Source organism: Magnolia sinica, chromosome 1, assembly GCF_029962835.1.
Source record: "Magnolia sinica isolate HGM2019 chromosome 1, MsV1, whole genome shotgun sequence".
In the NCBI taxonomy this organism is placed as follows: domain Eukaryota; kingdom Viridiplantae; phylum Streptophyta; class Magnoliopsida; order Magnoliales; family Magnoliaceae; genus Magnolia; species Magnolia sinica.
The window spans coordinates 123,576,953-123,649,041 of NC_080573.1; the positions used below are offsets into that span (position 1 = coordinate 123,576,953).

At 39.7% G+C, this 72,089-nt stretch overlaps 1 protein-coding gene and 1 long non-coding RNA gene across 6 annotated transcripts in view; one reads left to right on the forward strand and one right to left on the reverse strand.

The window, feature by feature from the left end:
• The first annotated feature begins 45,581 nt into the window (after positions 1-45,581).
• Positions 45,582-51,964, forward strand: LOC131256655 (uncharacterized). 5 transcript variants are annotated; one of them, XR_009176910.1, is made up of 7 exons: positions 45,582-45,789; positions 45,868-46,936; positions 47,024-47,320; positions 47,408-47,515; positions 47,691-47,896; positions 47,997-48,525; positions 51,727-51,964. It is a non-coding gene; the product is annotated as an uncharacterized LOC131256655 (long non-coding RNA). The 5 variants fall into 5 exon arrangements; XR_009176909.1 differs by lacking the exon at positions 51,727-51,964 and adding an exon at positions 48,663-48,787 and having other exon boundaries at positions 47,994-48,525; XR_009176906.1 differs by having other exon boundaries at positions 45,583-45,789; positions 47,994-48,525.
• Positions 51,965-69,255: 17,291 nt separating this feature from the next.
• LOC131256668 (indole-3-pyruvate monooxygenase YUCCA6-like) overlaps positions 69,256-72,089 on the reverse strand; it is a 4,078-nt gene continuing 1,244 nt past the window's right edge. Inside the window, exons 2-4 of the mRNA XM_058257641.1 lie at positions 70,374-70,622; positions 70,169-70,291; positions 69,256-69,709 (exon numbers count right to left, since the gene is read on the reverse strand). Coding sequence (XP_058113624.1) covers positions 69,494-69,709; positions 70,169-70,291; positions 70,374-70,622 — 588 coding nt within the window. The 3' untranslated portion in view covers positions 69,256-69,493. The remainder of the gene's footprint in view (positions 69,710-70,168; positions 70,292-70,373; positions 70,623-72,089) is intronic.

The following is a 72,089-nucleotide window of genomic DNA, read 5'->3' on the forward strand; positions in this document are numbered from 1 at the left end:
CCTTATGAACAAATTATATGACAAATAAACATCATGTGGGCCTCAGAAAGGTTTTGGCTTTCAACTGTTGAAGTCTGTTAGAACCATTATTTCATTTGGTGTGATCCACTTGAGCTTTAGATCTCTCTCTCTCTCTCTCTCTCTCTCTCTCTCTATTTTCTTATGCACTGAAATGAGCTGGCGGTACAAAATGGATGGCATGGATATGACATATTCATCACTGTGGGCTCTACAATTTTTATCAGTATAGAAATCCATGAATTCTCTATTTTAGAGGGAAGGATTCACATAGTTTTGGAGGCCAAAATTCTTACATCAAGCAAACAATGGTAAGAAACAAAGACGGTCCATTTATAAGTATATGTAGTGTAATTGAAAAAAATAAACAGCTCTTAAGTACCTTATTTCAAATTCATTCAAATATGTTACTAACAAAATTTGCCATTGAAAAAAAATAAAAAAAATCAGATATTCAAATGCATTCCAACACAAATTAGAGGTTCACTAGATTTCAAACTGATTTCCACTCGAATTAATTCAAACCTCTAAATGAATGATGAACATTTGCCTATGTCCATTAAATTAGAGGTTTGAAGGTTCAATAGCATTGTAGTTTCTTATTTCCTTTTTATTTTTCGGGGCAGTACTAAGATTTACAAGGCACATCAACCAAGGATTCAAAACCTATGTCATGTCTACATATTCAAATAGGTTTTTGTTTTTCTTCTTTTCCTTTTCCTTGCACATACCTCACATGTACCCATACACTCAAACCACAGTAGTGTGTACCCTGCACTCACACGAGTGTGAGATTTCACCACAATGGGTACTCGTGTTGAAACTCCGGTGAGTGAGTCTACCACTAAGGCATGAGTAAGAACATTATGTTAAAGAGGTTTAGAAATAAATTGATATTTTTGTTTTATTTCATCTAGGTCCACATGACCTTATAAGTTGGATGGCAAATAAACGTTACGATGGGCCTCACAAAAGTTTCAATGGTGATATTTTTGTTTTTCTTTCATTTACAAAAACCTTGTAAAGAGGTTGGATGGCAAATAAACATCGATGGGCCTTAGGAAAGTTTCAACAATGTACCTGCTTGGGCCTTGAACTTGCCCCTTTTGAGCTTATATCTTAACATGATATGGAAAAATGGATGGACGGTGTGGATAAGCCTATACACGATGATGGTCCCTTCAAAGCTCTGGCTTGTGCCGCGCTTAGGACAAGCAAGGGCAATACCCAAGCACCCAAATTCTAATATTTTGTTTTGTTAATTGGTTTCAGTTGATTAAACTATTCACTTTTCATGGATTTGAGCTGGTTATTTGTAGTACATGAAGGGTTGACTAAACTAAGCTTTTCTTGGATTGAATCTGGTTGTTTGTAATATATGCAGGAAGGGCTCAAAAGAAGGTTGAACAAGAGAAGTTAAGTAGCCAATTCAAGGTAAGGCATAGCCATCAGTTGAAGTTCCGGGTAATTTCTTTTGTATGGGTCCTAGTTTAGGGGGAAAAGTGTTTAGTTAGGAGGGAAAGTCAATTTTTGGAGTGGGCCACTTGGGTCGTTTCCTCTTTTATTGAATTGAGTTATTACCAATTTTGTGAATAGGATTCTTATCAAACAATAGTGTGAATTATTTTTGGAATGACTATCAGGTGCAAGATTAAAAAAATAAAAATAATAATTTATTGATAAATTTTTTTATTTACAGATATTTTAGTGACGGACCAAATCCGTCGCTAATTTCTGAACATTTAAACTCAACGACGGATTCGAGGTCCGTCGCTTACTCATATTAGCGACGGATAATATCCGTCGCTAATTTCCGACCGTTGACAATCAACGACGGATTTAAGGTCCGTCGCTTACTGATATTAGCGACGGACCTTATCCGTCGCTAATGCTTTTAGTGACGACTAATTTTTTGAATATTATTGACGGATTTTTTTATTTTTTACGACGGATTTTATCCGTCGCTATGGTACGACGGACCTTGTCCGTTGCAGATTAGACGACGGATTTTATCCGTCGAGGGAAAAAAACGACCCAGTAAACAGCGACGGACCACGCGACGGACGAAGTCCGTCGTTTATTTGGTTTTACGACGGATTTGGTCCGTCGCAAAACAGCGATTTTGGCGTAGTGATAAGAAGCCTTGTCCTTACAACCGGCCAAGACTCATTTATTACTAGAGTAGGTTAAGGCCGAGCCAAGTAAGGAAGAGACGGTATAAGCATGAATACCGTCCCGAAAATCTTGTGAAAAGATTTCTGACCCCGATAATCTCGGGATTGGAAAGCATCCGTAAGCAGATTGCAATCAAATCAAATCTCCTAAGATTGGGGAGAGAATCCCTGCATGGCAGGACCTCTCACTCCTATAAAAGAAGGACATCTCTAAGATCACAGGTACATAGAAAACCCTTCTAAAAACCCTTCCTACATTGTCCAGTTACTGACTTAGGCATCGGACAGTCCCCGGCTCTAGCTAGGGTCTCCTTTGTTTCATCCTTGTGCAGGCAGTAGATCATAAGGAAGGCCCACTATTTTTTGTATCAACAGATTGACGCCGTCTGTGGAAAACGGTACAAAAAGTCATTTTCCATGCTTTATCCTGAAGTTGTAAACACGCTCTAATGGTGATAACTAGAAGAACAGTTTAGGAAGAGCCAAATGAAGCCGCTGTTACTGGACCACCGGGTGCAAGAGAAGCCCAAGGAGCTCAGAATCAACCCGACAACCGCCAGGATCCCGCTGCTCATCCAGCAGCCTCTGCTGCGACAAGAAATATCCAGCGGAACCGATGCAATAGGCGGTTGGATAAAGAGGTCCAGGAGCTTAGATCCGACATAAACATCATGAAATAAATGTTGGAGCAGATGCATCGGCAACAAGTTCAACCTTATGGTCAGGCGACGAACGTCCCACGACACGTCGCCGATTGCTGTGCTTCCCCCCATTGATCTCCGACATGAGATCGATCGGGGGAGGCGCAGTCGGCCTCCGGTTGAAGGAATGACATAAAGCGATGATCCCTGAAAAATCGACCTCCAAGACTTCAGGAAAGAAGTATGGAAAGAAATTGCAGACATGAAGCAGAGTTGAGATGCACGTCAAACCAGGCCCGAAACAAAGGCATCCCCGTTTGTAGAGGAAGTAATGCAGGCTCGGCTACTAGAACAATTTTGTCTTCTACAAATCACACCTTTCACTGGTAAAACCGACCCAATCGAACACATCGAATGCTTTCAAACATACATGGAATTGCATGATGCCTCGAATGCCATAATGTGCTGAGCTTTTTCCCTCACCTTAGCCAACATAGCTCGACTTTGGTTCAAATAGCTGAAACCAAAGTCCATTAGCTCTTTTGCGGAGCTCGGTGATGCATTCCTCACCAACTTCATTGGTGGGAAGAAGAAGTTGAAGCCCCCTGTGCATCTGAACAATATAGTTTAGAAGGATGGAGAACTACTAAAACACTACATCAAACGTTTCAATTTTGAGTCGCTCCAAGTTCGAAAACATTTAGAGGAGACAAAACTCAATTCTATCATGCAAGGAGTCAGGGACAAGCCGTTTCTGGCATCTCTAGACATGAATCCGCCTATGACTCTGGCTGAGTTTATGACTCGGTCGGATAAGTACGCAGATGTTGAGGAAACACGAAATTTGCGTGAGGCCGCCTAGAGCGCGAAAACCTCGGCCAAAGAGTCAGCCAAAAAGGAAGTTGACTCGGCCAGAAGGAAGAAGCGCAAGGAAGAACGAACGTGTGATGAATGTAAGTCGGGAAAACGACCCGACCGAAAGTTTTCAACCTATACCTCACTCAACAAACCTCAAGAGCAAGTTTTGATGAAGATTAAAAGTGAGAGATTTGTCAGTTGGTCGAATAAGCTCCGAAGTAATCCAAACCGGCGAAATAAGGATAAATACTGTCACTACCATCGTGATTATGGCCACAATATGAGTGATTATTATCACTTGAAGGAAGAGATTGAAAGACTTATCCGAGAAGGCTGACTCAGAGAACATGTCGAAAGAACTGGGACAGAGAAAGAACGCCAGGGTGTTAACCGATCCACGGAGGAAATCCGGACTATTGTCGGTGGTTCCCAAGGCAGAGGCGACTCAAATAATGCTCGAAAAAATCACACCAAGAGCATCAGTCGACTCGAGTCTGAGATCCTAATCATAGCTCGGCCTTCGAAAGAAAAGAAGAGAGAAAAGTATTGTATCTCGTTCACCGATGAAGATGCTCGAGGTATTCACTATCCCCATGATAATGCATTAGTCATCACTCTCACCATCACGAACCGAAGGGTGTTCCATATACTCGTCGACACAGGATCATCTACTGACATGCTATTCACTCAGGCGTTCAACAAAATGGGTGCTGAATGATCGGCATTAAGGCCGGTTTGTACCCCACTGGTCGAATTCTCAGGAGGACAGATACTCCTAGAAGGAATCATCTCACTACCACTTACTACTGGAAACCCTCCCCATCAGGCGACGGTAATGGTGACTTTCTAATAGTCGATCAGTCATCCGTTTACAATGCTATATACTCAGTCGACCCTCTCTGAGTCTCCTCCAAACTATGGTGTCCACATACCACATCTCCATGAAATTTTCGACTGAGTCGAGAGTGGGAGTCGTCAAAGGAGATCAGCAAGATGCACAGCGCTTCTAAGCGACAGCCGTAAAAGATCCAGTCGAGGTATCCGTGATCGAGTCATTGGACCCTTGGGTTGAAACTCACGAACGAGGACAACCGGTGGAGGACCTTGTCACGGTACCTTTGGTCGAGATAGATGAATCCAAAACGGTGCGGATTGGCTCGTCTTTGCAGTCACCCCTAAAAGATAATCTGATAGCCTTACTCCAACGATATGCTGATATATTCGTATGGAGCCATGAAGACAGGCTAGATTTTGACCCTTCAGTGATGACTCATCGACTCAACATCGATCCGACCTACCGGTTGATCCGACAGAAGCGACGCCCGCTCAGTCCTGAAAGGTATGCCATTCTAGAAGAAGAGGTCAGCAAGCTCTTCAAAATAAAATTCATAGAAGAGATATACCACCCAAAATGGGTAGCTAATATTGTACTTATGAAGGAAGCCAGTGGAAAGTGGCGAGTCTGTATTGACTATACCGACCTAAACAAAGCCTGCCCAAATGATAGCTTTCCTCTTCCGAGGATCGATCAGTTGGTAGATAGCACTGCGAGGCACGAACTGCTTAGTTTTATGGATGCTTACTCAGGATATAATCAAATTGTAATGCATTAATATGATAAATCAAAGACCACCTTTGTTACTGACAAAAGTCTTTATTGTTACCGTGTGATGCTATTTGGTTTGAAAAATGCTGGGACGACTTATCAAAGATTAGTAAAAAAATATTCGCTTGGCAAATCGACCAAACCATGAAAGTATACATTAACGACATGCTTGTCAAAAGTATACATGTGGCCGACCATATAACCGACCTAGAAGAAACGTTCCTAATCTTATGCAAGTTCCAAACGAAGTTGAATCCGAGCAAATGCGCCTTTGGCGTAAGCTCGGGAAAGTTCTCGGATTCCTGGTCAGCTAATGAGGGATCGAGGTAAATCCGAAAAACATCAAGGCATTTCTCGACATGGAGTCTCCGAAGACGATTAAAGATATACAAAGGCTGACCGGACAAGTAGCCGCACTCAATCGCTTCCTCTACCGAGCTACCAATAAATGTCTCCCATTCTTTAAACAACTGAAGGGACAACAAACGGTAGATTGGATGGAAGAGTGCGAAGCAGCGTTCTAGCAATTGAAGTCTTATATTGGATCTCCACCTCTCCTGTCGAAACCCGAACCAGGGAAAGCTCTACTATTATATCTCGCAGTGTCCGACGCAGCGGTTAGCTTGGTTCTGATACGGGAGCATGAAGGAAAGCAGCTGCCAGTCTATTACGTCAGCAAGGTACTGTTATCGGCAGGGACAAGATATCCACTCTTGAAAAAAGTGACCATAGTCCTGGTAGTCTCCTCGCGATGACTTCAGCCATATTTCCAAGCTCATTCCATTGTCGTTATGACCGACCTCCCGCTATGTCAAATCCTTCAGAAACCAGAAGCATCCGACCGACTTACGAAGTGGGTCATCGAACTCAACGAATTCGACATCCAATACAAGCCGAGAGTAGCAATCAAAGGGCAAGTTGTGGCCGACTTCATTGCTGAAGTGACACCACAAACCGATCCAATGACTGTGCATGCTATTGAGACTATTGAGGTTACGACAGCTTCTCCCCAGTCAGCACCCGACCTAATCCCTTAGAAGCTGTATGTCGATGGCTCCTCCAACTCGAGGGCAAGCGAGGCAGGAGTCGTAGTGGAAACTCCCGATCAAACCTACATACAGTATGTCTTACGACTTGGATTTCAAGTTTCGAACAATACAATAGAATATGAAGATTTATTGCTCGGCCTCCGATTCGTAGCTAGTTTGGGTGTTATTCATCTCAACGTCTTTAGTGATTCGCAATTGGTCGTCAATCAAGTCACCAGTGCGTATCAGACATGTAAAGAGCAATTGAAAGCATGCATGGAGAAAGCCAAAGAGTTAATCAATGGATTTCAACAATATGTGGTTACTAAGATCCCTCAGACAGAAAACGCTAAAGCCAATCTACTAGCGAAACTTGCTTCTGCCAACGAAGACGACATACCCAGGTCCGTTCAAATCGAATACGTCGTTAAGCCGAGTATGAATGAACCGGTTAGCTTCACTGTACACACAATTGATTTGGAACCTACTTGGCTCAACCTGATTGTCCAATATCTCGATAATGAAGAGTTGCCCAAAGATCGTGCTGAGACTCGACGATTGAAGATCCGAGCTTCCTGTTACACAATACTCAACGAGGTACTGTACAAGAAAGGCTACTATGTCTGTTATTACAATGCCTAAACCCCAATGAATCTGACTACGTGCTCCGAGAGATCTACGAGGGGATTTGTGGAAACTATTCAGGAGAACGATTACTCGCACATAAGGTTTTACGTCAGGGATACTATTGACCTACCATCCAACATGATGCTTGTAACTTCATTCAAAGATGCGACAAATGCCAACGGTTCGCAGCCATTCCGAGGAAACCCCCGAAAGAACTGACTCTTATGACCGGTCCTTGGCCTTTTGCGTAATGAGGAATTGACATCATTGGACCACTCCTTATGGGGAAAGGCTAGACTAAGTTTGTCATTGTAGCAGTGGACTACTTCATAAAGTGGGCCGAGGTAGAACCATTGGCAGGGATAATCGAACAAAAGATCATAGACTTTGTATGAAAAAACATTATCTATCGGTTCGGGATACCCCGAACTATTATTACCAACAATGGGAAGCAGTTTAATAATAGGAGTTATGAAGAGATGTGCGATAATCTCGGGATCAGAAATGTATATTCATCGCCCCATCATCCTCAAACGAACGGACAAGTTGAAGCAGTTAACAAGATTATCAAACAGCATCTCTGAACCAAGCTCGACCGAGTTAAAGGAGCGTGGGCTAAAGAACTCCCAAAGATACTATGTACATATCGAACAACGGCTCGAACTGCTACGGGACAAACTCCCTTCTCCCTTGCTTATAGCTCGGAAGCCGTCACTCCAGTCGAGATCGGGCTACCTTCGGCCCGAGTCAGTTCATTCAATAAAGAGGATAATGAAGAACTCTTAGCTCTCGGACTCGATCTTATAGACGAACAAAGGGAAAAAGATCGGCTACGAATGATGGCTTGACAACGAGAAGTATCTTGATTCTACAATGCCCGAGTTAAGATCAGACGATTTTGAGTTGGGGATATGTTCCTCAAAAAAATGTTCTTAAATACCAAGGAAGTTGGTGCTGGCACACTGGAACCCAATTGGGAAGGACTTTATGTCGTTTAAAGCACCATCCAACTTGGAACGTATCGATTGGAAAACCTAAATGGGCAGTCACTACCCCATCCCTGGAACGCCGAGCATCTCAAAATCTACTACCTTTAGATCGGCTAGTCGAGTGTTAGAAAAAGTTCAAAAGAGTAAATAATGGAAAAACATGTAAACCGAGTTAGTTGAATAAAACCACGTATATTCATTTATCACTCCAAGTGTTTTACATTGAGTTATATCAGGCTCTACTATAGCATTACATTGAGGAAGTAACAAAAATAAAGGCAGAGACTATCGGCTTTAACATAAGAAATCCTCTCTCGGTTACAGATGCTCTCGAGTCAGCCCTGAAGATTGGTGTGCTTGAAGCGCTGGTGTGAGTGCCAAAACCAAGTGTTGGTGTGAGTGCCAAAAATAGAGCTAACTCGGCAGGTGGCCGATATTCAGCTACTGCCACCACTTATAGCAGCCTCTGGAGCCGCCTCGACTCGACCTCGGTACCAGCCGCAGCATCAGCAGACTCGGCAGCCTCAGCCTCCGGCCCCTCGGATTCAGAGGCACCTTCATCAAATCTCAAAAGATCAAGGTCGGGAAAAGACCGCTTCATCAGGTGAATACAAGCTGTATACCCACTCTGATACAAGCGATCCCTCTCTTCCTCAAATTCTTGGGATTCAAGAAAGGTCTGTACGGCCCTATCTTTGGCCTCCTTCGCCTCCTTGGCCTCGTTGATGGCTCTCTAAATAGCCGCCTCAACCTTAGCCTTGGTCTAAGCCAACTTATCCGCGCAAGAGGCATGAGCCTGACGGATTCGCCGACTCTTTTCTTGAGCCTCTATCAGTAGCGAGGTCATGCGAGCACATTCGGCTTTCGTATCATTAACGGCCTTCTTAACGAGTCCCAAGTAGCCCGACAGAATGCCAGGCCGAATCAAGGTAGCCTTGACTTTTGCTCCCACCTCAGCTACTTGCTTTTGAGCTGCAGTCAGATCTGAGCGGACTTAACCAAATAAGGGGTCAACTACAAAAGAAGAATGTGAAGCTAGACTGAGTCACCAATACAAGAAATCATAAATAAAAAGAGAGATCACAAACATTACCTCAAGGAGTATCTTCATCGCATGACCAAGAGTTTGTAGCGAAGGAGCATTATAGAGACTAGCAAAGTCTCTCTCGCTCCCATAAGCGATGGCCCAAGGGATCGTCCCCGACACGACCCACTGGAAAGGCGAAGGCTCCTGTTGAGTCATCCCCCCTCCTAAAGCCTCCCCTCTCTGCTCCTCTCTCGGCTCTAGACCCTGCTCCACAACAGGTCCTGACTCGGGAGGCACTTGGGACTCGGCAGCCACCGCAACCACCACTTCCGCCTTATCTTCTGGATAAAAAAGATCAACCATGGTCGGGGCAGCCGAATTCACTGACTCTTTAGCTCTCGGAGCCACCTGACTCCGATAGTAGAACCGATCTCGAAGGAGCCTTTATCTTAGAAGCAGGCTTAAGAAGGCGCCGAGCCTCAGCCATATCTGCATCAAGAGAAGTACTGAATTGGATAAAAAATCAAAAGTAGTGTGTCAAAACAGCTAGAGAGTACCTGTCACGGACGAGTCTAAGCCCGAGAGAAGAAGACGCTCCAGTTGAAGAAGAGTCTTCCAAGACTGATCCTCCGGACTTAATGCCTTCAGATCCTTGATTCGAGATAGAGCACCGGCTTCTAGCTTCGGCCTTTACTTGAGAATATCTGCAGAACACACTTAGTCAAACTCAGAAATATCATAGTAAGAAAATATGGAGAAAGGTCATGCTGAGTCACCTGCTTCAGAGAACGCCCGAGGAATACGAGGTTCGAAGAGCCTAGACTTGGCAGTCTCCTAGCGACCGCACGCCCAGAACTACCTCTCTCTCCAGTACTTGTTAGAGGTAGGAGGGTCAGTTATCAAAGGACAACCCTTGTTCCGCCAAGCACACAGGAAGTACCAGCCGAGCTGCTGAGGGCTTGGTCGTACTTGGTACAGATGAGGAACTCGTCGATAGTCAGTGAGGGCTATTTTGTCTCAGCCCATAGTACCGAACACCCGAACAAGTTCCTCAACTCGTTTAGAACTATCTGCCCGGGAGCGATTTGGAGTCGGAAAAGGAAATCCTGAGCAATGGGTTGAAGGGGCAGACGTAAGCTGCATTGCATGACGACTTGGAAAATCGCGACCATCTCAGCAGAGGGACGGTCGGGTAAATCACTCAGGAGGGGAAAACGTAGAATAACTGAGTCGGGGACATGGTATTCGACTCGAATTCTGTCCAAGTCTGCCTCAGTTAAGACCGAAGGGACCAGACCCCTTTGCTCATCTCCAGCCTCCCATCCCTCGGTAGCCTCCCCTTCCTCGTCTGCAGACTCAGCGACCCAAGCCGATCTCCTAAGAGGAACCGACTCGGTGGTTTCCTCAAATTCCTTATCCTCTTCCTCCAAGTCATCCTCATGAGGATTAGGTCTCTTAGGGGCAGTTGTTCACTCCCTAAGTATAGGGTCGTGATGTAGTAATAAACTCGGTGAGACCGAAGTCAAATCTCAAGGGACTGAAACCTGTACATAATCTGAAACTAAATAGAACTAGAACTATACTAAGATGAAATCTAAATCAAATAAATTTAAGGAGTAATGATGAAATATTTATCTAAAATTTAGAGAGATCAGAGGTAGGAAACTAAAGATTCAGAGGATCCACTTGTAGAGATCAGGGAGATCTTATACCTATTTCAAGAACTCAACTGGACTTAGAGTCCCATCTTCTTCTAGTTGAAGAGTGTAACCATGGAAATCAAGACTGATCTTCCTTTGATATAGTTTTCAAGAGATGAAAGGTATATGAATTAGAATGGATTCCATCACCAAACCATGCCCAGGAGACAAAGTAAACAACAAAATTAAACTAATTACCAACCAATCAACAATGTATGAAGGTTAAGAAGGGTACCATCATCCGACCATACCTAGGAGACGATGGTGAATAACAGGGCTTCCTGACGTTATAAACATAAAAAGGAAAGGAACATGCTCAAAGCTATCGCAGACTCATTGTAATTTTAGTCACAACAGACCATTAAAAACTAAAAACATTCCCTTAATTAAACTAAAATCAACATCAGTTTAGTCTAAACAAAAGGCACAAGCAAAAAGGTCTCCCATCACGCTACAAGCTTCACCTCTTAGCCCCAGCTAAGTGGTTTAGCCCGACATGACAGGGGCTAAAGTACTCCAAAATTAAGGAAAAAAGAAAACAAGAAACAAATAAAAATAAAACTAACAACTCTCTTTCGTGCACCCCATGTCTCAAGATTCCCCTTCCTTCCTCACTCTCTCTCCTTTTTATAGCTGTGAAGGTTGGTTGGGAGTTTTACGCACAAGAGTCAGTCGTGCAGCAACATCGGAAGATCTTCCGCAATAGCATGTGAAACTGTACGCAGGGGCTTGGTGTGGTCCACTTAGTCTTTCTTTAGAGGAATCCACATCGTCCACCAGATTCCTCTCAAAATTTCAGTCAGAATGGTATATTTTTTATCGTCCGTTGATGTGGTCCACATGCTCTTTCTTTCTGTCGTCCGTCGTCTGTCAAAGGGTTGAAAATCACCTTACTGTCTTCGTTTGAAAATCTTCCACCTAGGCTGTGATACGTTGGCCCATTCAAGCTTGATGGATGGTCTCGATCTTCTTCTTAGGTCGTGATGATGGCCCACAGAGGAAAATCGTAACCCTTGTTGCGAAACAGAGGCTACGACGCGGTTCTGTGATGGTCGGTGGACCATTGATCGATGACAGGTGTAAAATCTACTCCATCTATTGGCTTCATTACGAAAAACCATTTGGATATGGTCACTTTTGGATCGAATTTGGCGTGGCCCATAGGATTTTTATCACTGTCGTCCGTCCTGCGTTGTACAATAATCCATGTGCGTACACGTGCAAGGGGCCTAAAGAAAAGCTGGGAAAGGGGCGTAGCCCTCTTATGGAGCAAATGGTCGGTCCAGATCATCCATTTGGATGATGAGTGGGCCCCACTCGAAAAACCCACGTTGGACAGCGAAAACACTATTGCGTTTTTAAAATTTGGAAGAAGAAGTCGGTCAGCGTGTGCTGATCGACTTTGGCTGTAATGATGCACGTCCAGTGCATGTGTGTTATGCACATGCACCATGTAAAGTGGTTTCCATCTTGCTGTATATGAGACATCCATTCCGTCCATCCATTTTGTCAGCTCATTTAATCAGTTGAGACCAAAATTAAAGCATATCCAGATACCATGTGGGCCCCAATTCGCTGATTTATAGGCTGATCTATCCGTTGGGCCACTTCTAGAGGGATCCGATGGTTCAAATTTTAGTTGTACGGTTCATTTATGATCCTCAGGCCACATATGGAGTTTCGAGCTGAACGGATGGTGAAAACCTTGTGATCTTGCGTTTTGGTTGACTTCTAGGCCACTTGAGCTTCAGTTTCTCAATTTTCTTAGATCTCTGGTGTGTAAATCCGTCGATCTTGGTCCCCTGGAGTCTGTTCCTTGCCTTGGTGAATTCAGATCGTTAAATCCACATTTTTAATACCCTTTTTCAATCCAGGTTCCTAAATACACCTTGCATCACAAATACGATTAAATTGAGCTGTTAAACAGTACCATATTCGTAAATCCAGGCAATAACTGGGGTCTAATATGTAATATTTGACCCTCAACAGCAGTCGACAGTGACACGCCACCGCCAGAAGGACTTGCCAAAGCAGGACGTTTTGCTAAAGTTTCAGAGACTCTTTTAGAAAACTGAAAAGTTTTATTGGCACCAATCACCATCTCCGTCAGCAATGAGGGCGATTCTGAGACATTACAGAGATGTCTCGCTTCGTCTTCATCACCAGAGATCCCCTCTCGGGGACTTGAAGGACTACGCATTGCCATTAAGATTGAAAAAGAAAGGGAGGGGAGAGTTAAAACTCACCGGAGAGGCAAAAATCGCACAGGAGATGAAGCGAAGAGAAAAAGGGAGATGGAAACAATGGAGAAAACAACAACATCGAAGAAGAGAAAATGGGAGAAGAAGGAGCAGACGTGCAAAAATGGGGAAAAGGCGTCTCGCTCCTCCTTTTATAGCCCTGCCACGTGGCAGGGGCATTTAAGGAAGATTCGAATCGACGCTTGTTTCGACTCCCCCGCCCGACACATGGCGTGTTCACTCCCTAAGTATAGGGTTGTGATGTAGTAATAAACTCGGTAAGACCGAGGTCGAATCCACAGGGACTGAAACTTGTACGTTTCCTGAAACTAGGTAGTAATAGAACTAGCCTAAGATGCAATCAAGATCAAATGTAAATTGATGAATAATGGGGAGAGATTAATGTAAAACTTTAAGGAATTCAGAGGAAGAAAACTAGGGATTCAGAGGATCCACTTGTAGAGATCAGGGAGAACTTATGCCTGCTTCAGAAATCATGAAAATTTACTAGACTTCCTTTGATATAGTTTTCAAGGGGTGAAAGGTATATGAATTAGAATGGATTCCATCATCTAACCATGCCCAGGAGACAAAGCAAACAACAGGATTAAACTAATTACCAACCAATCAACAATGTATAAGGATCAGGAAGGGTACTGCCATCCTACCATGCCCATGGAGCAATGATGAACAACAGGGCTTCCTGACTTCATAAACATAAAAAAAGGGGAAAGAAATATTCAAAGCCATTGCAAACCCATTGTAATTTCAGTCACAACAGATCATTAAAGACTAATAAAAATATTCCTTATAATAATCAACTAAATCAAATTAAGTTCAGAAATTTAATTTAAATGCATAGAATAGACTCTCCCATCTCACTACAGGCTTCACCTCTTAGCCCTAGCTAATAGGTTTAGCCACACATAGGCATGATGCGGCTGAACTTAAAAATAAAAAGAAATATAAAGGAAAAGAAGAAAGGAAACCAAGCTTAGAGCACGTGCCACCTGCCTTTTCCAATCCTCCACATGCTGCCAGCAGCTTGAATCCCTCCCTGACGTGCAGCAGCAACCAAAACCCGTTTCTCTTTCTATCTCCCTGACGTGCAGCAGCAACCAAAACCGAGCATGCAGAAAAACCCACACCTCTCTCCCCTTTCTCTCTCCGTTTTCCTTCCTTTTTAAAGATGAAAAACCCCCTCCAAAGCTGCTGTGGAGTCCCACCAGAAGTAGGTTGCGGAAACAGTCCTTCCGCAGCCTGGAACACGTCCCTCTGCTGCGAGATACCTCACGCAGTCCAGAATTCCGCGTCTCCCTTCTTCTTATTCTTTGCCTTCTTTCTAAAAGGACAGCGTCCTCTGGGAGATTTTTGGCCCACCTACATGATGAACGGTTCAGATCAGCCGTCCGACCGCCCCCAAGGGCGTACAACCCACCGCGAAAGTCGGACGGCGTCCGGCTGCGAAACGTCCATTAAATTCTTCTCGAAATTTCAGTCAGGATGGGCTGGTCTTTGTCGAGTTTTGGTGTAGTCCACCGATGTTTCTCTTCCACCGTCTATCGTGCCTTGAACGGTTAGGATTCTACAACATTTTACATGGTCTCAAAAGGCCGCCTTGGTGAGGTAAATACCCCACCTACGCACACAATGGACGGTCCCGATTGATGCTATGCATGATGTGTGGGGCCCACAAGTAGATCCGACGGCTAAACAACGTTAATGCTGTTGCGTTTTTGTAAAATTCGAATTTTGTCAGTCAGCACCTGCTGACCGACTTTGAGTGCATGGGTGCACGGCTGGTGCACTTGCAGACTATACACATGCAATGCACATGGGGTCCATTATGGTGTATATACAAAATCTCCTCTGTCCATCTAGTTTTTCACATGATTTAAGGCGTCGAGACCAAAGATGAGGCGTATCCAGAGATCAGGTGTGCCCCAGATCAGTAAATTGTGGGCTGAAATGTCCGTTGGGCCACTTCCACAGCGATCCAATGGATGAAATTTTACGTGTACGGTTCATTTATGGTCCTCAGGCCACGAATGGAGTTTCGAACTGATCAGATGGTGGGAACCCTATGATCTTGCATTCTGGACACTTTTCAGGCCACTTGAGCTTCAATTTCTCGATTTTCTTGGATCCCTGGCATGCAAATCTGTCGATCTTGGTCTCCCAGGGTCCGTCGCTTGCCTTGGTGACTTCAGACTGTTAAATCCATGCTTTAAGTACCCTTTTTCAATCAAAGCTCCTTGTTACATCCTGCAACAAAAACACGATTAAATTATAATATTAGGTATTATCGTGTACATAAAATCAGGCAGTAATCGGGGTCTGATATGCAATATTCGACCCTCAACATGGCGCATATCAACTGACGCAAGTAACGCCCTCGCCACACGTCCGATGCTCATAAGCAGACGAAATGTTCTGACGGCTGTTTGCTCGTGCGACCTCGAGCATCGAACCGATGCTTGTTAGGGACGACATAAGAAGCATTAAATGTTCCATCATAACATCGGTCTTCGATGCAAACCGACTCAGAAATTTGTTACTCCTTAGTGTCAACACGACTGACACAAGGAGTAAGGGGGCTTACTGTTGGGGAAAAATATGACAAGTCCAGAGAGTCGATTATGGAATGGACCAACTCTACTGAACAGATTGAGGATCCGAGGTAACGAGTCCAACCGAGGCAAGACAGTAAAGCCTAAAGGGGAGACTTAACTCAGATTGCAGAAAATAAATTCCGATCGAGAGATAAAGAGTCAAGAGCCATAGGCCGAATACATAAGACACATAAAGTTGTCTTGGATAACGAGCTAACAATGTCTAAAGGGGATCAACTAAGGTCCAAAGGTTAGAAGTCGTCCGATCGATCAGAAAATCGACACATATTAAGTCAGTTGTAGTGTCGGTTATCGGAATAAGAAGAAGTATCGGTTATGAGTTGACTCTGTTTCATCCGATAGAAAATAAGAAGCCCTGTCCTTGCAGCTAACCAGGACTCATCTATTACTAGAGTCGGTCAAGGTCGAGCCAAGCAAGGAAGAGACAGTATAAGCATGAATACCGTCCCAAAAATCTTGTGAAAGGATTTTCGACCCCGATAATCTCGGGATCGGGAAGCATCCGTAAACAGATTGCAATCAAATCAAATCTCCTAAGATTGGGGAGAGAATCCGTGCACGGTAGGACTTCTCACTCCTATAAAAGAAGGACATCTCTAAGATCAAATGTACGTAGAAAACCCTTCTAAAAATCCTTCCTACATTGTCTAGTCACTAACTTAGGCATCGAAGCGTCCTCGGCTCTAGCCAGAGTCTCCTTTGTTTCATCCTTGTATAGGTGATAGATCAGAAGGAAGGCCCACCATTTTTTTGCATCAACAATGGGCATTCCATCAACAGCATTTCCTGTGATGGTGTCTACCTGGAACTACCTCATGACATAAAGTGAGATGGAAAAATGTATGGACCGCCTTATCGCACACATACATAAAAGTGAACACCGTATGATCTTCCGCAGGCCTGCACCTTGCAACGGGGTATAACTATAAAAAAAGAGTATAAGTATAAAGGCAAATCCATCATCTATGGTATATTAATGGCACGAATCCGTCTTTCAGTGTTCTTCAAGCGTTTTGCCTCAAATATTTTGAAAGCATACTATTAATTGAGAATAGCCTAAACGATAGGCGGTTATACGGAAAAGTCCCTAGAGTTTTTTATTTTATTTTATTTTCTTTTTTCTTTTGCTTCTTTTGAGAGCTTAAGGAGTCCTCCTAGGAGAGCGGATTAGGTATTACACGGGGTAACACGGCAGTGGGTGATTCCCTGACCATGGGTCCACCTTATATGTTGATGTATATCCACACCGTTCATCCGTTTTCTAACTCATTTTATGGAATGACCACAAGAATGAATAAGATCTAAATCTCAAGTGGACCACACAATCTGGATTGAATTCTCATCATTAAATGCCTTTTGAGGTCACGAAAGTTTTGAATAAAGCTTATATTTGTTGTTTCTCTTCATCGAGGCCTGCGTTACCTTATCATAAGTTGGATGACAAATAAACATTATGGTGAGGCTTTTCTAACGGTGGGCGTTCAATGATCATTATTTCCTGTTCTGTGGCCCACTTGAGATTTGGATCTGCTTCGTTTTAGGAACCATGCCAAAAATTAAACTGGGAAACTGATGGACGGGGTGGATATGCAACGTATACACTAAGGTGGGCCCGACGTTCACGAAAACACTCAGTCAGGTAATACCTACTCCTCTGCCAAAATTGAAAACCCTCACACGGTCGTGTTACCTCGGATGATCTTAATATCTGTTGATCGATTGTGGATGCTGAGACGATCTGATAATCAGAACCGTTCATGTTTCAGAATCTATGCTATACAGTGACTATTTAAAATTTAAGCTGAACTTATGGTACAAAGGCCGCATTCAACTTAAGAAATTGAAGGTCAGGATCATCAATGAAGCATGCTAATATGAGCACGGCTTCTTTTTCATAATATTTCCGAGAAGATGGACAGTTTAAATCACCGTAGCATCTCAGAATGTGGGCCCATTGGAAGCGACAGATGCATGGGATCCTGAAACGCGACAGACGCCGAGATCTCTGCCCCTCTTCGTAGTAGATGAGGTTGCCTGGTCGTTTCACGATGGGATCCCCAATGAAAGGTAAGGTGTGGGACCATCCTCAGGCGAGACATGTGAACCCCACGTGCCGTCTGTCCAAAAAGTGACACGCGTCACATAACAAAGGTTTCACTCTCAGCTGGGACCCACTCATGTGACAACCATAGTCTTTTATTTATTTAGTAAGAGACAGTCCACCCGCCTCAAGTATCTCTACCTTGGAAGAGAAGGTTGATATTTTAGAAAAGTGTGATGGGTTGTTTTAAACTTAGAATATAGGTTTATTATTATTATTATTATTATTATTATTATTATAAAATTAAGTGATATATGTTGTAATTTTTTTAACCATCTTTTTATATGGTTTAGATATCATTCCATGAAGATCATGTGTTTCAAAAGGAGGGCTAGGTGGGACCCATTGGTGTGATCTCATAGAATGGCCTGGCAATAAGGATGCGAGGTGGGCATCCAACGGTTGATAGGTGGATCAGGCTGTGTATATTCTCTTGATGTATCACCAATTGATGAAGTGGGCCACAAGGCTAAATGATCACAAATCACAACCCTCTGCCGTTGATCAGTATCATTTCGGGCTACACTTCATTCACGGGAAATGGTCTGATGCATTTCCGTGAGGTCCATAGTGTGGACTGTTTGGATCATATTTTAGGCCAATGGTCTGAAGCATCCAATAACCATGAGGCTCATAGTATGAAGTTTTTGGATCATCTATCCCTGGGCCCTTTTATCATGCCCAAGCATTTTCAAAATAAACGGCTTTCAACTGGCTTGACTTCAACAAGACCGAGGTTTGCATGAAACCGGCCCATCTAATTAATTTTGGTTATATTGACATTGGCAAAGTAAGGCGGTGGTCCAGCCCATGACAGATGTGAATGGCTTAGATTCGACATTGGCGTGGTCAAGAGCCCAGCGGGATGGGCCAGCGCACATTGTTGATTCCTTTGGATAAAACTCTCCCATCCAACCATTGTGTGAGCCATCGTGGGAATTTGAACATATTCGGATCGTTGACTTTTGGGGACGCGGACTAAGTAGCGTGGTCGGCTGTTTGGTGAATGTATCTTTTTTATATCCCCGCCGTCCATCCGCTTTTTCAGCTCATTTTACGATCAGAATGAAAAAATAAAGTAATCCGAAGCTCAAGTGGAATACACCACCGGAAACATTGGAGACAACTACACCCACCGTTGAAACCTTCTTATGGCCCACCATAAGCTTTATTTCCTATCCAACCTGTTGATAACGTCACACAGGCCTGGTTGTAGGGAAAACACAAATATTGATTTGATGTAAAACTTGTGGCCGGATCGAAGTTTTTAATAGTGGGCATCCAATTCCCATTATTTCCTTTAGTGTGGTGAATTTGAGCTTTGTATCTGCTTCCCTTTTGGATTCACATCTTAAAATAGGCTGTGAAAACGTATAGACAGCATGTATTTTAAAAATATACACGGCTGACCCCACTGCGCCCAACACATCACCACGCCATCCCTGGGGTTAGCGTGGGAAACACCACCTGATCTGCGTCCGACTTTTGGGGCATCCCATCGGGACGTTAGACGGACTCGGCGCTACCAGGGGCTATGTGGTGCTCATCCTGACGTATTTTTTTCATTCACGCCATCCATTTATTTTAACACGCGGTTAGAAGACATTGAAATAAATTTAATAATAATAATTTTTTTTTTAAAAAAAAAAAAACAGATACAACGACTCGAGGCCACACCATAGATAAAAATAGGAATTGAACGCCTATCATTGAAAACTTGGAACTGATAGAGAAGTTTTTGATCAAGATGATATTTGTGGTACCTTGACTTTATGAACAGTTGGATGGCAAATAAGCATTACCGTGGGTCCTAGGAAGGTTTCGACAGTGGCACCATTATTACTGCTGCTTCCTGTGGTGTGGCCCACTTAAGCTTTGGATCTGACTTCTTTTTGAGCTCATGTCTTAAAATGATCTCAAATATGAATGAACGGCGTAGATAGAACACATGCATCACGGTGGCCCCACATAGCCCCTGTCAGGACCGAGTTGTCATGGCAGGGATAGGACGCAATCTGCGTCCCTTCAACTCAAGCACGGATTTGACGGTGGCCTCCTGGTAGAAGACAGTCAACAACCATCCAAAACCTTCCAAATTAAGGCCATGGGCCAGATGATGGTTGGATCTGCTGACTTTTGAGGGGTCCAGCTTTCAAGATAGTGACCTTCCGGACAGGCTGGACACCATAGCTGAACCCCAGGTGGGGCCACGCATTGCAACTTGTAGGGAAGCATATTCCACGGTCGGTGAATCATGCGACCCTCGAGCCAAGGAACTGCACCCAATCCTTGGGTTTTCAGTTGAGGAGCTGTTTGTTGTGCTGGCAGGGTATGACGACCCATGCGCATACACAGATCCACTACAAATATGTTGCAGATAAACATCAACTCAGACTGTCATTATCATGGGGCCCACGATAAACATCAATCCAGACTCTCATTATCATGGGGTCCCACCGTCGGTACATCATAGTGTAAGATTCTAACTCCAATAGATTATTAAAATGAGAAACGTTCAAAGGTCTATCAACGGCTAGGATTGTAAAACTAGTCTTATGTTTTCGGATGAACAGCATCTGCATTTGGGCCCATTATTTGAATGTTTTGATTTAAGGTCCATCCACCTGGATATATAGTCCGATGGTGACAGAACACGATCAAATATTTCTCTTTTCTGGTAGTAAAAGTGGGTCCCATGTTTCAGAGATCCAGACCATTGATATTTGGGCCCATCATGATGGTGATTCATTCCCCCAAAAATATCCTATCCTAGCAACGATTTCCATTAGCCTTTTAACAACTGGCTGCATCCATTGTCCTATTGCTGTTCTTGCCCGTCTATTTGAAAGCCTCGAGGCAAGCCATCCTATGCATGGCCATGTACGGTGGGCCCCACATACTATGGCCTTGAACGTTGAACCATAAACTGTACTTTTCACACCGGAGATGGGAGATTATGGGAGCCATTTATCTACATTAAACGTGGTCTGGTCATCCATTAATCCGAACTGTCCCACCAGTGGGCCACTATGGATACAAGAAGACTATAGCCATCACCTATATTTAGTTAATATTGAAAATTAACTGTTTTTCTTTTCGGCCGTCGATTTGAAGGCCACTGTTTAAGGGAGCGGATTAGGTATTACATGGGTATCACCGTAGTAGGTGTTTCCCTGACCGCGGGGCCCACCTTGATGTATGTGTTGTACATCCACACCATCCAACAGTTTTTCCAGCTTATTTAGGGCATGTTCTAAGAAATTAGCACATCCAAATCAAGGTTGACAGACGGAAGGGTGTAATGAGAACGGTCACTCTCTATCTCAAGGGTGCAAAACCTTACATTTACAGGGTTATTATTTAATTGACAAGAAAAAAAAAATCAATAATGCTCAAATTGTATGATTATAAAATTTTTGAAAATCAAAACTCTAATTAAAAATTCTAATTTGGCTAAATTAAAATTTACTGAAAATAGTAAATTTTATTAAAAATAAAAAGTCTTAATTTAATCATCTTGAATGATTCCTGACATGATTATAAGCAACTGAAAGATATATGTATAACCTAAAACTTATTAAAAACAATAATCTCTCCTTAAAATTCTAAAATGAAAGAGATACGTCTAACTTAAAACTTATTAAAAATAATAATCTCTCCTTATAACTATGATTTTGAATTAGAAGGAAGCGTTTTCTTACAAAACGGAGTGACAACAGTTGGCCCTGGATGGTCTGTTCAAAATTCATAGCTTGTGCATCTCATAACTATACCCGAATCAAAAGTTATGGTTGATTTATAGTTCACACCTCGAACGACAAGTTCTCCCTGTCCAAAATGAATTTCTTCGATCCAATTACACCTGGGGCCCAATTACATAATGCCTTGTATAGGACTGGGCCCAGATCTGATGGTCTACATCTGCGTCCGTTTGGGCTTCTATCAGTCCATTTGTGCCAACAATAAGTTTACAACCCACTCTACTTCACAGGTAGACCACACCACAGTAAACAATGGCTATTGAACGCCCACCATTAAAACCTTCTTAGGGCCCACCGTAATACTTATTTCCCATCCAACCAATTGATAAGGTCAAACAGACATGGATAAAGGGAAAACACAAATATCAACATGATCCAAAAGTTTTGTGACCCCGAATAAGTTTTTAATGGTGGACATTCAATCCCTACTATGTGGACCACCTGAGCTTTGGAACTTGCTTCATTTTTACTACCATCCCTAAAATGAACTAGAAAAATTGATTAACGGTGTGGATATACAACATAAATATCAAGGTGGGCTCCATGGTCAGGGAAACACCCACTACAGTGTTACTCGGGTAACACTTAATCCACTCACATTGTTTAGATGGCTAGGATCATCTTATCCATGCATATCTCCAATCAATTCCAATAAATAGTCGTCCCACTAGACGGTAATCCTGATTGAAAGATGAAACTCTGCCACATGTACTTTAACGATATAATTCTATCATATTTCAATTCTCCTGGTTGTATCGTATCATATTTCACCTATCATAATGTGATATATTCTATCCAAAACGGATGGTACTAAACGTCGGATTGGTGTTCTTTTGGATTTCGATCACGTGATGCATGTGTGATGATTGCGGGCATGTCAGAACGTATCATGTCCGATTCAAACAAAAACCACTGACCCTTGGTGTCGAGATAGAGTGGTGCTTATTCGGAAAAGTGACTTGCCATCTATTGAGCTAACAGTCGAGCCCAATATCAGGCGATTTGCAAATGTTGAGAATACTCTTCCAATGAGTTGCTTGTCCCTTGAGAATCCAAGGACTTTCAAAAGTACAACAACTATGTGGTCGATCGGATATAAATTTGAATGGTTGTAAAAGAGAACAAATTACCACTAAAGCTAGAATCGCTAAATTGGCTGAGAGCAACGCGTTAATGAGAAGATCGATTATTGCCCGAGATTACAAGTTATTGTCAACCTAGCGTACAAGTGTAGGTGAATGATTCCTAGATTTAATATATTCCTTCAGGTCCAGCACACACATACGAAATGGGATTACAGCTACAACTAAGCGACTGAACTACTCCTAAAAGCTAATGATAAGAACCCCATAGGACTAGATAAATAACTTTGTGCTTGTTGCTTGATTAGGTTGTTGTAGTGTGTATCCTCTTCTTCCTACCTTCTTCCATTATTTAAAGAATTCCTGATATAGTCTTGACAATAACTGATGGGTACGTGGTGATCTCTAATGCCGCCAATGATGGGGATTTTCTCCTCGTCACTCGACTGGTGGAGTGCCCTGCTCGACCAGTAGAGTGGGGCTCGATTCAAAGTCCAATGACTAATTGAATTAAATCCTCTGTGCTGCTCGACTAGTTGAGGAGTTTCCTCGATCTGTTGAGGGTCCGCTCGATTGGTTGAGGACTCTACTCAACCAGTCGAGGTTACGCAGATTCATGTTCGAATTTTGTGCGAACTGCGTAAATTTGAGGCGGTTTTTGCCATGGTACAGAAGGGAGTTGCCTAAACTATAAATAGGGGTACCTAGGGCTATTCTAGAAAAGGTAAGAGGGTTTCCTAAAGCTTTGCAAGGGTTTTCTAAAGGGTTTAGAGCTATCAAAGGTGTGTGTATGTGTGTGTGTGTGTGTGTGAGAGAGAGAGAGAGAGAGAGAGAGAGAGAGAGAGAGAGAGAGCTAGTGGAAGGGAGGTTATGCTCTGTAACACCCCGTACTTTCAGTATTCGGGTGTCACCACGTGGGTCTAAATTTGCCTACATGTATGTGGTAACACACGTAGCTAAATAACGCACGTCGAGTGGTCCCACAACCTACATATATAATAAATAAATAAATAAATAATGACAGCTAAATAAAATAATGGCAGTGTATAGGTAATAATAATAATAATAATAATGATAAATAATGATGATAATAATAGTAGTAATAATAATAATAATAAATAATATTATTAAGAATATTATAACATGATATTTAATAATATAAAAACATAATAGATCACGTATCCATGATTTAGCCTTTATTTTAGCTTAAATCGCGCCTGGTTGACGTTCAATTTTGGAATGATCCAACCAGTAGGTTAACGAAAATCCACCATTAGGACTAGAAACTAGTTCGTATGGCCCGCCTAAGCTTTAGATCAGCTTCGTCTTTGGTCAAAGACATTCATTTGAGCCTCCAAGGAAAATGGACGAAGTGGATTTATTACAAACATCACTGTGGGCCTCAAACCCTCCACGTTTGTGTGCCAAGGTGGTGCACCTGCAATTCACCCGACCAGAGGTCTGGTCAAGGCGGGTTGGACCCGACATTCCCGAAGAAGGAAACATCTCTCGCCCTTTTCGGTTTCGCGCCTGGACCCGTCTAAAAAGGGACTGCCTCCGTTTGGTTAAGATAGGTCCCGCATATACTACTCTAATACATGATCTGAACCGTTCATCATGTTCAGAGAATGGGCCTCACAAAAATTCAACATTTTTTTATGCTGAAGCCTGCGAGGATGTGCACAATTCCGACAGAGTCAGGCAGGCGTGCAAGGGAAAATGTGTTTCTTACCCCTCAAAACCAAGTCATTATCGCTGATATGGGCCACTTTAAGAAAATCCAAACCGTCCATCACGTTTAGGGCTCGGGCTCCACCAAAATAATCCCATCCCGATTGCTGTAGTACACACATCCGAGTACGAGATCTGGCGCAAGTAAGTCCAATGCACACGTTTTCCAGATTTGGCAACCTCTTGATTGTGCCAGTCTGGCGATCCGGGTAAGGATGGATCCTCCATTCACGGCCCTTCATTTGGGCAGGTCCAAACCGACCATTCCAAACCGCCCTAGGGTTTTCTACCCACAGTAAGGAGGAACCGCAACTGTTGGTTATACCGGCTGTATTGAAGAGTGCGGCAAAGCAGCGAAATCCGGACCACCCATTTCAGATCCTACGGTTCAAGATCGCTGGGAAAGCTCTATATGAGCATTTGGAACCGAGTGTATTAGGGCGTGGATTGAGCAACAGGAGCTCACCGTCCGTTATTATAGCTGCCCGAGAAAGACCATCCGCCTCCTTCGTTCTAGCGAACCCACCAACCTAAACGCCTTCAAGCTTCATGAAAGCTTATCCACAAGTTTCGTAGGATCCATACGGACCGTCTGAAAGGGACCGATCGGAGGTGGAAGCAGTCGTTTGAGATCTGCCATTAATGGCAGCTTCTTCTTCCTCGTTTGAGCCACACCAAACCAAGTCGATTCGGGTCGAATCCGGGGTCCAGTGGTTTCACCAAACCTACAACAGATGAAAGAAGAGGAAAGAAAGAAATGAGAAACGAGATGGAAGAAGAGAAAGAAGGAGAGAAGACTGAGAGTGGTGTGCATATGCACCAAGCTCGGCCCAACCGAGTCGCTGGTGCAACTAGCCGACTCTCGGGACATGTGGTCTGAGTCTGGACTGAGCCCTAGCTCAGTTCGAGCCATCCCAGAGAGAGAGAGAGAGAGAGAGAGAGAGAGAGAGAGAGAGAGAGAGAGAGAGAGAGAGAGAGAGAGAGAGAGAGAGAGAGAGAGAGAGAGAGAGAGAGAGAGAGCGCGTTTGCACACTTTGCACTTGCTGCTTCACTGCAGCAAGTCTGTCCAGTCATCGACTCGGGCTGAGTCAAGATGTACCAGGGATCCTGGTGCCAGGAGAAGAAAACCAGAGAGAAAAGATAAGAGAAAGGAGAAAGAGAGAAAGAACGGGAGAAGAAAGAGAGAAAGAAAGGAGATGGAAGGAGTTCATGGGCGGGGTGCAGCCCAGTCCCATTGGGGCCATGAAAATGGGCCAGACCAGTCAGCCCAGTCCCATTGGGGCCACGTAAATGGGCCTGAACGCAGCCCAGTCCCATTGGGGCCGCACAGTGGGCCTGGACTTGGCCCAGCCTCAGTTTGGGCCTAGTTTGCATGGGTTTGAGCCCAATTTCAGGGGTGGAGTAAATCCCAATAAGCCCACCTAATGGTGGAGACCAAGAAGCATGGAGGCGGGCCTCATTACACTTGCATGAAAGAAAAGGGGTGAATCGTGCTTGGAAGCCCAACTCATTATCAAGACGTCTATGGTGAGTTACTCTTCTCTCCCATAGCAAATTTCATGATTTCTTATCATCATTGGGGTTACTCTAGTCATTGCACTTATAAAATGCGATTAGCCATTAGTTGGATAATTATGCTAGTGTTAGTTATTATAAATAAAACTATAACTCTTAGATATTAGACTTTAATGTTTAAATAGCATTCTTATATATTATCATTGATAATAGACTGCGCTATTCATTACCATCATGATAATTATCTTTGCTACATTTGCTAATATTAATTATAATACTAATGCTAATAAAAATTTTATAATTATAAAATTAACATTTAAATTAATTGCACAACAAGTAGGGTTCAAACCCTAGAAACCTAGCCTAGACCTAAGTGATCTAAACTTTAGGTCAATACCCTAAGCCTAAACCGTATCACAGGTTTGGATCTAATTGTAGAAATTCATAATATTAGTCCTTATTATATTATTGTTAGTAGAGATTCTATTATTATTACTTACATTATTTGAGAGGGTATTGGTCATTATAAGAAGGTTAAAGAACATCGGTGCACTTAAATATGAACTTATGAACCATCATTGTTAATATTGATGGATTAATACTTCTATTATGAATATTATTTAATAATAATAATAACAATAAATAGTAATGATAATTGAGGATTCAAATCCTAAAATCTAAGTTTAATACTAAACCCTAAGATGAAAACCCTAATCCTACATTAAGACTCTAAGACAAATTATCCAAATCCTAGGTTATAATCTCAATCATAAATAGTGTGTAGAACTTGATCTAACCATGTAATTTCCTAATTTATAATAGGACTCGATTATAAGGGACCACACGTCCCCTAGCCATGCTGGTAGGCAATCTAACTATAAGGTGATGATTCTTCCCCTTGAGCTTCCATCTTTCAATTAGCTTAAGTTATAGTTTTTATTTAAATTTATAATTGATATAACTCTCTTATAATTATATATGTTAGGTGGTGGAAATTGAATTGCTATATTACTTGCTTAATGTTCATCCTGTATATTTGTTCATGAATTATTTGTGGATTGTTTATGGAACTTAAACTGGTATATCAGTGGGAAACCCCTACCTATAAATGTACACCCATACTTAGGATGTAACCCGACTGGTTGTGATCGTAATGGACCTTCAACTTGGTAGTTATTGAGTGGTGGTTAATATGATTGGCCAGTAGTCGATGAGTTTCCATTAAACACCCTAAAATGGTAGTCTTATGGGCAGGGCCGGGATGGTGCTCATGGGACACTATGCCCTAACTATCGGCCTACGCTGGGCCATGTGCTCCCCGTAGTGACCGTGAGCTTATTTAAATTGACTGGTTGCAATTGGACTAATGACAGGTTGGCTAATCATGCATGCATAGCATAGATTAACATCTATTGCTGTCATACGTAACATACAGATTCGCTTGTTGGGATGTTTTGCCCGAGGCACAAACCACCATCTATTGTTATCGTACATGTTGCCTGTCTGGATGTTTTTCTTGAGGCATAGACCGTCTGGATGTTTTTCCTGTGTCGACCTATTCGCCTGACTGGATGTTTTTCCTGAGGCATAGACCGTCTAGATGTTTTACCCGGGTTGATGATTGCATGGGTGATAACCCCTATGTCCGTCTAGATATTTCACCCGGGACAATGATTGTATTCACGCATCTATGCATGTAATAAGACTGCATGTAATCTGTTTTGGTTGTCTGGATATTTTATACTATTTTTTACCTAATGCGGTGGTGTGTAATCTTGAGGGGAATCCACACTGAGTTGGCCACTCATCCATCAAATATATAACTGTACAGGTAGCACAGGTGGCTCAGGTGAAATTCATATTTACATTGACGAGGAGCAAGCTACATTTGACAAGGATGCATCATTATAATTCTTAGGAGTTGTTATGGGATTTCATATCCCAAATTTGTTGTAATTTACTATATTTCACATGTAATATTATTTCATTTTGTAATTATAAGAATAGGGACATTGGTTTGTATAAGTCATTATGGGCAGCTCTTGTATATTTCAAAGGTAAATGAAATTTTCCTTTTTATTGATTTGTCTACTCTATGCTCATCTGCTTACTCTGATAAAAGAAAAATATTATATCTGACCATCCTTTAAAGTTAACACTCGAGTTTTTGGGACACGGGTCATATACTCGGGTCATGAAAAGTCTAGACGTTACATGCTCATAAAGGTAATCTATTGTGTACTTGACATCTTAGTGCTTCTACGTCCTCGTAATCGGCGAGATCTCTCCATTTTTCTTATTCTCTTATTGTTTATCCGCTCTTGTATGAGTAAAGAAGGTTTGATCCAAGCGGTGTATGTTTGTGATCGGTTGTAACGTTCTACTTCATAATGGATTATTGATCTGGACGAGGTCCCCTAGTTTTTTACCTCTTTAAGGGTTTTTCCACGTAAAAATCTATTGTGTCATATACTTTGTGCTTTGATTTATTTCATTGCTTTATTATCCCATAATTCTGGTGTTTTGGGGAGGATAGATCCTAAGGTTTTGTGCAACGGCCCTCAACAGCCAACTGTAAAGTACCAGTTACCTCCTTTTGATTATACTTGCCCTTTGCCGAAGGCAATTTCATTATGCTAGTACGTTCTCTAGTGCTGACATAGTCCTAACGATTACACATTCTTATCTCGAAATGATGTGTCCAAACACCCTCCTTTAAAGGTTTGCATAGTAGTAAGTTATCCTCCATATATTTCACCCACAACACAGAGATTTCATCTATACCACATGATCGTACCTACACCGTTCATCAAGATTGCCCAAATCCTGCCCAAACTATTAGAAAATAAGGTTGGATATACCAAAAAATAAAAATTAAATAAAATAAATTTCAATTTCTTCATTTCATTAGGCTGAATCATGTAAAATGATACGTTGTCCTTAAAGTGTGATTCGCCCCCTTATCAATTGTTGATGGGTTAATGGCGAATTGCTTCCATGATAAGACAAGCTTGTACGGATCCGACGTGCAACAATCACGATGGGTCCACTTGGGAATAATTCAACACAGCAGATCTGTTTTGGCATAATCAAACAGTGGATATGTTCACAATATTCTCATGAAGGAGCATGAGAGATTGGTGTTTGAAATAACGAATTTGGACCGAAATGATCCAGTTTATATAGGCACCAAGGAGTAGACCGTTAATAGGTGGCCATCAATGGTTTAGAACGTTTGAAAAATGTTTCTGATTATTGATCATTAATTTCGACCATTTTTTATCATCGGATCGGAAGATCTGACCATTGGATCATCAAAGCCCATCCGTTTATGGACTGTTGTGACTTTCAAAGCAGCTAGTCATTTTCAGTCACCAACAGCCACACTGCCCACGCCCACGCTCTCACTCGTGCTTGAGCCTGAGCTCATTCCAGTGCGTAAACACGCAATCCGAGCGTCTCATTCTCCAAAACTTCCAATTAAGAATACTACACACATCTGCATATAAACCCCAAAACTGTTTCTATCGTTTCCAATGTGGGAAAAAAAGCACACACCGCACTTTTCCTATTTGAAATTCCTCAAAACCATTTTGGCAACAAATTCCCAAAATTTTAAAATTTTGAATTATTTTTTCAAAAACCACAAATTTCAACACAAACAACAAATAGGTGGCCATCAAATGGATGGTAAAACATGAGAGCGCTCCCACTTGCAATTTGAGGGGGACAACTTAGAAAAACTGATGGTTAGGGTTATCCAATTTGTGTGCATTATACCAAAATCAGTGATCTGGAATAGGTCAAATTTTGGTTCAGAAATGGCAAAGCCGTTTCTGATCGGAAACGGTTCTGAGTCGTACTCCAATTCTAAACCGTACTGCAATTTTAAGTGGTTACTTTCACTGTTTTGTTGGTGTGTCTCAATTGAGTGTCAGATATTCTTAGTTTTTTATTATGTTGTTTTATTTTAAAACAGATGGATGGAATGGATTCAGTTAGATACCTCTCAGTGGACCCCACAAGGCCCAAGAGGCACATTGCTCTATATGTATCATGGACTATTGATTGATTTTACCTTTTTTCTTACGCCAAAAGCCCTAAAACCTCCATGTCGTAGACCGCGCCTCCGTCTCCCTCTCTCATCTTCCTTTCCCTCTCCCTCTCTCAATCTCCCTCTCCCGATCTCAACCCTCTCTCTCGATCTAAAGAACTTGGCGACGTGTGTGGATCTCGTTTCTCTTTGGTAGCTACTCGTTAGGGCAATTTTGGTAATTTCTCGGAAATAACGAGTTATCCTTTTGTCTATGTATGGAAAGAATGTAAGTAATCTGCTGGATTTGATGCGTTTCACTGCTTTCCCTTGCAAAAATCGAGTTTCATCAGCGAAACATTGGAAATGCAGTTGAAGTGAGTGGATTTAGAAGATTTCGGTGCTTGATTTGAAGGTTTTTGCTCAACGTTTGAAGTTTTTAAAGTAAGTCGATTGAAGATTCTTGAATTGGACTGCAATGCATTGATCTTATTCATCCGATCTACTTTTTAGCTTGATTTACTATTTCGATTCTTGGCTTTGAAGGTTTTGAACTTATTCTTGTAGAAATCGAGTGATTCTGTTCTGTTATGATCTAAAATCTGTTCATTTAATGGGGTTGAAGCCGTTTATTTAATCATAAGGTTTTGACTCTTTGATTTGAAAGTTCTGAAGGTTCCTACATGCAGTACTAAGGGTGATGATTTCATTTATATTCTGTTATTGGCTTCAACTGTCACATTGTTATTGGCTTCACCTATCACATTGTTAGGATTCTATCTGGGAGTGTGTCCTCTTAAATCTATAAGAATATTCTAATGTTTATCAAGGGGATCTCTAGATTATCTAGAAGGATTTTACAAAAATACAAGAAATTCCAACGTCTAGAGTTGTTTTTATCACCTGCTAGAGTTTTTTTTTTTTTTTAGTGCCAATTTTGATGTGACTTTGGTCCAGATCTATGGCAATTAGTGATTATTGAATTACGAAACTAATGATGTGTGTTCCAATTTCTGTATTGAAGAAAGAAATAGGGATGGTTGAGTCTCAATACCTCCATAACATCTCCAATGTTCACTACTAGTGTGTTTGGAACTGATTTGACAGGAACCCAATGACCCTTACGAATACCTTGCTACATCTCCCCATGGAGTCCTAGCAGACTGCCTTTATCCATGTTCATCTTCACAGATAGATTATCAAGGAGCTCCTCTGCCACCCTATTCACTTCACTTGAGTACACATCAATTGCCTCCCCGTTGATAAATAAGAAACAAAAATAAAACAATACTGAGGAAATTGCTAAATTTTTAGTCCATTGTGTTATAGAACTTTGCTCCCAAAACTCATTGGTCATAGAATTACTTTCATGGATTGGGAGCTTGGAAAGTATTTGGGTGGAAAATACTTTCCAAGAAAATGACATTTTCCCTTGATTGGGAGTTATCTTTTTGGTGGAAAACATTTTCGAAGAAAGTTCTTTCGAAGAGAAGGTCCTAAAACATATTCCCAGCCCTCCCCCTATTTTCTTCTCATACTTTTTGTACAGGGCTTGAACGAGATTAATCCCAATGCTGCTGCAATTGAGGAAAGCAACCCAATGACTCTTGCCATAGTACCACCTGGTAGGTTGCATAGTGAAATTTTTTAGTAAATTGATTTAGGGATTGTTTGGGTGGGAGTAGAAAACAAAAACCTCATTAAGAGGGATACTGTTTTCCATCTTTTTCCAATCCAAATTACAAGCTACGATAAAGATGTGGTATTTGTTCATATCTCACCATTGATTTGGGTGGGTGTCTCATTAACTAATCAAAATCATGAATTCCCAACTAAATCAGCCATTTCTGGTTAATGGCACTCAAAGGGACCATTTTGCTTTTGTATCTTATGCCGTGGTTGATTTCTATTATGTTTTACTAAAGCCCTTGAATTAAAAAATAAATAAAATGTAGGGGATGATAATAGATCAATATGATAATGATAGGAAATTGAAAAGCTTGATAGGAAATTGAAAAGCCAAACAGGCCGTTCTTTAAACAGTTTCAACCCGTAGGGGCTGATTTCATAAAGTAAGTTCTTTGAAAGTTCCCATGGTGATCAAAGTGTAAACTATATGTAGAATTGACTGAGTGTGTACACATGAATGGTCTTGAGAACTGTTCCTGTACAAGTCTTGGTAGAATGATCAAAGTGTAAACTATATGCGGACTTAACTTACATTTAAATCATTATCTCATTATTTTTCTTATATATTTCAATATTTATTCTTTAAATGTTTATGATTATAATTCTTTGTTGATTGATGTTGTTAATTAGTATTTAGGCCACCTAGTGGTTTAACAATACATCCCCTCATTTAGGAATTTATATTGAACAAGTATAGTCATTCGACTGAAAATGCTTGTTCTTTGTGGATTCCTAAATTGTCCCATTTTGGACAGTTAGGTACCATACCATGTACTTAGGTTGTCCTCATTTTTAGTTTACATGTAGTTGAAATTTCATTAGCGTCTCTCTATATTTTCTCTGGATATGTGGTTCTTTACTAATTGGTTTCCATTATCCATGTGTAATGGATTACATGTGGCAACTAATTAGTATTGAATTTTACATATATCTAGAGAATATGGGGAGGTGCTGCCAAAATTTCGACTCACATGTAAACTGTATGAGGATAGTACATGGTATGGTACCGAATGGGATAGAGACAATTAGCACCTCTAGATAGAGACAAGTATGATCTGTGGCTAATTTATTTGTTTCAGGTATCATTGTTTTATATATAAAGTTATTAGACTGAAAATGCTTGTTTGACGTGTGGTATTAGGTGGTATGAAATTGCATTTGGTCCGATGCAAATTCCATTTAAATATGTGGAATTGCAGTAGATTATGTGGTACATCAAATGCTTCTATAGAATGTTAAATGCCTCTTTAATTAAATGAACCATATATCTGTTTTGTTTTGATATTAGTTGAATTGAAAGATGGTGCTTGTTTTGTTTCAGGAATATAATCATATTTGTTAGAAGTCCACTTCTCTTGTTGTAGATAAGAATTTGCTGAATCAGGTATAATTGTGTGCTTACCTACAGTCTTGGTTAATTTATATTTCTATTGCTTCATGTAAACATATTTAGTTTAAATTTCTTTAGAACAACAACCCATTTGGTAGAAGAGGTAACACATCTACCTGTGTTTTCTGAGCAATAGATCCTTTGGAGGCCGCTTTCACGTTGACCCAAGGGTCCTAGCATGGAACTACCAAATCTGCCCATTAAGTCTAAAAGAGAGAGTGTTTTTTTTTTTTTAAACAAAATTTATTATTATCATACTTGCGATTGAAAATGGAAATAAAAAACTTGTTTTATTTCACTAAAGCATGCATCAGAATTTATTTCTTCACTTTAAACACATTTAGTTAGTAGGGTCCATCATTACATCAAAATTGACTTGATTATCTCATTTGTTACAAAATGTCATCATTAAGTAACAAAGCACGGATGGACAAACTGTAAGGGCCGTGAATAATTTAATAATATTAATAAATATATATATATATATATATATATTTAATCTTATCTTTATTATTATTTATTTATTTATTTTAAATCTACCTTATCTCCTATCCTATCTAAATCTTTAACTCGTTTAATTTAAATATACCTCTAAACACTCCTCGCATCTCTCGAGATAAAAAGAGTTCTAGTCAAACTAAAATATTAACAAAGAGGCTACCTGCGACAACAGAGAAAGGGAGAAAGAAAACTTTGGAGTGCTTACATCGGGTATGTATATCGTCCTCATTCTAGTATCTTTATATATCTAATATAAATTGATTCGGTGAATGCAATGAACGGTGTGGATTAGTCACACGTTCATTGTATTGGATTATGGGTGGAAGCTCTTTAAAGGTGAGGTGAACCTAAAATTATGTAATTATAGTTGGTGCGCGTTTGATCAAATTAAATTTGGTCTGTACGGATCATATGATCCCTAAGGCCAAAATATACAAAGGCCCTAATATTCAGATCAATCTAACCATCAGATGGGCCACATTAGTTAGACGTAGAAGTGTTTGATAAAGGAATCTTAGATATTTTGCGCAAGTGTTACTATCACTTGGCGTAGAAGGTCAAGATGGGCCATAGGTGAATGTTTGGTTAGATCCACACCACTCCTCAAATGCATAGAGGTAAAACATGACAAGACCTCAAGAATCTGAATGATCTGACCATTCGATGGACCACCCTGATCAAGTAATTATCACTCAATTTTAAAATCTTGTGAGGGAGAAAAAAATAGAATATAAATTTGAATTATTTAATTATTTTGGATCTGGCCACTAGGATGTTAATCAAAGGTGGGCCCCACCATGTAATACAAATAAATGAATAATAATAACGTTGATATAATTGATAGGACCCCGACATTCAAATCAACCCAATTACATTGCAGAGTCAACACTACCAAACTCAGGTGAGTGACCCAACTTGTCTCATAATTCATTAAAATTAAAATAAATCATTGTGATTGTTTAATTTATTTACTGGTTTGAATATTTTGATATGATAATTGTACGATAAATTTATATGTGAATATTTTAATTGAGACAACTATGCCAAATATGAAAATACGCATTTACTTATCATCCCTCATTCATTGCATTGCATAATGCATGGTCGATCCTAGGGGCCCTCCCTGGAAGAAATGTCGATCCTGGTAGAGCGTGATCAGATGCGGGCTATGCCCAAGCCTACCGAAAGGTGGAAGCCTACCCAACGGGTGGATGCGGGTTGACGACCTCCAACCCAAGCAGATGGACGATCATCCTATTTGATGCATTCATACCCCATTTTACATTCATATCTTTGTACATGTATTTTTGCATTATTTTAATTATTATGATTATGAACCATGCTGGGTCATATCACTAAGCCTGGCCAGCTTATATTTTTTTAATTGATGGAAAAACCATACAGAGGAGCCATTAGCAGATGACGTGGCGCAAGAACCGGAAGGATCTACTGTACCTGAACACGACCCACCTGAATCATGGCCATACTTATCTGAGGATGAAGTGGCTGCATTAGAAAATTTTTAATTATATGTTTTATTTTGTTAGCACAGCTTAATTAACGAATAATGCATACTGGTATTTATTTTGAGACTTTAAGGAATTATTTAGCTTTATTTCTTTGGATCAATATTAGCATGGAATAAATATCATTATAGTATAATGGTATAATAAATGAATAATTTTAAGGTTTATTTTATTTTAAGGATTATCAAGATTTATAAATGCTTAGTTGATTGGTGTTATGTATTATATATGTGTGATTGAGATTATGGTGGACTTTATACTGAATGTAAATATCACATGCGATTAAACTAATTAAAGAATTAAGTTGGTATACCTTGTGTATAAGTTACGAACTAAAACTCGGGTCTGAGGGTGCACATTCTGTACCCGGATTTTGGGGCGTGACAGTTTGGTATCAGAGATAGGTTAAAATAATAATAATAATTTAATACCGCAAGTGACCTGTAGGGTATGAACCCCATACATGCATAATGTATAGGTCCTTGGAATTAGAAACTTACAACTTCCTACTATAATGCTTTTATATAATGAAATAAAAAAATTATATATATAATTTATAATTCATTTATTATTATATGAAGTGAAAATTTAACTTATTTATATAATTATATTCATTGGAGACGTAAATCTGGACCTTTGAATAAATTTTAAAGTAATTTAAGTTGTAATGTACTGCTGGACAGCAATGGACAGCAGAAATCACTTATCTTTAAAAAAATGTAACTAAATAAATACAACTCCGATTAAGCTGATTCAAAAGCCTAATCGTAGATATAGAAGTCTAAATTCAATAAAAAATAATTGAATAATTTAAATATGACAGCTACTATACTGATTTTAGGAATTAGTACAGATTGGTTAAAAATCGTCTAAATCTAAACAGGTCTGATTGCAGCAATTTTTGAAAATTTTGTAGTTGTCTGATTGAGCTGAAATTTTGTGAAAATGTTGTATGTTCATGTAAAAACTTTCAGAAAAATTTTGAGTTATATTTGAAAATTTTAACTATATAAACCAATGATTGGAATAGTAACCACGGATAGTGGACTGGTTTATTTATAATGTAGCACAACTAACTTGATGATTTGTAGAATTTTTCTTTGTTAATAATGCTGACGTATTTTTATAATATTAGAGAATCTATAAATTCTACTGAATTATTAATAATTTATCTTATAGGAGTTATGGCCCCTAAGAAGACACGTAGTATTCGTGATTTAATACCATCCGTAAGCGCACCTCTCCCAGATACTCCCCTACCAAATCCTCCTATTCCCGAAGAATCTGGAACAGCTCCTGATGAGCAAGACGAGAATGAAGTCAATGAAGCAGGGTAAGCTCCTCCATCGCCTCCTCCTTCAGTTAACATGGCAGATGTTGGACCTAGTACGCAACAACCGTTATCCCCAACCACTATTCGAACTAACCTCGCGGGACCAAATGTTCAGCCGTGGGATGCTGCCTTTGGGTTGGTAGCACAAATGGCGGGAATGCTAAAACAACAACAGGAACAGTTCGCCGTTCAGTAGGACATGTTAGCCACCTTAAATCAGACATCCCAACATCAACGGAACACATCTTCACTAAGGTTTGATCAGCCTCGTGAGGTAGATTTGCTTGAAAGGTTTTCAAAATTATGACCACCAGTATTCAAGGGTACATCTGACCCATCAATAGCAGAAGATTGGTTGAAGCAGATTGAGAAAGTACTAGAAGCCATGAACTGCCCTGATGATCAGAAAGTTAGATTGGCGTCCTTTATTCTTCAGGGCGAAGCCGATGTATGGTGGAGAGCTGCAAAGAGAATGGTTCCAGCTAATCATGTGTGAACCTGGAATGAATTTCAGGAAAAGTTCCGTGAGAAATATTTTCCTAAAGCGTACCGCATCCAAAAAATTGTGGAATTTTCAAAGCTAGAACAAGGTTCCATGTCAGTAGCCCAATATGAAGCAAAATTTGCTGAATTAGCAGGATATGTGCCAAAAGTAATGGAAGATGAAGATTACAAGATTACAAAATTTGAAGAAGGGTTAAGACATAATATCAGAACAAAATTTTGTTGTGTAGATGTGAAGAAATACTCAGAAGTAGTCGATAAGGCCTTACAAGCAGAACAAGATACAGAGCGGTTTCTCAAATCTCGTGTATAGTTAAAAGAAACAGGATAAAGATATAGGCCGACACTTACCCAACACCAACCACCAGAGAAGAAACCCAGAATGGAAATTCAATCATCAACACCGAGAACCCAAGAGCGATATTTTTCAGGAAATTGTGCGTACTGTGGTAAGTATGGTCACATGGCTCAGGTGTACAGAACTAAGATGAGAGATATGGGTATAACGCCTCTTCAACAGATACCACCGCGATTGCAACTTCCAGCATCATCTCAACTAACAAGTCAGACATCACAAGTATCTCATACCCAACCGCCTCGACCACAGCAGAATCAGCAAAATCGACCATCTCCATCAATTCCTTAAGGCCAAGGTAATCATCCCAACAGGCAACAGCCACCACGTGCACGGGTTTATTCCATCTCATCTAAGGAGAATCTAAAAGAAAATAATAACGTTGTGGAAGGTATGATCAAAACGCATGGTACTTCGATTTTTGTATTATTTGATTCTGGGGCTACTTTATCTTTTATTTCATCGTCGTTAGTATCTCGGTTAAGATTGAAGTCAGAAATCCTAGATAAGCAAATTTTGGTAGAATCCCCCATCGGCAAGTAAATTATTTTGGACAAAATCTGTAAATCTATTCCCCTTATGATAGGCGATATTCTTATATTAGCTAATTTAATAGAAATGAGTATGGCGGGATACGATGTTATTCTCGGAATGGATTGGCTTACTCGAAATCATGCGACGTTGGATTGTTATGCGAAGCCAGTTACTTTTGTAGCGCCAGGAAGAGAACCAATTATGATTCAGGGAAAGAAAAAGAATGAGAAGATCGAGCGTGTTATGACATTGATTGGTAATGAGAAACAAGAAAAAATAGTGGATTTGATTCCAATTGTACAGGAATATCCTGAAGTTTTTCAAGATATACCAGGACTACCACCTCGGCGAGAAGTGGATTTTGGTATCAATCTCTTACCAGGATCGGCACCAATATCTATGTCTCCATATCGAATGGCGCCTATTGAATTGAAAGAACTAAGGAGCAGCTGGAAGATTTGAGGTCCCGAGGATTTATTCGACCAAGTACTTCTCCTTGGGGTGCGCCAGTACTTTTTATAAATAAAAAGGATGGCACTCGACGGTTGTGTATTGATTATCGTCGCTTAAATCAGATGACGATTAAAAACAAGTACCCATTACCCCGTATAGATGATTTGTTTGATCAGTTGAAAGGAGCTCGATATTTTTCTAAGATCGATTTGAGATCAGGTTACCACCAATTACGTGTTAAAGAAGAGGATATCTATAAAACTGCTTTCAAAACACGTTATGGTCATTATGAATTCTTGGTCATGCCATTCGGGTTGACCAATGCACCTGCAGTATTTATGGACCTGATGAATAGGGTATTCCAGCTTTATCTGGATAACTTTATCATCGTATTCATTGATGACATTCTGATTTACTCAAAGACCAGTGAAGAGCATGAGCTACATCTAAGGACGGCGTTGCAGACTCTAAAAGATAACCAGTTATATGCTAAGTTTTCTAAGTGTGAGTTTTGGAAAGAGAGTGTTAAATTTCTTGGGCATATTGTTTCAGAAAAAGGTATTGCGGTTGACCCTATGAAGATTGAAGCTGTAGTGAAGTGGGAACAACCCACAAGTGTGTCAGAAGTTAGAAGCTTTCTTGGGCTCGCTGGGTATTATAGAAGGTTTATTAAGGATTTTTCGAAGATTGTCGGACCACTAATGAGTTTAACTCGAAAAGGAGTGCCCTTTAAGTGGACTGAAAAGTGTGAAGAAGCTTTTGCTGAACTGAAGCAACTCTTAACCTCAACTCCCATTCTAACTCTCCCGAAGGATGGGTTGGTATTTGAAGTTTACACTGATGCATCAACTAAAGGTCTAGGTTGTGTATTAATGCAAGGGGGCAAGGTGATCGCATATGCATCAAGGCAGCTTAAACTCCATGAGCGTAATTATCCAACTCATGACCTGGAGTTGGGTGCTATTGTGTTTGCATTGAAGATTTGGCGGCATTACTTATATGGAGAACAGTTCGAGCTTTATACAGATCACAAGAGTTTGAGGTATCTATTCTCTCAGAAGGACTTGAACATGAGGCAGAGAAGATGGATGGAATTTCTTAAGTATTATGATTTCTCGTTGTCCTATCATCCGGGTAAGGCTAATCTGGTTGCTGATGCTTTGAGTAGAAAAGAATATAAACAAAAGAGTGTAGCCAGCTTAATGGTACACGAATGAGAAATGTTGAATTTCATTAGAGAGTTTAATATTCGATTGAATTTTCAAGAAAAAAAGGTTTGCATATGTAACATTACGGTAAAACGGACTCTTGTGGAGCGAATAATTGAAGCTCAAACGAATGATGAGTGGTTTTTAAAAATGATAGCCAAGTATTAAAATGATAAGACTTCAGATTGGAGTATGGGGGACGATAAGGGAATTCGGTATCAAGGTCGACTCTGTGTGCCTAATATTCCAGATCTAAAAGACGATATTCTAAATGATGCACACCGAACTAAGTTTACAATTCATCCGGGAAGCACAAAGATGTATCATAGTGTGAAACGATCATTTTGGTGGCCGAATATGAAGAGAGAAATCGCCGATTATGTGTCGAGATGTTTTGTGTGTCAGCAGGTAAAGGCGGATCATCAAAACCCATCAGGATTATTGCAGCCTCTGAAAGTACCTGAGTGAAAGTGGGATTGTATTTCTATGGACTTTATAGTCGGTCTTCCTAAGACACAAAAGAAGCACGATTCAATTTGGGTAATTGTCGATCGACTGACCAAGTCAGCGCACTTTATTCCTGTCTGTATCAATTATTCAATGGAGGAACTCACCAAGCTATACATCAAGGAAATAGTGAGGCTTCATGGTGTCCCTAGTTCTATTGTATCGGATCGAGACCCATGTTTTACTTCGCGATTCTGGACAAGTCTACAGGAAGCTATGGATACGACTACGGATTATAGCACAGCATATCATCCACAATCTAATGGGCAAACGGAACGTGTGAATCAAATATTAGAAGACCTGTTACGTGCATACGCTCTGGATTTCAAGGGGAGCTGGGACGACAACATACATTATCCCGAATTCGCCTACAACAATAGTTACCAAGCAAGCATTGGTATGGTTCCGTACGAAGTCTTGTATGGACGTCCTTGCCGAGCACCAAACTGTTGGGCCGAGGTAGGTGAGAAATGTTTAATTGGGCCAGATGTTGTTCAAGAAGCTGCTGAAAAAGTTGAAATTATTCGAAAGCGACTACAAGCTGCCCAGAGTCGTCAAAAGAGCTATGCCGACAATCGAAGACGAGATCTAAAGTTCACAGTAGGAGACCACGTGTTTTTGAAGGTTTCTCCCATGAAGGGATTGATGCGATTTGGTACTAAGGGAAAACTCGCACCACGTTTTATCGGACCATTTGAAATATTAGAGCGGGTTGGAGCAGTGGCATATCGACTTGCATTACCTCCTCAGTTAGCCAATGTCCATAATGTTTTCCATGTATTGATGCTACGAAAGTACAAGAGGGATGATTCTTATGTGATTGAATGGCAAGATCTCGATTTACAGGAAAATACATCTTATGTGGAGAAACCAGTTCGAATACTGGATCGCAAGGAGCACGTGTTACGCACTAAGACGGTGCATTTAGTCAAGGTTTTATGGAGTCATCATGAAGAAGACGAAGCATCTTGGGAGCAGGAAAGAGAAATTCGTGAAAAATATCCTCATCTCTTTGAACAGTAATTTCAGGTAAATTTCGAGGACGAAATTTTCTTTTAGGGGGGTAGAATGTAAGGGCCGTGAATAATTTAATAATATTAATAAATATATATATATATATATATATATTTAATCTTATCTTTATTATTATTTATTTATTTATTTTAAATCTACCTTATCTCCTATCCTATCTAAATCTTTAACTCGTTTAGTTTAAATATACCTCTAAACACTCCTCGCATCTCTCGAGATAAAAAGAGTTCTAGTCAAACTAAAATATTAACAAAGAGGCTACCTGCGACAACAGAGAAAGGGAGAAAGAAAACTTTGGAGTGCTTACATCGGGTATGTATATCGTCCTCATTCTAGTATCTTTATATATCTAATATAAATTGATTCGGTGAATGCAATGAACGGTGTGGATTGGTCACACGTTCATTGTATTGGATTATGGGTGGAGGCTCTTTAAAGGTGAGGTGAACCTAAAATTATGTAATTATAGTTGGTGCGCGTCTGATCAAATTAGATTTGGTCTGTACGGATCATATGATCCCTAAGGCCAAAATATACAAAGGCCCTAATATTCAGATCAATCTAACCATCAGATGGGCCACATTAGTTAGACGTAGAAGTGTTTGATAAAGGAATCTTAGATATTTTGCGCAAGTGTTACTATCACTTGGCATAGAAGGTCAAGATGGGCCATAGGTGAATGTTTGGTTAGATCCACACCACTCCTCAAATGCATAGAGGTAAAACATGACAAGACCTCAAGAATCTGAATGATCTGACCATTCGATGGACCACCCTGATCAAGTAATTATCACTCAATTTTAAAATCTTGTGAGGGAGAAAAAAATAGAATATAAATTTGAATTATTTAATTATTTTGGATCTGGCCACTAGGATGTTAATCAAAGGTGGGCCCCATCATGTAATACAAATAAATGAATAATAATAACGTTGATATAATTGATAGGACCCCGACATTCAAATCAACCCAATTACATTGCAGAGTCAACACTACCAAACTCAGGTGAGTGACCCAACTTGTCTCATAATTCATTAAAATTAAAATAAATCATTGTGATTGTTTGATTTATTTACTGGTTTGAATATTTTGATATGATAATTGTACGATAAATTTATATGTGAATATTTTAATTGAGACAACTATGCCAAATATGAAAATACGCATTTACTTATCATCCCTCATTCATTGCATTGCATAATGCATGGTCGATCCTAGGGGCCCTCCCTGGAAGAAATGTCGATCCTGGTAGAGTGTGATCAGATGCGGGCTATGCCCAAGCCTACCGAAAGGTGGAAGCCTACCCAACGGGTGGATGCGGGTTGACGACCTCCAACCCAAGCAGATGGACGATCATCCTATCTGATGCATTCATACCCCATTTTACATTCATATCTTTGTACATATATTTTTACATTATTTTAATTATTATGATTATGAACCATGCTGGGTCATATCACTAAGCCTGGCCAGCTTATATTTTTTTAATTGATGGAAAAACCATACAGAGGAGCCATTAGCAGATGACGTGGCGCAAGAACCGGAAGGATCTACTGTACCTGAACATGACCCACCTGAATCATGGCTATACTTATCTGAGGATGAAGTGGCTGCATTAGAAATTTTTTAATTATATGTTTTATTTTGTTAGCACAGCTTAATTAACGAATAATGCATACTGGTATTTATTTTGAGACTTTAAGGAATTATTTAGCTTTATTTCTTTGGACCAATATTAGCATGGAATAAATATCATTATAGTATAATGGTATAATAAATGAATAATTTTAAGGTTTATTTTATTTTAAGGATTATCAAGATTTATAAATGCTTAGTTGATTGGTGTTATGTATTATGTATGTGTGATTGAGATTATGGTGGACTTTATACTGAATGTAAATATCACATGCGATTAAACTAATTAAAGAATTAAGTTGGTATACCTTGTGTATAAGTTACGAACTAAAACTCGGGTCTGAGGGTGCACACTCTGTACCCGGATTTTGGGGCGTGACACAAACTTAGGTTAAGTCTAGAATATTTGGATGGACTTGTGCATTTTATTGAGTTTACAAAGAACAACGGTGGTGGATTTGATCATTATTCGTGTCCGTGTGCGAAATATAGAAATGAGAGTGGGATGTTCACTCTTGGAGAGATTCATGAGCATTTGCTCCTTAACGGTAATGATAAGTCATACACACATTGGATTTTTCATGGTGAAAGTCTTGCGAAAAGTAACGAGAAGCCATTATCATCGACATTTGATGATCAATCCGATGATAAGTATCCTAGAATGGAGGAACTTGTTAATGATGCATTTAGAAATATTGAAGAACATGCTGATACTCTTATGGATGATCTTAGAAGAAATGAAAATTATCATGAAGACCTTAATGCAGAAAGATATAAGGCTTTATTTGATGATGCAAGACTATCTTTGTACCCTTCTTACCTTAAAGAACTCACAAAATTATCAGTTACTGTTGAATTATATAGTTTAAAGGCATGTAATAGTTGGTCGGATAACAGCTTTAATGATCTTCTTCAATTGGTTAAGAAGTTGTTACCAGTAGAAAACACGTTGCCAGTGAGCACATATCAAGCGAAAGAAAATGATCAGTTCATTGAGAATGACTTATGAGACTATACATGCATGTCCCAATGATTATATTATTTATGGGAAAAAGTATAAAGATAGATAAAATTATTCAACATGTCAGACGTCGAGATGGAGGTCAGATTACTTGGCAAAGAAAAAAGGCGTTAGATTTCCATTAAAGGTTTTGAGATATTTTCCTCTGACACCAAGGCTACAGAGGCTATATAAGTGTGCATTCAATGTTAAATATAATTTTAATATTATCCTATATACCTTTTGTTAAAAAAATTAATAAGTAATCTTTAAATTTTTTTTTTTTATTTCTAGTGTGCCATGGATAGCGAAGCAAATGACTTGGCATTCTTAATCGAAAGAATATAGTAGTGTTACGTGGCATCCATCTGATTCATCAAGTTGGATGGTAATAAATAACAAGTGGCCAAGTTTTGCTGAAGAATTTCTTAATGTTCGTTTAGGGCTTGCAACTGATGGATTTAACCCATTTGGACATCTTAGTAGTGTCTACAGTTGCTGGCCTGTCATTATAGTGTCATATAATCTACCCCCTTCGATGTGTATGAAAAGAGAATTTTCAATGTTAACGGTATTGATACCAGGTCCAAAAGGACCGAGTAAGGACATTGATGTCTACTTACAACCGTTGATTGACGAGTTGAAGAATTTGTGGCTTAATGGAGTGTCAACATATGATTCTCATTCAAAGACAATTTTTAATTTGAAAGCCATTTTAATGTGGGGAATTCATGATTTTTCTGCATATGGGAGTTTATCAGGATGTGTTACACATGCACAATATGCTTGCCCTATTTGTGCCGAGGGAACCGTCGCTGAACGACTTAAGAGTGGTAAGAAGTACTCCTATCAGGGCCATCGAAGATTTCTTCCTATTAATCAATATGTTTTTAGGACCCAAAAAGCGACATTCAATAGTAAAGTAGAAGAAGGGAGACCTTCTCATCGATTAAGTGGTTCAGAGGTTGAAGCGAAGGTAATCGGTATTCAGATGGATATCGGTAAATCGAAGAGGAATAAATGAAAAAGTTACAGTGATGATTCGACTGGGAATATAACTGCTTGGTATAAAAGATCGATCCTATTCGACTTGCCATATTGGAAGGTGATTACCTTAACTTGTTACTTTCATTTACATGTATGACAATGAATAAAAACTTAACATTCCATCATAATTGTGTTTTTCCAGCAATTATCAATTCGGCATAACTTGAATGTAATGCATATTGTAAAGAATGTTGGTAGCCATCTTCTATCGACAATTCTAGAAGTCAAAGATAAAACTAAGGATGATATAAGTGCATGTGAAGATTTGAAAAAAATGAACATAATGAAAGACTTATGGCTGAAAGAAGCGGATGACAAAACTATTAAACTAAAGGCACCATTTACTTTAAGTCGCAAGCAGAAAGAATTGTTCTATCAAACATTGCACAACTTGAAGTTTCCAACAGGGTATAGTTCCAGATTTAAACATCTTGTGAACTTAAAAACTCTCGAGATAAAGGGACTAAAGTCGCATGATTATCATATCATTATGTGTCAGTTACTACTCGTGTTACTACAACATGCTTTCTCAGAGCATAAGACATTGCGAACTGCTATTTAGCACATTTGTTACTTCTTTAACGTCCTGTGCTCAAAGACAATAGTGCAAAAAACATCATTGCTGTCAAACAAAGTATTGTTGTGGCAATGTGTGTTTTAGAGAAGTTTTTTCCTTCTTCATTCTTTGTTATTAGCGTTCACCTTATGGTACATCTAGCTGTTGAAGCATTATCTTGCAGTCCAGTTAGATTTCAGTGGATGTATCCTTTTGAACGGTAAATATCTAACCTTGATGCGATTCATTTAGACTTCATCATCATCATATATTGACAATATATTATTTAATTGGATGCCTCTATCAGATTAATGAAGATTTATAAAGGATACGTAAAGAATACAATACATCTTGAAGGGTGTATTGCAGAACGTTACATTGTAAAAGAATCTATTTTATATTATATGGAGTATATGCCAAACGGTGAGAGAGAAAGTCACAAGCATATGCGTTAAAGGTTCCTGGACAATGATAGAGTGTGTGATGAAGAGCCTTTAGATAATGGTAAGAATATATACTTAACTAACATACAACATCAACAACTACACTAATACGATGAAATTTATGAATGGAAAAGGTAAGTAGATAAATTTTCTAAAATATCGAATCACGTGTAGTAATTAGATAAATACTTACATATATTTCATATAGGAAGTAAAAAATATATTTAGGACCGACCACATCAAAGGGGCAAAGAAGAAAGGCCAGTGCGTCGAAGAACAATGAACATGATTTCATCAATTGGTTACGAAAGGAGGTAGTTTTCTAATTATTCATTTAATTGATATATTTGTTCATATATATATATATATTTATTACTTTTTCTTATTTGCAGTTGGAGTTTGTTGAGGGCGAGTTGACATTGAAACGATTAGTAGATGGCCCTACATTTAAGGCAAAATGCTATAACAAGTATCGCGTGAATGGTTTTGTATTCTCTCCAAGTAAATATGAGACTACTAAGTCAACACAAAATAGTGGGGTGTCCATGAAAGCCATCACTAAATACAGGGCAAGTGCTAAAGATAAGAATTACAAAGAAGATGAGGCTACCTATTATGGAGTAGTAAAACAGATAATCGAGTTGGATTACGCTGTCTTCCGTCAAAAGGTATTTTATTATAATTGGGTCAGAGTGGAAGACAAGACCAATGGATGCATTATTGATCCCAAGTCAAATTTGGTAATGGTAAATATGGAGAAATTGAAAGGACATGAGAAGGAAGGAGATGAACCATTCATACTTGTATCCCAAGCAAGTCAAGTATTCTACTCTAAGGATCAAACAAGGCCTAGATGGTATGTTGTTTTAATGTCACCAAAAAGATTGACGAAAGACATGGACACACTTGAAGATCTGACTCTATTTTTCTCTTCTGGGGGCGATAATACAAATTTAGAAAATATTATAAAGGAAATTGGCTATGAGTTTTAGGTAATTTTTTTGTTATCATATTTTGTGTTGATTCATTTGACATTTTATCTGATGTAAAAAATATCTTGATAAATGAATTTATATTTATATGATGATTTCTTCTTCTATAAATGTGTGTCTATAGGTGAGCTTGGATATGTCAATAGCAGAGGAGAACATGTCAACTTCACAAGCACACGCATAAAAAAATATAGTTAAATACAAGTCCTTCATTACCTTATCATTTAATACATTGTTTTAAATAATGCAGGTAAATACGACGTAAGTTTTGTATGTGTTAGGAACTTCATCGTCGTTAAAAAATAAGCCCGTCATCACTTTAAATGCACTTGGACTACCCGTGGGTGAACACTCACATAGGTTGGCTACAAAAAGTGGAGAGCTGGTTCGCACCCATGTCTCTATTGCATTCAAGAATTGGCGTATAGTACCAAAGAATAAGAAAGAAGAACTTTGGAAGCTCTTACAGGTAAGATACAAAAAATTTTCTTATGATATAAATTAACCATTATTCTTTTTCTGCTTCAACTAAATTCAATCTCAATTTTTCTTGTAGGATGAGTTTGTTATTCCTCAGTCTTACCAAAAGCTATGCTTTAAACGCATGTCCAATATGTTTAGGAAGTACAAGACTAAATTGAGGATTAGGTACCTCGATCCCCATTCAAATCATGATTCCAAATTAAACAACCGTCCACCAAGAGTTAAGGCCTGAAGATTGGGAAATGTTCATTGAACATAATTCAGATCCCAAAACTATAGAACAAAGGAAAAAAATGCCGAGAATAGGAAAAAGCTAAAGATTTACCATACGAGTGGCAGGCATAGCCATACGAGAATCGAGGAAGAAATGGTAAGTATTGATAGTTATATGTAACTTAAATTTTGTAGTTGCTTTGTGTTCTTAATAGCTAACAATGTGAAATTCATCCAAATATAGCAACGCCAAAAGAAAGATGGAGACACCCCGATTAGTAGGACTGAAGTATGGATTAAAACTCATACAAGAAAGGATGGTTCTATTCACAGTAATGTGGCTTCACATGTGGTAACCTCATAGTTTTAAACTTAAGTTTATAGAATTCAAATTCAGTGCCAATATTACTTATGTAATTGTATAATATTGTAGGAAAAAAAATCAAAGAGTTACTTTCTAGCGATGGAAGTAATTCCCATGACATCCTTAACGATCCATCGACTCAAGTGTTTGGTCCTGATACAAGGGGTCGTGTTCGAGGTGTTGGGACCACCATTTCCCAATCACAAATCAGGGGGTCTGCTGCATCTCTTGAAAAAAATCTCTATGTATAAAGGAAAAATAGAGGAGCAATCGTCCACAATTCAAGAGCAATCATTCAAAATTCAAGGACTATCTTCTAAAATAGATTTTCTTACGGACCAAGTTGGGGGTATCAAAGAGATGCTTCAAGTTAATTTTCATTGAAATCCTTCTTTTTTAAAATTTAAATAGTAATAATCTTTCTTCAATCATCATATATAACACATGGTGTGGAACTTTATTTCAGCAGCAACCCATGGATTCGGTTCAACGGGAGAATCTACAATTGACTGGTGGACCTTCAGTTGGGAATCATCAATGTGTAGAGAGAATGCGGCCATGCAAGTTGTACTCTTGGCGTAAAGAGTTCATTGCTTAAGGGCGAGTTCTTTTGGCAGATAGGCCCCAAATGATTCATGGCAAACCTCTTCAGGAAGAGTTTTACAAGGTTGCCATTGATATCATTATTAAAGGAGACGCCGAATTGCTCAAGCCAGACGGATATCATTCGACTTTAGGCAAAATTGGAATTGGCTCATTTGTTCCATGACATTCTTGCTTTACTGAGTTCACCGATTAGGGACAATAGTCTAACACTTTTTGGACAATTCACCTTTTTGGACTGTATGTTTTGATTGTATTTGTGGACTACGTCCCAAGTACATCTTGTATAGCTTGATTAGTTGTTTCTACAGACTGGACATGATAGATGTAATGCAGGTTTTGGAGAAAATAGGAGAGAAAACTTGGAAGATCTAGGCATTCTTACAGGAAGAGAGGTGAGATGCAACCCGAACTTCTCAATCTCCAGCAATTTAAATAATTTTCGGAATGCTGATTATAATTCGTTGTCTCCAATGGAATTTCTTAGTTACGACATTTTAAAACCTAAAATCTCTTCATTTTGGTGAATTAGGACATTGAACAAGGCCCTGGTACAAAGTCAACTGCCGAAGTCATCGATGTTCTCTTGAAATCATACAAGTCATCCCTCACTTGTAAACAAGTATCTCAGTAGGTCACTGAGATATGCAAAATGGTAAGCTAATGATCAAGTCAATCTACCTCTACTGTCGTTGCTTCTGTGATTGTTCTTGCTGTTGCTATTTTGCCACTAATACTTTAATGGGCAGCGACATCTGTTTATTCAGGAAAAACTTCAAGGGGGGTTGCGGACACAACTGAAAAGATGGGGAAAATGGCCATCAGCCTGATAGAGTTACCCATTTTATACAAATGTTCCTGATGAATACATGCAAGCTGTTGAAGTTCTGGTTGTCCCAAGGACTGAATTTGGTAATGCATTATAGAAATTGCATTACCATGTGAAGGTATTATTTTAGCCTCTATAGCTACTTTGTTACCAGTTTCCATTGAATAGATGAAGTCGTAATGCTCAAAGTTTTTTTTTTTCTTAATTATTATTTAATGTAGGTGCTCGACAAACATGGAGTGACTCTTTCATGCAAATGTTCTGCAACAAAAGATGCTTCATTTATCTTATGGGCCACAATGTTAGAAATGAATGATAGCCCAGAAACTTACCCATTAGATGAGTAGTCTAGCATGGTATGTGCACCATGGAACCTTTAGATGGACATTTGTGTAATATATCTTCTTCAAATGACCAAATGTAGTCTTCTGTTCTTCTTACCTTTGTGATTAAAAACTATACTATTCAGCCATGGCATTCTATTCTAGAATCCAGAATATACAAAACACCCATATGCAACAATCTAGAATTTAATTTTCAATATCTTGCTAACCTTCATTCGTGGATGATCTTGGCTTCTGCTTAGATGATTTTTGTGCATATTCAGTATTCCATCTGAAGTTAGAATGGAATGTGATTGGTGAGTATTTATTTATGTTCTCCATCCTTTTGGGCTAGAATGGAATGTGATTGGGAAGGTCCAGATGAAGCGAATCGAGAACCTGGCCCACCGTCAGGTCACATTTTGCAAGCGATGAGGCGAGCTACTCAAGAAAGCCAAGGAGCTATTCGTTCTATGTGATGCTGATATCAGGATTGTTATATTCTCTACTCATGGCAAGCTTTATGAACTAGCTACCAAAGGGTATGCATTTCTCTCATTTTCCATTACATAGGTGATACACCTGTCCATGATCTGGACTGTTCATCAGCTGGGGTCCATTAGATCAAGTCAGCCCACTCATCAGATAGGTCACAGGTGCATGTGGACTGGCTTGATTTGGGGGCATGGACATGTGATGAATGGCTCCAATATCGCACAAGTGTTGATAAGCTTAGCATTTTTTCTACATGTTATTCAGGTGTACTTAATTTCAATTATGGTTTTTTTTTTCTCTCATTGAAGTTTATGTATTTATGAAATTTATGGAAGAATAATGCAAGGTTTGATGGAGAGGTATATGGAAACATGAGGAGCTGAGATGGAGAGATGTGAAACAAAAGTTACAAAACCAGCCCCGGTATATCTCTTGTGAATTCCAGGCTAGGCCAGATCTGAAAATTAATAAAATCCAAATTCTCACTTGAATATTTCTAATCTATCTATTGATCAAGTGGGCCACACATGCATGAAGAAATGGACATTACGTACATACAAAGTCACATTGGGCTAGGCCAGGCTAACCTGGTTGGGTTGGGCTAGAATAACTTGAGCCTAAGCTGACCTGAAAATTGATCAGACTATGCATGGTGGGCCAAACAAGTAGGTGAGTTCCTATCATACCTTTTAGTGTTATAAGTCTTAGGCTCCATTTGGTCATCACATCAATCTTTATGAATATAATTTTTTTCTCAAACCACATGGAGCTTAAGCCCTTTTTTAACTCCGCCAATGCAACTTCTTGCATTGCCAATCCCAAGCCCGGGTAAAGGAGGAGGGAGAAGGATCAAGGTGAGTTGTGTCCTTTTCTTCCACATTTCTTTAATGCAACAGTGCTAGCAACAATTTGATTGGCCCACTTCTTATTCTCTGCTTAGATGACATCGTCATATTTGTTCTATGTTCTTTGTAGGAAGTAGGATATACCAAGCTTGCAATTGAACCTCAAAACAAATATAAAATTCAGGTCTAGCTCTTATGATTGTAGGGACAAATGCAAATCCAGTTACCTTCAATCCATTAAAATGTGCCACAGAATCTCCCACAGAAAGCAGGTTTAATATTCATCATCGAGTTTTAAGTGAAACATCCACGCAATTCCTAGTTATAGTGAATGTGTTTACTCCATCAAATTTCGCAGGAAAGTATGGGAAGATCCTCAAAGAACTGAAGAGAAAAGGGCAAGTTTATCAAAAGAGTTTCAAGTTGACTCAGACACTGGACCACATTGAGTCTAAGTTGAGTCACAGGTTTTAAGCCCTAATTTATCCATGCATGTGGTCATGAATTTATGTACTATTCAGGTTTTGATAGATTTTGAAATGCAGGAATGGAACTGTGATGGGCAGGTCTGCTATCTAAAAATTTTGGCATGGAATCCATGGTTGCCAAACATGGCCTAAATGTTCCAGATGGTTGATGCGTGGAGAGGATGGAGTCTCTTCCAAGCTTTGCTTCAAATGTTGAAGAGAATAGCTTCTAAGCATGGTGTCTCTATCCCTACTGTTGCTGTGAAATACATACTAGATCAGGTAATTTCATCTTGACCACTAATTCAAATATCACATCATTGATTCCTTCCCAATTATAAATTTCCTTTTCCAATGACCCATGGAATTTACTCTCTTTTCAAATATCACACCATGCTATTTTTTTTATTTTTTTTTGTGCCTTAATGTTTTCAGGTTAAAATAACCAATCCAAAGAAACACTGTGCGTCCTAACACAAGCATTGTTTTGCCTAGGGCGACATGCAACATTATAGGTGATCCTCTTGTTTTTGTTGTTGAATAGTCACTCTTTTACGTGTTTAGTTTTTCAATCTTTATGTTTTTTTTTTTTTTTGGCTAATCAAATTGATTACGGTCTTTGTTTTGATTTTAATAGTTACAATGCAAGCCCAAAAAGAAGCTCTGCCTGATATGCAATGCAAAGACAAGTTCCTTTTTCAGAGTGTCATTGCAAGTCATGGTGCAACCACAAAGGACCATGTATTTTCTCTAGGAGTGGAGCACATCATGGAGGATTTTTATTTTTATTTTTATTGTATTCATGCAATTGTAAACTTTGTCGTAAATATATATAATTTTTATTATAAAGTTGTAAGCAATTTGTTTAATATTAATTTTTAATTGTATATAATATTCTTTGGTTTTTCATTATAAAACAAATGTATAGCTTTTATTGGCCATTCGAAATAATGAAAGAAACCAGTCGAAAAATTTAAAATCGGACCGTTCAGGACGGTTTAAAACCGTTCCTAAAATTTGAAATTGACTGTTTGCAACCCCAAGTCTGCTCTTCACATTTGAAACGGTACTCGATACGGAATTGAACCATTCCAGATGATATGCGACGCCTCTTTTAGGAACGGTTTAAAACCGTTCCTAAATGACGTTTTTTTGATCCAATGGTTGTCCAGACCATAGAAGCGATTACAGTGTCCTGCTCACGAGCAAGCATATAGGTTACTCACGTGGAGGATTTCAGAAGTGGGGCCCACTGTTTAAGAGATCGAAACAATTAATCTAATGGCTGGCCCAGAAACCTCCACAATAGACGATCCCATATATGCATAATTTCCATTTAATATGGACCATTGCTGAATTTTTTTTACACAATAACCTATTATTGGCTGCAAATGGACGGATTCCCATCTCAAATATAGGAGATTCAACCCATATTCCTTACCCATGGTGTGTTTCATCAGATCAACGGTTTAGATCGCTGATCCATGGCCCACACATGCTGCTAATCTGCATCAGAGAATCTACTTTTGTTGACGGGCACCAAACTAACGTGCTCGCGAGGGATGCAGGCTGGTTCTTCTAGCATACGTACCAAAATGGAAAATGTGTTTGAGATTCAGCCCATTAATCAGGTGGGAAGCACCACTAGCATTCTTAGGCCGATACTCATCAGCTGATATGTACGGACACGGGATCATCCTTTTTGTAAACTATATTCTAATCATACAGGTTTGGCCCACCCAATCAATGGACCGCCCTGATTTCTGACTCAGGCAATCTTCGGGTGGCCCTCTCCTATTGAAGGGCTCGGGCTTCCCGGTCTGGCCCGACAAGACACAGGCTTATGTTTGGCTTGGCTAGGCCCTGAAATTTCGACCTCGATTTCAAATAGATATGGGCCAGGACCTAATGAAAGGGTCCCATCTGGCCCATACATTTTATTAATAAGAAATGGGCTTGGGCTTGTGACAGTGTATGTGGACCATACTGATCCTCACATCAGGTGGGCCACAAATCTAGTCAGATTCTAAATGTAGATCAATGAGACATAAAGACCGAACATTTTATAGCACCGAGTAGGGTTGTCAGTTGGCTGAGCCTGCTGGCTTAGGTACAGGTGTGATACTAATGTGGTGGGCTTTTGGAAAAGCTCAATCAGGTCCATTCATATCTAGTGGCTTGTAATGGGCTGAGGCTTGAGTCCTTGTCCCATGATATGGGCACTGACAAATCTTAGACCAGCCCAATTCAAATGCACCCGTAGAAGCTATGGGACTTCCATGGAAGACTCAGCTAGGATAAGTTAGCATGTTACTAAACTGTAGTTGCAGAAATATGAGCCTGAATTTTGTTGGACTTTTAAAGTGAGATCCATTACCAGATCACAGTCCATCAAGCTAGGGCCAACATGGCCCACAATGGGAAGAGCCTTAAAAGCATGATCCCACCATTGAGGAATCGCAGGCCGAGCTTGATGTTAGCTTCAGCTAGAACTACGAATGTGTCAGACTGGGGCTCCTAAGCTGGGCTTGTTTAAAATATTGAGTTTTTGGCCCAGGCCCAGCTCTTCAAGCTTACTTCACTTGTTGCTAGCAAGCTTGTTCAGTTGTTCTACTGAACAATACCATAATCTTGTTGGTGCCTGTGGCACGCTGGCCTTAGGATGGGGTCCATGTCCCAATACCCGATGCATGGAAGATGGGATGGTTCATCCCGGCCGATCATCTTGTAGCACCTTTCAATTGATGGGCCAATGGTTGAAATCTCACCAAATGGACCACCCCAAAAATCTAAACGGTTGATTTAAAATGGGTTGTAAAAGTAATAAATTGCATACACTGCTTTTCAACCGTACACCTTCACATCACATCAATCACTCAATGCACGGTTCAGATTCTTCTCCCGATGTCCCAGATGTCAAGTACTGGTTGAGAACAAATTTTCTTCATCTTACACTTTGGGTAGGATTGTTGTCTCCAAGCTTAACAGATTCCAGCTATGTTTGAGGAAGCATTGGATTAGAGAAAGATATGCCAAAATTGTGGTGCAATGTAGGACAGGTCGTCTACTGATTTATGGAAATCTATAAATTAAAATAAATCAAGCCATAGAGCCGATATGTAAAGGAAAAAAAATGTAACGTACCATATAAGTTATATTAAGTACATTTTAAACTATTTAAGATTTTTTTTCATTTAATAATATCAGTTTTATTCCGGACTGATCATCTTGAAACCTACTCTAAAGGTTGTATATTTTTTTTTCCATTATTAACAAAGTTATAAGTAGTGTGTTCCCATCTTTCTTGAAAACAAAAAAACTTCTCATTTTTGTATTTACGGATTTCTACCATAAAGATTATTAGAGAATGGAAGAGAGTCATCTATTCCTCTCCCTTTCCAACACCTATCCACTAAATTATGGTGACTGTTCAAATGCATGCTTATCATGGTTGTAAGGCAAGTTAGATTGTCCAAATCGATAACCCAATCATGGATGGAGCATAACCAAAAGTTTGTACAAAGAAAACAACATTAACCATCTGAATTTTCCGTTTGAATTTGGACTTGTAACCATCAAGTTGATCATATCCATTAATCAAATAGTCAAGAGGGTCTTAATGCACGACTCAATGGTAGATGCTTTGCGTTTAACTACTGAAGAAATGGTTTCGAGTACCATGTAAGGTGTGTTAAAAATAAAAATAAAAATCAAGTAGTCAAGCATGCTTGATCATTATCATTTTAGAGGTTGCTCCGCCACAACTAGATGATCTGAATAGCTGTACATGAATGGTAAGTGGAAGGTGATGGTGCAACATAGGCATCTATCGTCACTCAAAGTTTAAAGTTAGAATAGTGGTAGGTAGTAACAAAAGGTCGAGCGTCCCACAGCGGACCTGAACATACTAGTCTACACGGACCTAGTGCCAAGGATGAGAAAATATCATGAGATAATAAACTCCAATCGAAACTTTTGTTATTGACAAAGTCATGTCACTCTCCCGGAAGCATGATGATACTTCTTATGAGTTGAACTATAATAATCACGGCTGCCAACTCCTATCTATTATTGCAAATACTAAAGTGGACCATAAAGAGTAAGTATCCAAATCACAAAAATGGTCCCATTAAAAGCTACACAAGTCAAAGCAAATAAACGATACGGATAAAAGAAAACAAGCATTTGCAAGAACAAGATTCAACATGAATGGTCCCAAAAGATTTATTTTCCTAACTTGGTAATAAATAAATAAATAAAAACAAAGTAAGATTGTTGTGGATCCAATCGTCGAAGGTAGCTTATAGCTGGGAAGACGATGAGTTCCTTTATGGGGTTATGTTCCATGGTTGTTGATTTTGTAGGGTGCTGTGGCCTCTTCTCCTTGTATTTTTCTCCCTCCATTAGTAGCCATCAATGTCCTACTTTGGCTAAAAGAGCTAAAATCCAAAATGGAGTTATCTTATGGAATCCATGTGCTGCAGTAAGAGATTTTTAGATCCGGGAATCTTTGGAGATTCCGAGCCAAAGGAGAGGGCATGCCACTGCAAAAGTGCCCAACTGATCAAGTGGGGTAGATGCCATCCTTTTTAACTGATCAGGTGTTTGGAAGAAATAGAGAAAAGGCAGCCTCTTTATTTCATATTTCTCCCGGCGGCGAATTGCATGCCAGTTCTGTAGATGGACCACATTTTTTCTAATCTAGACTGTCAATTTCGTGGACCTTGCCACTGATGGACCATATATGTTTGTAACTTTCACCTAATCCTTAGATCATATCCATCAAATCGCTATCCTTCCCTGCATTTAATGTGGACTGTTACCGAGAATGGTCATATATCAATCCTTTTTGTCACTTAAAAAAATACACTCAAGCATATAGGATTTGATTTACTAAGATTTGTTTGGATTGCCAATTACAAAAGTAATGTTTTAAAAAAGTACAATAATTATAAATATTTCCAGGTAATATGTGGGAAGCGGATTGGCTGGTGTACTGCACACCAGTGACCTGGTTGGTGTGTTGACCTCACTAAGTTCTGTGGGCCTCACCATGAGGTATGTGTTATATTCAAACTGTCTGTCTGTTTTGCGAGTTCGTTATAAGGTTTGAGGCCAAAAATAAGACAGTTCCAAAGATCAAGTGGATTCCACTGCAGAAAGCAGGGGTAGATTGAACGTCTTCCATTGAAGCCTTCCTCGGGGTCATAGAAGTTTTGGATCATATTTTTTATCTTCATCCATGTTTGTGTGGCCTTATGAATAGATTGGATGGATAAAAAACATTACAGTGGGCCCTACAAGCATTTTAACAGTAGGAATCATTAATCCCCTTTGCTATTTGTGATGTGGTTCACTTGAGTTTTGGATATGACTCATTTTTTCTAATTGGATGGACGGTGTAGATATAATAAATACATCATGATGGGGCTCAAAGAACTTTGATCTTCTTTCCATCGTTTGTACTATTATGGACTCGAGGACTACCGGGCTCTGCTCCAGCGAGGTCGCTGGTGTTCAGTACAGCAGCTATTCTGCTTCCTAATTTATGTGCCAATTCCTATATATGTTTAAAAAGAGGTGATAAAATTAGCACAATGATATTTTGACATTACCTCAATCTAAAATCACAATACAGTCAGACTGAGATCCATCATACAAATGATCTTGATCCCTGAATCTTGGAACCATTGGTAAGAGCTTTGGCTGATGATCATCCACTGAAATCGTAAAAGACACATGGGGAGAATCCTTCTTGGGCTTTTCACAACCTTGGGTTAGAACTACAGCATCCTCCACTCAAGAGTATGTGCACAGTATACTAGGGTTCTCATGATTAGTTTGTACAAGAGAGGTCGTGATCCCGTGGTGCTGACCATCAGTCGTTTGTCTTTTGTGGCTTACCATATGTTGATGGTGCCTGAAATATCTCTAGACTTGGAAGATACTATCCTCTTTTTACTTCCGCGTGGACCCGTGCTGTACTTCTCTTCCCAACCATATGTTTGTACTTCACAAATTGAGAACGTCTGCATTCTTTTAATATGGAGATTTTCAGCCCATGGTCCAACCACAATAAGGCCTAATAGGCCGACGGTGCAGATCAAAAGATCAGTAGGTCCACTTTTTCAAACTTAAAAGCTTGAGAGCTTGATACAAGGGAAGATTATTTCTCAGGTAGTCAGGAACTTGAATCCACTGGGTGAGTTTTTGAGTCCACGTGAAGTAAATATAGAAAATTTGAATATTTTCTTAAATAATAATTCTAAGATTTCATAATTAATCATTTATATAAATGACCAAAACTTTAATTCGTTTAAAAGTAGTATGAAATAGCAAAATCTTTTTAAAAGGCTAAATTTGCTATAAATCGAAACATCAATAAGATCTTATGAGAACATTTCCAACATTATTACAAACATCTTTTAAAAACATGAAAATTCTAAAACTAAAAATAAAAATAAAACATAGAGAGACGACAATAATGAAAATTATAAAAAATAGTAAAGGTTTTCCTACAATTTTATTTTTTCTCCTCAAGATGCACTTTTCTTGCGAAATGGATGTTGGCGACTGGTGTAGCGGGTCAGCTGACCTAGAATCCACTATTACATAAATAACAAGAAGTTATGTGTGATGATGCCCATATAAAAAGTTGTGCCTCGTGTATACTCAAAACTTCGAACTTGATTCCTTCGTAATCAGAATGAATTTTTTAAAACCAGATATGCCTAAGACTCAATTATGTAATGCTCTATATAGGATTAGGTTCAGAAGTATTATTTTCACTTTGGTTCAGACTTCTCTTGGTTCAATTATGCTAAGAAAGTATCTACGTCATGCTCTACATCAATGCACTTTACATATCATTTGGTCAAAGATGATGAGAAACGAATATCTCTTTTCTACCATGTATATGACACAAGGAGGGACGTGATGAGGTTGATCTCCGTCTTCCTCAAGGGATATCTACTTCGAATCCACGAAGCTATTTGGACTCCTCAGAGAGCTTTCTCAGATTCGCAAGGGATAAAATTAGAAGTAATTAATTTCTAATAAGTTCAAAATAACTTGATTGATGATAAAAATTAAAATTTGAACTCTTTAAATAAGGAGCTCAAACATAGGACAAAGTTTTAAACTCAAACACCCTAAAAACCTAACTTACTATTTATAGACGACCTCTATTCCTACTGGACTTCATGGTTTTCGGGCAAAAATAATAAGCATCCAATTTGGCGCAAGCACATTATTCTCCTAACTTTTCTAAGCCCTTTTCATGTTGGGCACGACATCTATAACTCAAATGATTAAAAGTTATACTCAAACTAAAATTTATTATTTACAGTAAAAATGAAAATAAATGGGACTTTCGACCGTCGATCTGATGGAATCTCACAAATCCCAGCATGGGCAACCCAACATAGCGAGGTTGGTTGGCTTAAGTAACTTCTCCTACCCAAAATCAAATATAATATGTCGAAAAACTCATCTTGGTTTGTGAGATACAACTGTTTTAAGGTTCTGAGAGTTTAGATCATTTCGACCTCTAATCGGACCTTCTTTAGTCCATCTTTGCCATGAAAGTGTCTACGATCCGCTCTACATCAGTCCCCTCCACTTCAAAAGAACTCGACCTCAAGTTCTCGTCCAACTTCGGTTTATGATACTTGGTTAGGTTTGCAATGTTGAAAGTACTTGAGATCTCCATGTCATCCAGAAGATCAATAATGTAGTTGTCATTAATCTTTCGGAAGATTAGTACCGGTCCAATTTTCTTGTTCTTCAACTTGTTGTAGGTTCCAATCGAAAATCTCCTTGCATAGATGCATTATAACATGGTTGCCCACCTCAAACACCTTTTGTCTCCGCTGCTTGTCGGCTTTCTCCTTATATTTGTCGTTCTAAGCTTCCAACTTGGCTTGCACATTCGCATGAATGCCCATAATTCAGTCAACCATATGTTCTGTTGTAATGCTCATGCCCGAGAGTTTGGGCAAAGGGACCAAGTCAAGTGTATGGTGGGGCACTCGACCATAAATAATCTGGAACGGTAACTTCTCTGTCGAGCAGTTCACCATATTGTTGAATGCAAAATTCGCTTGAGACAGGGCTAAATCCTACTGCTTTGGTTTATCACCTGAAATACACTGAATAAGGTTTTCCAATATGTGATTCACAATTTCAATTTGTCCATTGGTCTGTGGTGGTATGCACTACTAAACTGAAGTCATATATCGAACCAATTCAACAAAGTCAGCTAGAATTGGCTAATGAACTTTGTGTCTCGGTCAGAAGTAATGGTTTTGCAAACCACGTGTAGCCGTACGACCTCTCTGAAGAATAAATTCACCATGTGTGTTGCATCGAGAACCTTCTTACATGAGATAAAGTGTGTCATATTTGAAAAATGATCTACCACTACGAATACCGAATCTATGTAGTGTTGTGTTCGTGAGAGACCAAGCACGAAGTTCATGGATAAGTCCTTCAAAGGGTTGTCAAGTACTAGTAACGGGGTGTATAGGCCAGTATTTTGAGACTGCCCCTTAGAGGTTTAACAAACATGACAGCGTCACACTATTTTACTCACGTCACGTATCAATTGCAGCCAATAATACCGTTCATCAACAAAAGCCCAAGCCTTATCTCGCCTAAGGTATCTACAAGGCTACCTCCATGTAGATTTTGGATAATATGTTCCCTCAGAGAACTTTGGGGGATGCACAATTGATTCCTTTTGAATAAGAAACTGTCTTGCATATATAGGTCATTAGGATGATGTAAGACCCACCCCCATAGCACATGATATTATTCACTTTACTGAAGCTCACAGCTTTAAAACGCATCATGTCTGTTAAGGGACCACAATTCCAGACAACTCTTCCAATGTGGGACAAGGTTTCGCCTTCATTGTGGGTACAGTAGCCTGCCAACCACTGGTAGCTTACCTAGGCCCTTTAGGCCTCGTCCACATCAGCATCCGCCCACGTATGCCCGCCCACATGTGACCATACAGTGACGGGGCGTCACAGATGACCTTTTAGCACAATATTAATGTATCCTTGAAGTCCTCATTCTTGACATATAGCTCCTTAAGACAGTCGAAGCTGACAACCTCATTGCTCATCTTAATAAGTATTGATACACAACGGCTAAGTGCATCAACCACCTTGTTCTACTGCCCTAACTTGTGCTTCAAAATGAATGTGAATTCCAGCAAAAATGTAATCCATCTAGCATGCATATGGTTCACGTTAGCCTGACTATTAATCAACTTTAAGGATTAATGGTTAGTGTAAAGAACAAACTCTCTTTGAATTAGATAATGTCCCCAATGTCGCAATGCTTAAACCACTGTATACAACTCAAGCTCATATGTCGACCATTTCATTCGGGCTTCATTGAGCTTCTCGCTGTAGAAGGCTACCGGCCTGTCTTCCTGTGATAAGACTCTTCAAATTCCAACATATGAGGCATCACACTTAACCTCAAATAACTTATCAAAGTTGGGAAGAAATAAGACCGGTGTTATGGATAATCGATGCTTGATTTCAGCAAAGCTTTTATTAGCTTCATTAGTCCATTGAAATGGGCTTTTTTTCATACGATTTGTAATGGGTGCAACTATAGTTCTGAAATTCCACACGAATCGATAATAAAATGTCATCAACCCGTAAAAATTCCTCACTTCATGAATGTTCGTTGGAATCGGCTATTCTCTGATGGTTCGCACCTTTTATTCGTCCACATGAATGCCCATGGACGTCATAACAAATCCTAAGAACAACAAGTTGTTCATAAAAAATGCACTTCTTCAAGTTAAGGTAAAACTTGTTAACTGTCAGGACCTGTAGCACCTGCCTGAGATATTTCATGTGCTCCACCTCAACCTGGCTATATATCAGGAAATCAACAAAATATACCACCACATACCTGCCAATGAATAGCTTCAACACTTGATTCATCAGACGCATAAAAGTGCTTGGTATATTTGATAGACTGAAAGGCATGACTAGCCACTCATATAACCCTTGGTCTTGAATATCATTTTTCACTCATCACTGGACCAAATACGAATATCATGGTACCTGCTCCTCAAATCTAGTTTAGAAATACCTTGACACCATTTTAACATATCAAATATGTTGTCTAACCACGGTATCGGGAACCAATATTTAATGGTAATCTTATTAATTGGTCGGCTATCGACACACATGCGCCAGCTCCTATCTTTCTTTGGCGTTAATAAAGTTGGCATGGTGTATGGGCTCATGCTCTCTCAAAAGACCCTTACAGATCAATTCATCTACCTACCTTAAAGTATCTCACACTCTTTTGGACTCATTCGATAGTGAGGGCAATTAGGCGAGTTAGCCTCACAAACGAGGTTTATGTGATGTTGGATGTCCCACATGGGAGGCATTCCATCAGGTAACTCTTCAGGCCAGATTTCTTTAAATTCGTTCAGCAATGACATTAAACTTAGAGGAATGTCTAAGGGCTCAGATTCCTCTCTCTTTACCACCATAGTGTACACCTAGCCGATTTCCTTGAATTCTTCCATGAAATCCAAAATTGTCAAGAGGGAACTCCTCTCCACTTTATAAGCTTCGAGGTGATTCTCTAGTGACATAGGGGCAATGACCCTTTTTTGACCGTCCTTAACAAAGACATAAACATTGTCTCATCATTGGTGGGTCATATCACGATTCGATTGTCATGGTCAACCAAGCTTTATGACATGCTTCCATGTCGACCATGTTACAAACTACTTTATCTTTGCAGTTCATAACAATTGAAAATGAGACGGTGCATTGTTCAGTTATCTTAATCTTGTTCACCCCTTTTTATCCAGCCAATCGAGTAAGGGAAATAATGCTTTATTGTAAGTGGCCGCAACTTGTCCATCATCACATTTGAGATGATGTTCTTGCTAATGTCACTATTTATGATTACATTATATATACACCTTGTCGTCAACAATTCACCGTGTACTAAATATATTATACCGTTGCAGGTGCACATCATTCGTTGGTGTGTACAATAACTAACTCATGACAAAGGATTCATTATGATCCTCGAACAACCATTCTTCATCACCCGCTCATTCTTCAACGGCTTGTTCATTGTCATCAAATTCAAGGCATTCTTCTGCTGCTTCACCTTCAGTGCCTCCTTCATTAATGGCTAAGTGGGATGCAGGGCGTTGAGGGTAGGTGTTTGATAAGTTTCTCGGTTGACCACAATTGTACTAATTATTTGGCCTTGGTCAACTATAAGGATTTGAAATTCTGTTCGGACCCGCTGTTATGAGTATTATATATTAAGCCATTGATGGACTACTCTTTGTGTCACAGTTTGTGGTTGTAGGAGGTTAAAGATGCCCTCCTACTGGTTTCTTTCCTTTATTCATTGTTGAATCCTACGTGGAACCCGTCATGGGGGGCTATGTCAAAGGATAAGGCCTAATAGGGGCTATTGTAAGCTATATTTTTTCATACCTGCCAACTGAACCGCTTCATCCACGATCCTGATCGGGTGCATCTAAACTCGATCTAAATTATCGGTCATAAACCGTCTATGAACCATGCTACCTTTTTCTATTTGATCTCCAATAAATTATTCCACGATCCCAACCGCTGGAATTCTTCGATGTAATCTATGACAGTCTGATTCCCTTGTCGATAATTTTGGTACTATTGGAACAATATATGCTCATAATCACTAGAGAGAAATCTTGATCGAAGAAAGTGTCTCATTTAAGGACCATGATCAGATGGGTGCCTTGTTCTATCAAGCATGTGAGAGTTGTAATTACTCTCACTATGTAGAAGCACCGAATTTCAATTTGAATACAACTAAGTTCACTTTCTTATGTTTCGGCACGTTCATGTAATCAAAATATCACTTTACTTCGGCTAACCAATCGAGGAAATCTTTTATACGTAATAAGTCATTAAAATTGAAAAGTTCGGCCTTACCTTGATATTATCTTTCCGCATGATCTAGTTGATCATCTCCATGGACCGTCTGTCATGCAATGATGCCATCGACATCCTCGTTGTTGGAGCTCAACTCATCTGGGATAGCTTTACGATTTACCTTCGAAAACACTCTATAAAAAGCGAGGTTGTGCCATATAATAATCACAAGTGGATGAGCATCGCCTTGGGTTCAAGGTGAAATTGTGCATTCGCAATATGGTCAAGGGTTGCTTGCAACCATTTCATGGTCAATTAACTCTCCCGATAGAAAGTTTCATTTCTTTTCGATAGATAACAAATCCATGAATCATCGTTCACATGATTTTGGTCCATTCAGTTGTTAGTTGCCATCGACCCGAGAGGAATTCTCACTCTAATACCACTTGACGCAGGGAGGGACATGATGAGGTCGATCACTGTCTTTCTCATGGGATATCTACTTCGAATCCACGAAACTCTTTGGACTTCTCACAAAGCTTCTTTGAATCCACGAGGGATAAAAGTAGAAATAATTTTTAATAAATTCAAAATAACTTGATTGATGATAATAAAAAATAAAAAATAAAATTACAACTCCTTAAATAAGGAACTCAAAATTAGGATAGAGTTTTAGAATCAAACTTTCACTCAAACACCCTAAAAATGTGACTTATTATAAATAGTAAACTTACTATTTATTTACAGCCTCTATTCCTATTAGACTGGTTTTCGGCCACAAATAGTAAGTGTCCAATTTGGCCCAACCATGTTCTCCTAACTTTTCTAAGCCCTTTTCATGTTGGGCACGACTTCTACAACTCAAATGATCAAAAGTTACACTCAAACTAAAACTTATTATTTATAGTAAACACAAAAATAAATGGGACTTTTGATATCTAATAGAATCTCACAAATCTAGAGTGGGCAACCCCGCATAGCGGGGTTGATTGGCTTAAGTAGCTTTTCCTATCCAAAATCATACAAAATACATCGAAAAATTCATTCTGGTTTGTAAGATATGACTGTTTTAAGGTTCTGATGGTATGGATCATTTCCTCCTCCAATTAGACCTTCTTCGGTCCATCTTTGCTACGAAAGTGTCTGCAACCGGCTCTACATCAGTATATAAGGCTAATTGCTTTGGACAACTTTTTCCTCCGTATTAGCCTCACACAACATTTGTCAAGAGAGGGTAAATTCAATTGACTTCTGATTTTATCTATATAATATTCTCATGAACCGGAAAGAACAAATGACAAAGGCTTTATAAACTTACTTTGATGAACAGATGACATCCACTTTATATACCTATTGCATTAGCTGATATTAAGATTTCATCTAAATAAAGACTCGAGTGTGCCATGATAAGGGAAATTTTGATAATAGCCGCGCTACATACATCTGTCGTATCAGTTCATATTAAGATTATCAGCCTACAAATTCAGTAGAAGTAGACTGGATCGACTCATAAGAGCTACAGTAAGGAAACTGCGCTCCCTTCTTTATTTCTCTCTGCATATAACATGCACCTGTATCTAGTCTCCTGCCTCTCTCTCTCTCTCTCTCTCTCTCTCTCTCTCTCTCTCTCTCTCTCTCTCTCTCTCTCTCTCTCTCTCTCTCTCTCTCCTCCACGTGCTCGCACCTGTCATACCCTCTGGAGAAGGTGTGTTTGCGTGGGACTGACCCTTTTTCCTTTTGCAGCCAAAGAAGGGAGAGGGTATCTTTGCCTGCAAAACCCCCACTATGGAATTCATCAGAGCATGTGGAATCACATTCGAATGATTGAAGGTCATGAGCAAGTTGCAAGTGGTGGGCCCCACGGATTTGATGATCGGTCATCATAGGTTGAGAGTAAGGAGATAGAATAGAGAGGGGTTGATAGCCCATCTGGACATTCCATCCTCAGACTCTAGGGTGTGTGGTCTTGCACTCCCTCGAATCGTCGTAATCTCCCTCAGGTCTCGGCCTGCACGTGTTGCCCTTTTCATCTTTGTAGTAAAAGCAGACGAGCTGGCGTGGTGTGGGGCCCACCTTAGTGGAATGTGGGCCTCTGTTCGAATTCGGGTGACCTCCCACCATTTGTGTGTTTGTGTCTAATAGAGAATTTAGCCGACTCTTCTTTAAAAGGTTGTATTTACTATGTTAATACGGGAGAGCGAACTGAGCGGGAATCCCAACATGGAATACCATTTTGAAAGAACCTCGATTGCCTAATAGTGCCATGTGGAGGAAACGTGTGTGAGATCCACCCTGTCTATCAGGTGTGCGGCCTCATTTTGACGTTGAAACCTAAGAATCTGGTGGACCCGCCAAAACTCAGGTAGGACACATGCCATCATGAAAAATTGGGATGGATACACCCACCATTAGTTGTGTGGGGCCGCTGTGGTGTTTGTATGGCACGGTTTCTGTCCATCTGACGGACCCCACCAGTTGATCAAACGGTTAGGATTGTTCATTCGGTGCAATTTTAGGACCATCAGCCGGCCATGGAATGGCCCACGACACTATCCAAGCCGGCGATGATGTCCACCATCCTAGATGGGCTGTTACAGGCCAGATACGATCTCATTAGCGAAGCATGATCAATGTGGGGTCACAAGCGACCACCCATAATAAAAGGGGAATGTATATAAAAAAGACTGATAATCATCACATATCAACGTGGGCCATGCAAGAACGAAAGGTGTAATCCAAACAAGTAAATGAAAAATATCTTATTTGAAAATATCATATTTTCAGCTCTCAAAACCAGATTTTCGTCGACTAAACAAAGATGTGATGGCTTTGGTTTTTAGACTTGGAGATCAGATTGACTTGTTCTTTCTCGAGTCGAGTTATGACTCACCCCAAATTGCGTGCTGAATCTGAGTCGACTCATCAGAGTCACACCCAACTCGGATGCGTGTTAAAACCATGGTGATTGCTACTGATGTGAATAGCCGTCCAAATCCAACTCTCTCCACATGCCAATGTGGCGCACCTTTGACCGTCCAAGTGATGAAGCACCTTTGACCGTCCAAAAAAAAAAAAGAGTGATGAAGCAAGCCGCACTTGTATAACAGAAATTCATATTGATGATGATGATGATAATAATAATAATAATAATATATACACACACACTTATGGGCCACGTTTAACAATTAACACCCTGTTTGTTTGTGACTTAAAAATAAGTCCGTTTTATTTTCGTTAACAATAATTATGTATTAGAAATTTTGATAAAGGTTAAAAAATAATTTAAATAACAAAATTATAAAAACTACAATCTATAATATATAATTACTGTTAACTACAGGAAATGAACTCATTTTTAAGTGGCACATGGAACATATGTGTTAGGACCACCTGATCACCAGATGAGCTTGATTTTCAGGCCACCACCTACTACATGGGAATGCGACAAGGCCAATGCAGTGGTGGTGCCCACCATTACTGTAGCTCTTGGAGTTTCATGGGGCCCGCACAGTTGCATGTGCAGGTGCATCTTGGGTTCATGGTGCCACATGTGCCACTGCCACCCGCGGGGCCTATAGAAAATTTGGATTGAAATTGTGACGTCTTAAATAGTCCACATCTATATTTTTAATAATCCAGCTTCTAGAATCGTTCATCCAAACAAGTCTCAAAATCATATTTTTCTAAATTTAATTTGCGAATATATAAGAATCTGATTTTGATGGGCACATCCAAACGTGCACTAGTGGCATCATGGGGTAACACACATCACCTTAGGGTGATAGGTTACGGCATAGAGAAGGCTCAAAGCAAAGTGTTTTGCCAAAGTTCCACTTAGCCCAGTTGTAAGAGAAATATCAGAGATGCATGCCCACCCCTTCTGCCCCACTATGCAGTGTCCATGAGCCACGTGGCAAAAATCTCACTGATCAGAGATACTGTCCATACAAAGGTTAAATTACCAATGATTAATATTTCAACAAGTAGACATGATGACCATTTCCAACCATAGAGATTTTTGCATCAGTGGGACCTATCAAACCAAACGGGCTGCTCATCAGAAAGGGCCCTCTGGTCAAGTATACCTATCTACACATATGGCCCATGTGATGATAAAATCAGGATGGTCCTTTAGGCAAGTTATCTACCAGGTGGGACCAGCCTGATGAGCGGTTTGGATTGTCCGCATGGATACCATTTCGCCTCAACTTCATGGGAACAAAAAAAAAAGTGTACTCGTTGAGGGGCCCACGTACCATTCCTCACATATAAATGCATGAAGACTACTCTTAACTAGCACGGTGACCATCATTTGGATATAAAAAATACTACTGGAGGAGCAAAGAGGAAGAGTCGTCAGTCAGAAGGACTAAATATAGTGGGCCCCACAAGAGATGGGCATCTAGATCTGGTGGGCCATGCAATTATTTTGGGCCGTTAGCTTGTCCTTAAATAAGATTCATAAGAAGGAACTCACGGATGCTGATAGTCGCCATTCATTCCTTCCTATCCATCTACAGGAGATAGTGTCTTTATTCGCAAGCCAAAGATTCGATGTGTACGTGCTCTTCACATCTGTCCGGTCCGAATAAACCCCATCACCTACACACACCAACCCACCCCTCCCACATATGAATGAGCTCAGTCTTATCTAGGGCTTGTTAAAAGAAAAGGTGGGCCCTGAGATTGGCAATCCAGACAGTTCATTCTGTGGATCCCACCATAGATAGGCCATGCGCCAAAGATGCCTCAACCATCCAACGACTGGTTTGATGGGTTGGGATGTGTTATCGTCAATATCCACACCGAAACAGAAGATAAGACATTAACCAGTCTTGATTGCTATCATGAGAGCCTTTGAGTATAGTCCTTTCTTCAACGTGGGCCACCAGATGAGCAGCTTTCATGGAATTAGGAGCCCCATGCATACACATGCTGTGTAAATATAGATATACATATACATACACACATGCATTATCGGGCATTTAATTGGACCATGCCCGTCGAAAATGATGGTGGGGGCACCTTAGCTTATACCAGCTAGTAAAAATTGGAGGTGGTCCAATGTTAGAATTGTGACCTAAATGAGCCTTGTGGCTACTTTCCTCCATGTGGGCTCATCGATGCCGTCACTTTTCTTCTTTGTCGCTTCTTTTTTTTATTTTCGGGTTTTCTAGAATCTACATGGAGTACTCCCAAAGATGGCCGAATCATCTCTTTCAACGACACATAGCTTAATCAAGAATAGGTAATACAAAATCTTATTATAACAAGACAAATAAAAATAATAATAAACATTAGATTCCTAAGCTCTCCTCTCAAGCCCAATCAAAAACATATGCTAAACACCAATGAGAAAACAAATATAGAGGAAGAAAAAGGAACATAAGTTCTCCCTTCCTTAATAACCCTAATTAGAAAAATGGTAATATACAAATCATAGTTGCCAGGCAAACCAAAGCCCTCCCAACAAACTACGGACCGATTTAGCAAAAAAATAGCCTATCTAAGCTGCGCAAACGGTTATTTTTCATGAAGAATGCAGCGAAATGTGGACCATGTTGATGGAACTGACCATGAACCAAGTAACTATGCTACAAGCTGTACAAAACTCAGACGACGCGTTAGGGTCCCCCTCTTTCGCTCTCTCTCATCACATTCACAAGGCCCATGTCATTTGTCATTGATTGGATAGGACGGATTAGGTCCACAACGCCTTTTTACTCGAATGCAGACACACCTTCCATGAATCTAATTGATGTAGAGCGGGTCACGGACACTTTCATATCTAAGATAGACTAGAGAAGGCCCGATCGGATGCAGAAGTGATCATAGCCATACCTCGCAAACTGGAATGAGTTATTCAACGTACCATATATGATTTTGGGTAGGAGAAGTTACTTTAGCCAACCAGCCTGGTAAACCATGTTGCCCACATTGAATTTGCTAGATTCCATCAAATCGACATCAAAACTTCTTTTTAATTTTGTTTTTACTATTTATATAGTAAGTTTTAGTTTGGTCATAACTCTTGATCCTTTGAGTTTTAGGAGGAGTGTCCGAAAAAGGCTTAGAAAAATTAGACACTAACCACGTTATTCTCCTAATTTTTCTAAACCCTTTTCATGTTGGATACAACTCCTAAAGCTCAAAGGATCAAGAGTTATAATCAAACTAAAACTTACTATAAATAGTAAAAAAATGAAATTAAAAAGGAATTTTGACCATCAATTTGATGGAATCTCGCAAATTTAGCATCGGCAACCCCGCATATCAGTTTGGTTTGCTAAAGTAGCTTCTCCTACTCCAAAATTATATATAATATGTCGAATAACTCATTCCGATTTGTGAGACATACCTGTTTTAGGGTTCCGACAGTCATGATCACTTTCGCCTCCAATTGGGCCTTCTCTGGTCCATCTTGAACATGAAAGTTTCCACAACCCGCTTTACATCACTAGCTAACTCATTTTTCCAGGGTCATGACGCTGTTGGTGGGCAGGAAAAGGCCATGAATTGCTTAGTTTTGGCTTTCCAATAACGTTCTATATCTTGGGCAATCCGCCTGGCATCCATGGATGCCCCCAGTATGCCGCGCTTTGTGAATCCCACTGCATATAGACCGCACTCGCCTTTCCACCCATTGGGAAAAGGCTTCCTTGGCAGCCCATCTTTCTCAGAGAAGAAATCCCTCTCCTGAAAAATAATAATAATAATAAAATGCATTAATTCGCACTTAGAAAAGAATGTATACATACATAGATAAAGTGAGATGAAATTCATATTAATCACCAAAATCAAGATGCTACCCATAATATCATTGATTACCAAGACCGAAGAGAAGAAACAAATGGAACCCATTACAAGGGGGGTGTTTAGATGCTCAACAGATCGAATTACAATAACTCAATCGAAAAGACAGAAAATAGCCAAGATGGGGTTTGCCCCACTCCAGTCAAACAAGAATTAGCCCCCAAATTGAAATAATTCTGATGGCTTGAAGACCAACTTGAAACATTGCACCCCACTTGATAATTTCTTCTATAACGAATTACATGGTGGCAATCTGAGTTCATTAGAGCATCCAAACACTCGTTGAAAAGAAAAGAAAGAAACTAAACTAAATAAACTCCAACCCCATAATCTCATACGTACCTTTAACCAAGATGGCACGTTACTTCTATAACCTGTCGCCAAAATCACCGCATCAAAGTCCTCCATTCTTCCATCTACGAACTCAGCTCCATGGACCGTCAATCTCTTTATGGCTGGGCACACCTGTAGTTTCAACATGATTCTTCTTTAGTACACAAATGAGGCACATGAAATGACAAGAGAGCACAATGGTTGGACTTCAAACCTTGATCTCTCCTTCTCTGATCTTAGCCAGGGTCCCTACATCCAAGACTGGTGTCTTGCCGGACAAGTTCTTGAGCTCGAGAGGACCTATCTGAGGCCGATCGAGCCCCAACCGGGCTGTATCTCCTAGCATCAACCATGAGACAAGTAGGAGAAAGCGGTCCACCATGTGTACAGGAAGCCACTTGAGCAACCACATGGACAGCCCGAAAGTAGATCTGCCAAGCATCTCTCTAGGCAAGACGTGCACCTGCAAAAAGAAATAAAGGTCGGCATGCTTGGGTCAGTTCTTGATATTTGTATTGGGTTTGGCAATGAAGTATGTTATAACTCTAACATGTGGTGGGCCTCATTATCGATGGCCCAGACAACTTACATGCGGTTAAGAATCAAAACACAAAAAGAGTTAAATATCCTCTTATTAGGATCTTCCAATTAGAAATATTTTGTGTATGTGGACCACTGATATAACATTGGTTTCGATCACTGAAAAATGGGCCCCACTTGTAGAACTAGGTCACCACTTGTCTAAAACCTCAAATACGTAACAGCTCACAAGCAGCAAACCCATAGCTTTCATGTGTATTCTGCAGTGATCTTTGTGAAGTACCGTTCTAGCTTTTAGTTTGTACAGTGATCCAAATCGTTTATATTCTAAGCCCCGCTGTCAACTGCCTATGCAACGAAAACATCTCAGATAGAATAAATCCACACCCTTCAATAGGTGTCCAACTCGTGAAAACGGTTAGAAAATACATCGACGGCCCACTCTCAACCGTACAAAGGCCAAATACTCTACATCCAGGTTCTTCCAATATGGAAGGCTTTGTATTCGATGGGCCATCCAGTGTAAGGTCTATCATATCAACTGCTAGGATCAGTTAGACATGGGCCCCAGCATTCCATAATTCTTCCACATTTTTCTTGATTTTTCATAGATGAATGATTCTTTGCTTACTTTACGAAATAAAGAAGAGACGAAAATAAAGGATGCATGAGATGTGCCAAATTAACTAATGTTCCGCGTGCAGACGAATCCCAAGAAAGTGAAGGAAGATGAATTAAAAAAAAAAAAAAAAAAAAAATTTGAAAAAAAAAGGTAGGGAAAGAAGAAAAAGGCAATGAGAAAAACTTCTTTCTATGAAACAGTTAAAGAATGGACCGAAAAAAAAAAACTATATATATATATATATATATATATCCGATACAAATACTGTATGAGCAATGCTGTTGAAGAAGCATTGGAAAAGACCCAATACCAAATATACCTACACGTGTGTGCGAGCGCGCGCGTGTGCGTGTGCGTGAGAGAGAGAGAGAGAGAGAGAGAGAGAGAGAGAGAGAGAGAGAGAGAGTCAGTCCTTTTTGCTGAAATTTGGGCTTTAGATAAGAGCGACGAATTTTGATTGGGTTTTCCTATATAATTAGAACGTTGAGATAGAAAAGTACTTACGTTTGAGAGAGTTCCGTATATTTTTGGAATTTTAAGAGAGGCCGCGACGCGAGAGAGAGAGAGAGAGAGAGAGAGAGAGAGAGAGAGAGAGAGTTCTTGGGTTTTCTCTACACAGTAATATTGATAAAGAGTGGAAAATCCATCTGGGTTTTCCGTATATCTTTGGAATTTAGATAAAGGCAGTGGAAAATCCATCTGGGTTTTCGTTATTTTTCGAATTTAAATAAGGAGAGTGGAAAATCCATCTGGGATTTGCTTAAATAA